General features: G+C 42.7%; 1 protein-coding gene and 1 pseudogene across 3 annotated transcripts; one reads left to right on the plus strand and one right to left on the minus strand.

Moving 5' to 3' along the window:
• The first annotated feature begins 10,294 nt into the window (after positions 1-10,294).
• Positions 10,295-15,956, plus strand: LOC115179324 (T-cell surface antigen CD2). Of its 3 annotated transcripts, none has more exons than XM_029740733.1 (7): positions 10,295-10,388; positions 10,792-10,973; positions 12,224-12,502; positions 12,592-12,837; positions 13,054-13,212; positions 13,350-13,451; positions 15,679-15,956. In XM_029740733.1, the coding sequence occupies exons 2-6, from the start codon at positions 10,907-10,909 to the stop codon at positions 13,445-13,447; spliced, it is 849 nt and encodes a 282-aa protein (XP_029596593.1). In that variant the 5' UTR covers positions 10,295-10,388; positions 10,792-10,906; the 3' UTR covers positions 13,448-13,451; positions 15,679-15,956. The 3 variants fall into 3 exon arrangements, with proteins under 3 accessions (XP_029596593.1, XP_029596595.1, XP_029596594.1); XM_029740735.1 differs by having other exon boundaries at positions 12,224-12,427; XM_029740734.1 differs by having other exon boundaries at positions 10,888-10,973.
• Positions 15,957-20,760: 4,804 nt separating this feature from the next.
• On the minus strand, positions 20,761-46,821 carry LOC115179322 (uncharacterized; annotated as a pseudogene).
• Positions 46,822-57,152: the final 10,331 nt, after the last annotated feature.

A 57,152-nucleotide genomic window follows, 5' to 3' on the forward strand; every position in this document is an offset into this window, starting at 1 on the left:
AGACGAACTGGCAACAGACAAACAGAAAACACAGGTAGAAATGCACAGGGTATAATGGGAAAATGGGTGATATCTGGGGGGTAGGGGGTGGATACAAGCACAAGACAGGTGAAACAGATCAGGGTGTGACAGATACATTGGCTTCAAACTACAAACACAACCTGCAGAAAATGATTTGAGATTTGTAAAGATGACGCGTGAATACTGAGAAAGGGTAAGAATCCACAAAGCTATTTACCTCAAAGTATAAAATAATATTTTGTTTTTGTCCATGAAATGTTCTGAAATACAAATATTGCCCTCATATATCTGAAGTACTGTTAGTTCATAAAGCACATTGTTCATCACGTTATACGGTGAGCTCCAAAAGTATTGGGACAGTGACTTTTTGGGTTGTTTTGGCTCTGTACTCCAGCACTTTGGATTATACAATGACTATGAGGTTACAGTGCAGACTGTCAGCTTTAATTTCAGGGTATTCTCATCCATATCGGGTGAGCCGTTTAGAAATTATAGCAGTTGTTGTAAATAGTCCCCCCATTTTAGAGGACCAAAAGTATTAGGACAAATTCACCGTATTTGGTCCCATATTTCTAGCACACAATGATTACATCAAGCTTGTGACTCTACAAACTTGTTGGATGCATTTGCTGTTAGTTTTGCAGATTCATTTCTATTGGACACAAAATAATGGTAAATAATGTATTCTGTCACTTATATTGTAAGTAAGAATAGAATATGTTTCTAAACACTTAGACGTCTAAACACAGCTAGACACACAAATCATACCCCCAAGACAGGCTCTCACCGTTACAATAGCAGGGGAAGTTAGCATTCTTTGGGGATATGATATTTGTGCGTCTAACTTTCTCACTCCTCATTGCATTATTCATGATTCATTCAGGATTCTGTAATCTTGGTAGCGTCCGTATTCATGTAAAAGTGTTTAGAAACATTATATTCTTATTTAGAATAAAAGTGACTCAATAATACACATGTGAATTTGTCCCGATACTTTTGGCCCCCTAAAAATGGGGGGACTATGTACAAAAAGTGCTGCAATTTCTAAACGTCTCAACCAATATGGATGAAAATACCCTCAAATTAAAGCTGACATCTGCACTTTAACCTCATAGTCATTGTATCATTTCAAATCCAAAGTGCTGGAGTACAGAGCCAAAACAACAACATGCGTGTCACTGTCCCAATACTTTTGTAGCTCTGTACTTCATCTGATTGAATGCAAGTTACTATCTGCAATGTTTGCCTGTTTTCCTTCATTTTACATTTAGATTTCATTGAAATCATCTCCAACAGTTCAAATGTGTTTCTCTCTTCTTGGTTGTTTGTCTCAATATAACAGATTTGGAGGCATGTACTGAGAGCCTTCAAACCCCATTTTTCTGGTCCTCCGTTAACCCACCAGGAAGACCACCACCTGGAAGGAAGCAATAGAGGAAAGACAAAACATTACTAATGACTGGGGCCAGGAGTTTTTCCTGGTCAGGTCACATGGTCTGGAAAAACTCTTGGTCTTATGTTATAAATGCAACAGGTGTTCTTCTTTAAGAATACCAACACCAATCTGACTTGTTCATTGTTTGTCTTTCATTGGATCCAAATTAAAATTAAAATACCACATGTTGATCATCACTAACATAATAACAATGTGAGCACTTCCAAATGCTTTCTAAATACATGTTGTGGTTAGTGTCTTTCTCAGACTCATACTTACCATCCTAAAACACTGGATTCTTTACTGGGTGTCTTTCTATTCCATCAATGGACTGGCTTCTGGCAAGAAAACACACAACAGAAGAGTTGGACTTATTCACACACACACGCACACACACACACACACACACACACACACACACACACACACACGCACACACATCCCTGGTCTCCCTTCACACCCTCATAAAGTACAACAATCAAACAGTACAGGGATTTCCTGGTTTGTCTATTTTTGACCACAAACTTGTTCTAATTAGATAGTTAAAAGCAAACCCTCTAGATCACATGACAAACTCATTCCACGGAGGGCCGAGTGTCTGGGGTTTTCACTCCTCCCTTGTACTTGAATGATGAATTAAGGTCACTATTAATGAAGAACTCCCCTCACCTGGTTGTCTAGGTCTTAACTGAAAGGAAAAACCAAATACCCACAGACACTAAGCCCTTCATGGACTGAGTTTGACACCGCTGTTCTAGATGAACCCTCTATACTTATAATACACAGTATAATGTATTTAGCTTTTCAGAATCAGTCAGTTACAGGAATCTAACAACTTAAGTTTCATACACACCTCCATTCCCCTGCCCCTTTCCAGCTTTGTCTGCGTCATCTTCCACTGTTTTGGTGATGGCAGTTAGCGGAACAGTAACCTCTGCAGAATCACACATAGAAGACAACATCAACCACAGCCTCTCTCCTACTGCAACAAATTCTACTTCAGAAATTACTTCTGCTTATACAGTCTTAAATTAACTGAATGACTTGCCTTGTTCTGGCTGGACTACATCACTGACTTTAGCTGAGGAGGAGAAAGAAAAGTTTAGGTTAGTATTCTCATACACAGACCACATTAGTATTTGTTGTGTTCACTTCTGGATGACAATGAAAAGGATGCTAAGTGGCAGAATTCCAGGTGAATGCCATGTTGTCTTATCATCAGCCTTTGATTCATCTTTAGGATGGTTGGATCCGCTAGGTTTATCTGCAAATGAGAACAGAAAGACAGACTCTTTCTAATTAGATCATTTGAAAGAAAACTCCAATACTTATAATACACAGTATAATGTATACTGAACCAAAAAAATGCTTGTGAGGCATTGCATAACCTGCTGTTTCTACACGACCACACACACACATACACAAGGGTACATCCACACAGATATGCGCACACACAAAAAACGTACTGATAACAGACAGCTTATATGTCTTGTCAAGCAGTTTTCTGATGAACTCCACAGAATAAACTCCACTGTCTGTTTTCATCAATCCACTGATTCTCAGTTTTCCAGTAGCCAGGTCCAGGGTTGTGTGGCCTTTGAAGGCACCATAGATTTCCAGACCACCAAAATCCTTGTCCTAATATGCCACCCAGCACTCCCCATGCTTCCATAGGATGCGTGTGATGGCGTCAGGCACTGTGGACTTGTCTGGCTTCAACACGAGCTCCCCTCCCACTTGAAGAGAAAGATATGGAAAAGCAGACATTTCATACATGTATCAGAGTATCAATGTATCCAGGGTAACACATTATGGTTAGGGTATAAATATGTAGTCCTAACCCTTTGGGCATTGAAAATGTTACGTCCTGACCAGTAAAGGGGTTATTTGTTATTGTAGTTTGGTCAGGACGTGTCAGGACGTGTTTGTTTTATGTGTTTTGGGGTTTTTGGTTAATGTTCTATGTTAGTATATTTCTATGTTTGTTCTAGTCTTTCTATTTCTATGTTTAGTTTATTGGGTTGACCTTCAATTGGAGGCAGCTGTTCCTCGTTGTTTTTTCATGGGTTTTTGTGGGTAGTTGTTCCGTATGTGTAGCTGTGTGCCTCACAGGACTGTTTCTCGTTGTTGTTTAAGTGTTTGTTTTGGTTTTTCTTCTCAATAAAGAAGATGAGCATACACATTCCCGCTGCGCCTTGGTCCCATCTTTACGACGATTGTGACAGAAAGATACTTTATTATGAACCTTTACTGTTTATGTCTAGAATTCTGCTTGCTGGGTGTATCTGGTCTATGTAGTCTGATCACTTTGACTAGTATGTCCCCCCTCACCACCACCACTGGAGTAGAAATGTATCTAGACTACACCACAGATGAAAATCTTTGGGTACACCCTGACTCGGAGGCTGTCCACTATTATATCAATATAGATCCTATTAAACCACTAGAGGGGCTATGTCATAGTCCCTCAACGTTCCAGAATAGGGAAAAATAGCAAACATCTTGTTCAGGGAGAAATCCAAAACCAGTCTAATTTGAATGAATGGCAGTAGAGGCATAGATGACGCATTTCCTGATTTTACTGATGCAGGAAAGTAAAAGTAAGGCATGTGACATATCAGAAATTGTGTAATGAAATTATAGTCAACCTAAAATATTGACATATAATTATAGATACTGCTTATAGGAAGAGGATGAACTTTAATGTCCCAAAGGGAAAGTTGTCCTAGACACTCAGTACTGCTGTATACAACATATACACTGTACATTACACACTCAACATAATACATACATTACCCTTATCATCATACACTTCTCATACAGCCACAGGGAGGGATGTTGTCTCACGCCCATATGGGTATGAAACAAATTGTATGTATAAATAGCCTTTAAGATTTACTGAATAAAAATATAAATGTCACATGTAAAATGTTGGTCCCATGTTTAATGAGCTGAAATAAAAGATCCCAGAAATGTTCCATATGCACAAAAGCTTATTTCTCTAAAGATTTCTGCACAAATTTGTTTACATCCCTGTTAGCGAACATTTGTCTTTTACCAGGATACAGTGCATTTGGAAAGTATTCAGACCCCTTGACTTATTCAGCATTTTGTTACATTAGCCTTATTCTAAAATGGATTCAATAGCTGTTTTCCCCTCATCAATCTACACACAAGACCCCAGAAGGACAAAGCAAAAACAGGTTTGTTTACATTTTTCCAAATGTATTAATAAATAAATAAAAATAATATAACATTTACATGAGTATTCACACCCTTTACTCAGTACTATGTTGAAGCACCTTTTGCTGTGATTACAGCCCCGTGTCCTCTTGGGTATGACGCTACAAGCTTGGCACACCTGTATTTGGGTGTGCCAAGCTCGGTCAGGTTGTATGGAGAGCATCGCTGCACAGCTATTTTCAGGACTCTCCAGAAATGTTAAATCGGGTTCAAGTCCAGGCTCTGACTGGGCCACTCAAGGACATTCAGAGACTTGTCCCAAAGCCTGCGTTGTCCTGCGTTGTCTCCTGCGTTGTCTTGGCTATGTGCTTAGGGTCGCTGTCCTGTTGGAAGGTGAACCTCCGCCCCTTTCAGAGCGCTCTGGAGCAGGTTTTCATCAAGGATCTCTATGTACTTTGCTCTGTTCATCTTTCCCTCGATCCTGACTAGTCTCCCAGTCCCTGCCGCTGAAAAACATCACCACAGCATGATGCTGCCACCACGCTTCACCGTAGGAATGGTGCCAGGTTTCCTCCAGACGTGATGCTTGGCATTCAGGCCAAAGAGTTCAATCTTGGTTTCATCAGACCAGAGTCCTTCAGGTGCCTTTTGCCAAACTCCAAGCGGGCTGTCATATGCCTTTTACTGAGGAGTGGCTTCTGTCTGGCCACTACCATAAAGGCCTGATTGGTGGAGTGCTGCAGAGATGGTTGTCCTTCTAAAAGCTTCTCCCATCTCCACAGAGGAACTCTGGGAGCATCAGGTTCTTGATCACCTCCCTGACCAAGGCCCTTCTTCCCCGATTGCTCAGTTTGGCCAGGCGGCCAGCTCTAGGAAGAGTCTTGCTGGTTTCAAACTTTTTCCATTTAAGAACGATGGAGGCCACTGTGTTCTTGGGGACCTTCAATGCTGCAGAAATGTTTTGGTACCCTTCCCCAAATCTGTGCCTTGACACAATCCTGTCTCGGGGCTCTACGGGCAATTCCTTTGACCTCATGGCTTGGTTTTGGCTCTAACATGCACTGTTGACTGTGGAACCTTATATACAGCGAGGGAAAAAAGTATTTGATCCCCTGCTGATTTTGTACGTTTACCCACTGACAAAGAAATGATCAGTCTATCATTTTAATGGTAGGTTTATTTGAACAGTGAGAGACAGAATAACAACATAAAAATTAAAGAATCAGCAAGTTACAGGAATCAACTCATCCGGGGAAAATATGTCTTGAGTGTATTGTAACTGCCAGAGCACTCTGTTAACGGGTAAACTGTCCACTTAAGTTTCATACACACCTTCATTCCCCTGCCCCTTTTCAGCTTTATCTGTGTTGCCACACACACACACACACACACACACACACACACACACACACACACACACACACACACACACACACACACACACACACACACACACGTGAGTAAAGGTCCCTAATGGAGTTAAAACAGATTTCTGGTGATGCCATTAATGGAACCGTAACCTCTGCAGAATCACACAGAAGAAAAGCATTAACTACAGCCTCAGGAAACATAGCAAAGTCCCCCGTCTGACCTGACCGTTCAAGTACATGACATTGCTAAGAGAGACTTACTGTTATAGGAATGTTTAAAAATACCTATTTTCCCCGGCAGTAAGGACATTGAGGTACCTTAAGAGAAGATGCATACAAGACGTGAGAAAATGTTCATGTGACATTGGTCAGGCCTCCATGCTGGCGGGCGTCCCTGGCTGTGCCCGGCTGGCGGGCGACCCTGGTGGCTCCGGCGGCTCCGGGCTGGTGGGCGGCTCCGGGCTGGTGTGCGGCTCCGGCGGCTCCGGGCTGGCGGGCGGCCCTGGCGGCTCCGGGCTGGCGGGCGGCCCTGGCGGCTCTGGCCCAGGATTCACCAGGCTGGGGAGACATGAAGGAGGCCTGGCCCTGGGCGCAGGCACAGGACTCACCAGGCTGGCGGGCGGCTCTGGCGGCTCCGGACAGGCGGGCGGCTCTGGCGGCTCTGGACTGGCGGGCGGCTCTGGCGGCTCCGGACTGGCGGGCGGCTCTGGCGGCTCCGGACTGGCGGGCGGCTCTGGCGGCTCCGGACTGGCGGGCGGCTCTGGCGGCTCTGGACAGGGAATGCGCACTGTAGGCCTGATGCGTGGGACTGGCTTTGGAGACGCCAGACTAGTAACACACTCCTTCAGGCTAGTGCGAGGAGCAGGAACAGGACGTACTGGAGAGAGAGTGCGAGAGGCAGGCACCTGAAAAGCCTCACCCCTGGTCCAGCCGAACTACCCGTGTGCCCCCCCCAAAAAAAATTTGGGGGCTGCCTCTCGTTCTTCCCGGGTAGGCTCCGATATCTTTCGATCACCTGGCAGCCACTCCTGACGAGACCAGGTGTCCATCTCCTCCCGAGCACGCTGCTTGATCCAGTTGTGGTGGGTAGTTCTGTAACAATCGTCTGGAAGAGGGGACCAAGATGCAGCGTGGTAAGTGGTCATAATGATTTTTAATGAGACACTTCAAAAAACAAACAGGAAAACGAAAGCCAACAGTTCTGCCAGGTGAACACACACAAGACAGAAAACAACTACCCACAAAACCCCAAAGGAAAACAGGCTGCCTATCATTCCTAATCAGAGACAACTGATTAGGAACCCTACTCGGCCCAAAACAAAGAAATACGTAAACATAGAAAAAGGAACATAGAACGCCCACCCAATGTAACACCCTGGCCTAACCAAAATAAAGAACAAAAAACCCCTCTCTATGGCAAGGGCGTTACAGTATGGAATAACTGATAACTGACAAGATACCTCTGCCTTAGGAAATTATTAGGGAAAGAAGTCAACTTTCCAGTTTGCACTAATCATTATTTAACTTGCTGTAATACAGATATCAATCAATCAAATGTATTTATAAAGCCCTTTTTAAATCAGCCGACGTTAAAGTACTATACAAAAACCCAAGCTAAAACCATAAAAAGGATAGGAAAAACCCCTTGAAAGGCAGGAACCTAGGAAGAAACCTAAAGAGGAACCAGGCTCTGAGGGGTGGCCAGTCTTCTTCTGGCTGTGCCGGGTGGAGATTATAAGAGTCCATGGCCATTAAGGCCTGATTCTTCTTCAGGATGTTCAAATGTTCATAGGTGACCAGCAGGGTCAAATAATAATCACAGTGGTTGTAGACGGTGCAACAGGTCAGTACCTCAGTAGTAAATGGCAGTCGAGACAGCAGGCGTGGTAGAGAGAGAGTGAGTCGAAAACAGCAGGTCCTGGACATGGTAGCACATCTGAACAGGTCAGGGTTCCATAACCGCAGGAGAATTACACCAGATATAACGGACTTACCCTAGCCCCCCGGCACATAGACTATTGCAGCATAGATACTGGAGGCTGAGACGGGGGGGTGGGGTGGGAGGACACTGTGGCCCCGTCCGACGATGCCCTCGGACAGGGCCAACCAGGCAGGATATAACCCCACCCACTTTGCCAAAGCACAGCCCCCACGCCACTAAAGGGATATCAACAGACCACCAACTTACCACCCTGAGACAAGACTGAGTATAGCCCACGAAGATCTCCTCCACCGCACAAGCCTGAGATACAGACCGTATGAAATAATTTAATCTCTAACACTGTCTTCATTTTGTCTTAATTGAAAATGAAAGCATTGTCTTCCCTTATTCATCATTTCAATAAGGAAAGGGCAGTTTTCATGGCCAGCAGGCTCTGACAAGATCCAGAAAGTATTAACACTTCAAGACCCTATGGTCAGGTGGCTTTTCATCAAGACATCATGGTAAATAATGGTATCCAATCATCTGGTATCTGGGTTTGTGGGGAGGGGTTAGTAACTTGAGGAGGAGACAAAATCAGTTCAGGCAGGTAGCAGTTAGAGGGGGCCAGGGTGTCCGCAGTCACGGTCCTAGAGCCTCAGGCCCTCCGGAAGGGAAGACAAAGCAAAAAGATGAGGGTTAGTGAGAGCATGGCTAAAACCATAGTACACCACATGCACTGGGGGTAGAGAATACTCAGTAGTGTTGCTGTGGACACTGGATACTCTGACTAACACACACACCTGTTTGACCTTGCTGTGATACTGTAGGCCTACTTATGTTACTTTTCTGAGTCAATTCAGGTAGCATTCAATATCTTGCCTGCATTTTTGTTAAACCATGGCAACCAGCATTGCACATAAAGAGATGTGCAGAAATATAATCATCATCTGTTTCTGTAGATCCTTTCCCCTTAATGTATTTGTCATGTCAGCCAGGCCAAACTTTTCAAAGTAACAATATCTAGTTGAGTAAAATAAGGAGTCTATGGCTTCATTCCTTGTTCCGTTTTTACTTGTTGTTACCTGGTAAATAACCAACAACCATCTTGAGAAAACCGTCCATGTAAGGTGAGGAAACAGTCCATGTCAGCCGAGCGCATCTTTTTAAAGAAACACCATTTATTTCAATGAGTAAAAAAGAAGAAAATTGCAGTAAACAGCGCCACGCTCAGGCAGAACACTAAACATTCTATAATGGCCAGTCCCATCTTTCCAAAGAAAACACAATTTCATTCTATATCTATTTGAGCAAAATAAATAGTTTTGTTGTGATCAGCAGGGAATTGTAATAATTCAGCTAGAGAGCGCCACAGTGAGACAGATACATCTGAATGTTCTATCAAAGTGAGTAGTATAGTTTCCCTAGTTGTTATATGGCTGCTACTTAGAAACACTATAACAATAAATCATTTGATGACATTCACTGCTATAAACCTTTCTCCACCTCTGGCCTTTGACAAATACATCTCCGTGTATAAAGGGCTCCCATGGTCTGTTTTGTCAACGAGCTCATCATATAACCAGGTAACCAGATGACCCCAATAATTAAGGTAGTAAATTATGGTATGTTCTAATGCGAACTGTCTGGGACTTGATCTTTGTTGTTTCCCTGTTTACTACTCAAATATATTTTACTTAAGTCAAAAACGAAATTAACTGCAATATACTGGTCTCAAATATATTAGCTACACAGAACCATGTAAAATGAGAGGCTTTTTAAAAATGAAAATGTTTCCAGTCCAACATGCCTGACTCTGCCCACTGGGGGCGTGGTTTACGAGCGCTCGCTGAAATATGCGCTCGTATTGTATAACACCGTCACACCAGCAAGGTGTATACTGTATACTGACTGTTTCAAGTTGATAAAAGGCTATTTGAATTTCAAAAGTGCAGGTGATACAAGTAACACTAGATGTCAGCATAGCTCTACAATGCATGAAAACTGTAGTTCACTGGCTTGGCCTATTCCAATTCAAGCCCAGTCACCTACTCATAGCCTGTTATACATTAAAAAGTATTAGTAAGTTCATAGTATGTGAGGATCTTAAAACATCTAAGGTTACAAAGATCATGCATTCTGTATTAGTTGATAGATATTGATAACATTCATATAATTGTGTTAAAAAGTTAAAATCCATCAAGCGTACAAAGGGTAAGAATTGTAAAAGGAATGTGTAAACGTTATATTGATTACTTTATTTTGTGGTGCCTAATTGAAGGGGAAAAGTGTTAATCTGTGATCTACTAAATGCTCTTAATCTATGAGCCTGAGATCGATTGCTCTGATTTCCACCCAAGTTCGCGGGGAAATCCCGGTCTTTTCCTTATTGCAGGAAAAGTTCTCAGTGAGGAAACAATACCGTATCACACTCGTGATTATTTCTCCCCTTTTTCAGGTACGTTATTGATGATAAAACAGAGTCATTTAAATGTAATAACTCGCCAACATGTCAAGAGTGTTTAAGGTGTGTCTTAGTAACATCTTGAGGAAGTTAGAGTTAAGTTTGCAGAGAGTAATATGAGCCCTGCTCGGTTGCAGCTAAGGCTAGCTTCGTACTGAGATTAGCTGCTATTTTATGTCGATTGTGAATGAACATGTGCGTTGTTAATAAGATATTTTGCGGTATTATTTGTATAATGGTTTTTCAAACACTTTATTGACTGTTGATAAATTGAGTTATGGTTTACTGAGTTAAAGCTTTGTGCTTGACAGTTATATTGAAATTAGTGTATGTTTCAGTGAATTACAGAGTATACTGTTGTGACTTCAATAAGTCTTGTACCCTACAACACATACAGGGCCTTCTGGTTGGATCATTTCCTCTTCTGACACACACACAGAGACCCAGGAAAGGGTCTGACTACTAAACTGAAACCTGTACATTTTTCTCACAGTACATGTAGTAACAACACAATGGCCTGTACATTGTCACTGGCATTCCTTGTCCTTCATGGATTTATCTCTCTTTCAGCAGCAGCAGGTAAGACACTCTCCCTCTAACACCCCCCCCCCGGATTGTTTTTTGAAGATGTTTTGTTTAGTCCGGACTTTTTTTTTATACAGTAAAAAGATGATTAGTTGTTGGATCAGTTATTTGAGAAGAGGATGTCTATTGATTTGAAATGTTTTTCATTTTAATGATCATCAAATAGGGTCAATCTGGTAAATAAGAAACTCTTACCTATTGATGGTCACATTCATGGATTGCTATTGAACCTTCACATTTGATCACAATTGATTTGAGCAACATTAGGGAGAAAATGAACAACGACGTGGGCATGAAAAATGACATCGAAAATGTCTCTTCTGTGGTGCCTCTATTACGTGTTATCTTGTAAATGTAACAATGTAATTTATTTTATTTTACCTTTATAGGCAAGTCAGTTAAGAACAAATTCTTATTTACAATGACGGCCTAGGAACAGTGGGTTAACTGCCTTGTTCAGGGGCAGAACGACAGATTTTTACCTTGTCAGCTCGGGGATTCGATCTTTGATATCGCAATTTTATCTCATTATTAGAATGATTTGTATGGATGTTGTAAATGCTATTTAAATATTTTAAGATCATTATGGGGTACAATACTTATTTCTTTACTTAAGTGTTTTTTTTCTATGCCAATGTAATTTATTTTATGTCAATTACCATTGATATATAAATGTATAAAATATCGGTCTTTTGACCAAGATTAACATCCTATTTACTCAAGGAGAAGGTTTAATCTGACCATCTGTGTCTATGATATTGTCCCCAGATAGGCCATTTGATTTGAAGAGGTCCTGTTGTTTTAGTATCTGTGGCCTTTCAGAAAGTTGTGGTTTTAGACATGTTCTGTTTCAAACACCCAGTACACAAGAACAGGAAGATGTAAAATAATTATCTGGGTTACTGTGGCTAACCCAACCAGTTGAACACATCTTTTCATGATCCAAGTTAGAAACACTTGGTTTAAGTTGTGACACTTTATTTTACAGGCCTGTTTTAGAGCATATACTCCTGGTAGCCTAACTGACAAATCATGAGGAACTAACAATGGACTTACGTTACTTTGAAATGTAGAATACATAATTGGTCATTTATACTGTAGATAAATGCTTGACCAAACATGTCAATAATAAGAACTGAATTAGATCACATTTTCAAATTCTTTATTGACCCCAAAATGTAATAAAAGTATGCTACCGTCAGCAACAACAGAGAATTATTCTGATCTCTTCTCTTCTATCACAGATTCATGCCAGTATTATATCCCACGTGGAGATCCCTTCTCCATCCCTCTGAAATACCCTGACTTGAGTTCGAAAGAATTAACCTGGAAACACAATGAAAAACTTATATTTAAAAGAAAGAATGGAAAGTTCAAACCAGGCAAGGCTGAGGACATCTCCAATGATGGGTCTCTTCAGCTCAAAGACCTGAAGTTGGCAGATGAAGGTACTTATAAAGCAGTGGTGTCCAACAGCGATGGGATAATTAGCACTGAGCAGTCCTTCATACTGTGTGTGATGGGTAGGTCTCTTTCTCTCTTTCTTTCCAGCCATACAAGAACTATCCTCTCCTTTAGAGACACTGACAGTGGCCATTTTGTTTCTCTCCAGAAAAGGTCTCCAAGCCCTCAGTGAATATAACCTGTTCTGATAAGGACATCATCTTTACCTGTACCTTGACCAACATTGAGGGAGTGACTTTCCAGTGGAACCAGAACGGAAATCCCATAGATAAGAAAACAGAGCCACATTTGACCATCCCTCTGAAACCACAGAAAAAGACAGACACCTTCACCTGCTCTGCAGTCAACAAGGTCAGCACGGAGACAAGTGACACCATCAAGCCAATATGCAACGGTACAGTATGTTTTAAAGGGCTCAATCGCAATTCTCTTTGTGAATCTCTCTTTCTCTTTCCTCTGTTTTTTTCTGTCTCTCTGTTTTTCTTCTTCTGTTTCTAAAGAAAAAAGGAACTAATATCTAAGATTGGCGGCGCACCCCATAAAAAGAAAGACAAAAATAAAGACAAATTCTCTCCTCTGCTCCACCCCTAATCCCCCACCCTCCTCTCAGCTGTCTCAGACTCGGGAGGTCATGGTTTACTGTTTGGTTTTGATTTCTTGCCCATGGTGTGCATCCTGGCCGGGGGAGGGGGCTTGGTACTCCTCCTCATCATCATCACCTTGGTGTGCTGCTTCCGCAGCCGACGCAAGAGCCAGATGCGCTTTGAAGGTAATCGCTTCAGACCAAAGGTCAAACGTCTACGGCTATAGTGTTGGTGTTGTGTGAACAGAAACATTTACGGTATCTACAGTATCTGTCTTTCTTTTGTTCCCTCCCTCATTTCATCTGTTCATTCTCCTTCACAGAGGAAAGAGAGTTGAGACTAGACCCCCTGACCAAGCCCCAGCATCCTTACCACCAAGCAGGCCAGACAAAGCATCCTTCAGACCCAGAGGACCCTTAATTGGGTAGGTCGGGCTTGTGGTAACAGCTACAGTGGAATTGTATCAAATAGATCAAACACATGGTTTCCAGGTGTTAGATGCCATAGCATTCGCTCCGTTCCGGCCATTATCATGAGCCGTCCTCCCCTCAGCAGCCTCTCACACAGTACAAATACATGAACACACACGTACACATACATGAACACACACGTACACATACATGAACACACACGTACACATACATGAACACACACGTACACATACATGAACACACACGTACACATACATGAACACACACGTACACATACATGAACACACACGTACACATACATGAACACACACGTACACATACATGAACACACACGTACACATACATGAACACACACGTACACATACACATACATGAACACACAGGTACACATACATGAACACACACGTACACATACATGAACACACACGTACACATACATGAACACACACGTACACATACATGAACACACACGTACACATACATGAACACACACGTACACATACATGAACACACACGTACACATACATGAACACACACGTACACATACATGAACACACACGTACATGAACACACACGTACACATACATGAACACACACGTACACATACATGAACACACACGTACACATACATGAACACACAGGTACACATACATGAACACACAGGTACACATACATGAACACACAGGTACACATACATGAACACACACGTACACATACATGAACACACACGTACACATACATGAACACACACGTACACATACATGAACACACACGTACACATACATGAACACACACGTACACATACATGAACACACACGTACACATACATGAACACACACGTACACATACATGAACACACAGGTACACATACATGAACACACACGTACACATACAGTCCCGTGAAAAAGTACTTGCCCCCTTTCTGATTCTCTATTTTTTTATATTGTTTTGACACTGAATGTTTTTAGATCTTCAACCAAAACATAAAATTAGAAAGGGAACCGAAGTGAACAAGTAACACAACATATGGATACTTATTTAATTGATTTAATAAACAAAGTTATGCAACACTCAATGCCCCTGTGTGAAAAAGTAATTGCCTTTACACTCAATAACTGGTTGTGCCACCTTTAGCTGCAATGACTCCAACCAAATGCTTCCTGTAATTGTTGATCAGTGTCTCACGTTGCTGTGGAGGAATATTGGCCTACTTTTCCACGGAGAACTGCCTTAACTCAGCTAAATTTGAGGGTTTTGGTGCATTTATTGCTAGTTTCAGATCCTTGCACAACATCTGTTGGGCTTAGGTCTGGACTAGGCCATTCCAAAATGTTTATATTTGTTGCTTTTCAGCCATTCTGATGTGGACTTGCTTGTGTGTTTTGGATCATTGTTTTACTGCATGACCCAGCTGCATTTCAGCTTCAGCTCAGGGACAGATGGCCTGACATTCTCCTTCAGAATGATCTGATACAGAGCAGAATTCATGGTTCTTTCAATGATGGCAAGTCGTCCAAGTACTGAGACAGCAAAGCATCCTCAAACCATCACACTACCACCACCAAATGTTGTGGAAGGACCTGAAACGAGCAGCTCATGCACCAAAACACTCAAGTATACACATTTTATTTGTTCACTCAGGTTTCCTTTATCTAATATTATGTTTTGGTTGAAGATCAAAAAATATTCAGTGTCAAAAAATATGCTACAATAGAGAAAATCAGAAAGGGGGCAAATACTTTTTCACAGCACTATATACACACACATATAACAAGGTACTGATGACAGATAGTTTATATGTCTTGTAAACAGTGGCGATCTTGGTGGAGGAAAAAATAAATAAAATGGTAGATGCATGCCAGCAAAGCCACAACACAACACTAACAAATACATGAATTGCACTATAACAGTGACAAACGGTGCCCAACAGCAGAGCTTTCTTTTCAGCATCATGGAGGGAATCCTTACCACCGCTACACCTGGTTATCAGAGGAGCCTTGTCTGGCATTGAAACAGTTCATTCAGCCACATTTACTGCATTTTAAAATAACATAGCTGATATGGCTGACTTGCTTAAACAAATGTGGTTTTTACTGACAATTTAGATGTACAAACTATGGCATAAGGGAACGATGAGTGGATAAAAGGCAATCTGTCATTTTGATTAAGATATTAATGAGCGAGCTAAGATGGACGTAATCAATATAACTATTTGTTCAGCACTGTCAGGTCTACTCCTGCTCCTCCCCTCTGGTGTTCGACGTCGCCAGAATACTAACCATCGGTCCTGGGATTCATCATTATGCACACCTGGCATCCATCATTAAGCACACCTGCAGATCCTTATGATTCAACCTGGACACCATTTCTTCCTTATTACCTCCCCTTTATCTGTCTCTCCCTTACGTTCATTCCTCAGTCGGTATTGTTCCTGTGTTCATGCCACTGTTTTGCTGTCTCGTTTCATATTTGTTGTTTTATTAAACGTTTCACCTGCTTTTCGACTCACAGTGTCATCGTTACAAGCACTTTTGAAATGTACAGCGACAGAATTCAGAACATGGGCCGTTCTTACAATATTCTCCCTGTACACCAAGTCAGAAGTGTGATAAATAAAGGGGGCATATAAGCAGACAATGAAAGTTCTTAAAATATTAAATGATGACATGTGCACCACCAAGTCAGAACATTAGGCTAAGTTATAAGGGGGAAAGGGACCAAGTTATTAAGGTGAGGCACGTGGGCTACTAACAGGTTTGCAAACTGATATGTGACATGTATTAACACCAAAATAACATGCACAACTTTTTTATAGCTAAACAGATGGGGCTCTGCTGTTAAACTGCACAGAACAAACTCCACTGTCTATTTTCATCAATCCACTGATTCTCAGCTCTCCAGTAGTCTGGTTCAGGGTTGTACGCTCTTTGAAGGCAGCATAGATGTCCAGACCACCAAAATCCTTGTCCCAGTCTGCCTTGTTCTTCCCATGCTTCCATATGATGCTTGTGATGGGGTCAGTCACTGTGGTCCTACATCAACATGAGCTTACCCCCACCTTAAGATTAAGCTGATCTGGAAAAACAGACATTCCAAACATATAAAAGAGTATTGATGTATTCAAGTTAGAAGCCAGGGTAACGCTTTATTTTAAAGGGTATAAATGTTACTCCATTGGCATTAAGAATTACATTAACTTTCTGAGCTGCCCACTTTGCCCAGAATTGTCCCACTCACTGCCACTGGAGGCAACTGATTTACACTTTTCCTCTGAGGGTGTCATCATGACAATTATTGAGACACCACAAAATTACCCAGCCCTCACAGTGCACCCAAAATCAACACTTCCAATGCTTCCCACAGAGACGGTAGAGAAAGCAAGAAGCCCCACTACCCAATTTTCTCTGATCGGGGCAGGGCCACTCTGGTCTACCTATTGCCCCCGCCCCACGGAGGGGGTCCCCAGGGTGAGACATCACACTGGCTAATTGTTTCTGGGCGGTGCGGGTGAGACAAGCAGGAGGGGACAATATGTAGACCAGAGCCAGCTGTTCCCTCTCGCGTGAGCATGCCAGATATTATGGATGAACCGTGAGCTCACACGGGAAAGCATGCTCACACCACACGGTAAAAGTATACTAACGCGAGACAGGAAACACCCACTTAAGACAGGAACCGTCACCATTTTTTTCAATGGTAAAAGGCCTCAGTAAAATGTTATTGACTGACCTTCATGTCTTAAAGTAATGATGGACTGTTGTTTGTCTTTGCTTCCTTGAGCTGTTCTTGCCATAATATGGACTTGGTCTTTCACCAAATAGGACTGTCTTCTGTATACCACCCCTACCTTGTCCCAACACAACTGATTGGCTCAAACGCATTAAGAAGGCAACAAATTCCACAGATTAACTTTTAACAAGGCAACCTATTAATTGAAATGAATTCCAGGTGACTACATCATGAAGCTGGTTGAGAGAATGCCAAGAATGAGCAAAGCTGCAATGGTGTGAAGTACTTAAGTAGTACTTTAAAGTATATTTACTTAAGTCGTTTTGGAGGGGTATCTGAACATTACTATTTAGGACAACTTTTACTTCACTACATTCCTAAAGAAAATAATGTACTTTTTACTCCATACATTTTCCCTGACACCCAAAAGTGTGTCACATTTTGAATGCTTAGCAGGACAAGAAAATAGTCTAATTCACACACTTATCAAGACAACATCCCTGGTTATTTTGCCTCTTGAAAATTAAGAACATTGAACGTTTCTTCAAGTGCAGTTTCAAAAACTATCAAGCGCTATGATGAAACTGGCTCTCATGAGGACCACCACAGGAAAGGAAGACCCTGAGTTACCTCTGCTGCAGAGGAGAAGTTCATTAGAGTTACCAGTCTCATTTTGATATCTTCACTATGATTCTACAATGTAGAAAATTGTAAATAAAGAAAAAACCCTTGAATGAGTAGGTGTGTCTAAACTTTTGACTGCTACTGTATATACATATATTTATGTTAATACAAACAAAATACTCCTAAATGAGCAGAGAAAAATACTCTGACAAGTTCTCCACAGCACCTCTTGTTAATTTCATATTTAAATATATTTGGCCTGAGTGTTTTTTGCAAAATATATAAAGGCTTTATTACAAAATACTTACATAACACACACACACACATACACTAGGATTAATGTACAACAGGGGGAAATTATCATGTCAATAAGCATACAAACAAGCAAATAATTCAGTTAAAATACAGTAGGCCTAAGGTATGTACAGGGCATTCCTCTGCTTTATGTTGACATGTGCATAACACTTGCTAGCAATAGTGTTCTTAAATAGAAGAGAGGACAGGTGGAAGCTCAGAAATATGCAGAGTAGAAGAGGCAGCTTTGGAAATGACTTATGAAAGGAGATTAAAATGAACTAACGCGTGTAACGTTGCCACATGAAATGTGATATGAAACAGAATAAATGGTCATGCATGTATTCCTTGCCATGATGTAAGTGCCGCAGAGTGGATATTCTGTTGATTGGCCAGAAATGATACCTGTCAATTTAAGTATGTGGTGTGAGGAACAGAGGAAATCTTTTAAGTAAAATAGTTCCATAATGGTGTAGTTTAAACGTGTTCCACTGGATTATTTGCCAAAAAAAGGGAAATGACTGGACTTCCATTCAACACCACAGAGTGATGAGTGTATATGATCGAATGTCAATTTTTGATTGACTCTCCTGCTCTTACTAATGGAATATAATTTATATTTTTTGTGGATTTACCTTTTTTTGGGAAAGAACTGAATAATTCTTCAGAAGCCTGGATTTAAAGGACATTTTTGGTTGAACTGAATCTCTTTGACTTTGTAACAGCTGTCGTAGAGAGGGGACCAAAGCGCAGCATGTTGAGTGCTCATGATGAAATTTATTTTAACTCAAAAACACTAAAGACAAAATAACAAAGAAAAAAACAAAAGCTCACAGTTCTGTCAGGTACATAGACTAAACAGAATACAACTACCCACAAACACAGGTGGGAAAAAACCCTACTTAAGTATGATCTCCAATTAGAGACAACGAGGACCAGCTGCCTCTAATTGGAGATCATCCCAAAAAACAACAGAAATAGAACACTTGAACTAAACATAGATATAGAAAACATAGAAAAACACAAAACACCCCGTCACGCTCTGACCTACTCTACCACAGAAAATAAGATCTTACTATGGTAAGGACGTGACAGTATTCCCCCCCCCCCAAAGGTACAGACTCCGAATGCTCCTAAAAAACAAAAACGTGAGGGTAGAGTGGGTAACTCCTGTTTATGGCGGCTCTAGTGCAGTCCACATAAGGTTATCCTCCAGCAGAGGAGGCGGCTCTGGTTCAGGGTGTAACCCCCGCTGATCCCTCTGCTTTAGTACCACCGGACCGTGGATCGTCGAAGGAACCGGACTGTAGGTCATCGCTGGAGGCTCTGGGCTGGGGAGCATCGCTGGAGGCTCCGGGCCATGGATCATCACTGAAGGCTTCGGACCATAGATCATCACTGAAGGCTTCTTGCGTGGAGCTGGAATAGGTCTCACCGGACTAGGGAACGTCGCTGGAGGCCAGGTGCGCAGAGCAGGCACAGGGTATACTGGGCCATGGAGGCGTGCTGGAGGTCTGGAGCTTATGGCTGGCACAACCTGTCCTGGCTGGATAACCCCCGTAGCCCGGCAAGCGCGGGGCGATGAAACAGGTTGCACAGGATTGTGCTGGCGAACTGGGGGTACCGTGCGTAGAGCTGGCGCAGGATAACCTGGATCGAAGAGACGCACCAGAGACCAGGAACACTGAGCAGGCACACTCCTTCCTGGCTGAATGCCAACTCTAGCAAGCTTGCACCGAGCGCACCGGGCTGTAGCTGCGCACTGGCGACAGTGCGCACCCACGCATAACACGGTGCTTGCTCGATCACTCACCCCCCACGGTAAGCACGGGGAGTTGGCTCAGGTCTCCACCCTGACTCTGCCAATCTCCCCATGTGCCCCCCCCCAAAGCCTATTGTGCTTGCCTTGTTACCGGGCTAGTTCCTCTTCTCATCGCCGCTCTACTCTCGCTGCCTCCACCTGTTCCAATGGGAGGCGATCCCATCCAGCTTTGATCTCCTCCCACGTCCAGGATCCCTTGCAGTACAGAATTTCTTCCCAGGTCCATTCCTGTCCACGCTGCTTGGTCCTTTTGTGGTGGGTAGTTCTGTAACGGCTGTCGTAGAGAGGGGACCAAAGCGCAGCATGTTGAGTGCTCATGATGAAATCTATTTTAACTCAAAAACACAATAACAAAGAGGAAAAACCGAAAGCTCATAGTTCTGTCAGGTACATAGACTAAACAGAATACAACTACCCACAAACACAGGTGGGGAAAAAACCCTACTTAAGTATCATCTCCAATTAGAGACAACGAGGACCAGCTGCCTCTAACTGGCGATCACCCCCCCCAAAAACATAGAAATAGAAAACTAGAACTAAACATAGATATAGAAAACATAGAAAAACACAAAACACCCCCTGTCACGCCCTGACCTACTCTACCATAGAAAATAACATCTTACTATGGTCAGGACGTGACAGACTTTGACCTTTGGACTACTGACGGTATTGACTATTAATTTGATTGCTGGTTATATCTGATACAAGAAAGCCTTATTGCGTCCTATTTTGAGTTGGTTCATGATTTCTGTTGCTGCTTTATCATTTCTTATCAAAGCATTAATATGATGCTTTAAAGGGGCTCTGCTTTGTTGGGGTTGTGCATTTTATACTTTCTCTAAATTGCAAAAAGGTCTTCTAGGGGTCAAACTATTCCCACTCCTTGTTTTAATAAAGCACACTTGTTCAGAAAGGACCAGTGATGTTATAAATGGACCTCAGTTTCACCGAACACAAGCCAGTCTATTGCTATGGAAATGTTCTCTGAACGTTAGAATGCCTTGTCGTCCAGTGCTGGTAACCCAGATGAGAAGGTGGGTTCTCTTGTCTTCATGATCCTCTGTGTACCTCTGGTCCACGGTTCCCTGTCTAGAGAGACATCAGTTAGTAGGAACAAGAGTTGGTAACAGACTAACAGTCTACTTATAGTGAGTTGACCAGAGTGTGGGAAGAAGTATTGCACAATAAATGGAAATGAAGTGAAAACAGTCTACATTCTTATCACACACCAACTTACCGTCCTACAATGCTGAATTCTCTTCTGCTGCACCCTCTCCATTGCCATTGTCGTACTTCACCCTGTCTTCGTTCAGCAGCACGAACCCCTCTGCAAGAAAACACAGTAGGAGAACTGAACTGGAGAAATGAAATCATTCAGAATTAATGTGATTCAAGAATACTGTAAATACAATGGCACTGATTCCTGCTCTGTTATGACAGTTTAAGATGATGCCAGTCTTTCCCATCTAGCCTGAGGTCTGTACATTTATCCTGATGCATTCAGAGGGACTTGAGGTTTACTATCCCTTTCTCATACACACCTCCATTTGCCTGTCCTTCAGCTGCGTTTAGGTCGCCCCCTGGTGCAGCGCTGTCATCCATTTTAGTCTCATCCTTGCCCACTGGTGCAGCACTGCCATCTGTTTTAGACACATCCTTGCCCACTGGTGCAGCACTGCCATCTGTTTTAGACACATCCTTGCCCACTGGTGCAGCGCTGCCATCCGTTTTAGACACATCCGCGCCCACTGGTGCAGCGCTGCCATCTGTTTTAGACACATCCTTGCCCACTGGTGCAGCGCTGCCATCCGTTTTAGACACATCCGCGCCCACTGGTGCAGCGCTGCCATCCGTTTTAGACTCGCCCACTGAGGAAACAAACAGAGGGTAAAACATGTACTACAGCCTCTCTCCTGAACCACCAGTGTTTCCCAGACAGTGGTTTCTTAGACAGGACAAGCACTCCCACCCACCACAATCCTCAACATATTTGATTGTAGAATTCCAGTGGAATGCCACTTTCACCTCAAATCTGTAACCAGGTGTCCATCTAACCTTTTAACGTGAGTAAAGTACATGTCCGATTAAAAAAATGTCATGACCAGCCTGATGGAAACAGCTAATGTCAGTAAACTTTTCAAACGTCGACAAAACACGCTAGACAAGGTGGGATCTTTTTGTGTCTTTCAAATTAATTATGTGAGAAATTACAGTGGAATTGCTTTTATGCACAAATATTGATATAATAACCATCATATTAAAGTAAACTTGAAGTCACGCAATGACATGTTGTGTGGTCCTCCCACTACGACTTGGGAAAGTACGCAGTTTACTATGTTACAGACAAAATAAATGATGAACTTCACAAGGTGGTGAAAGTGCAAGGTGATGAACTTGATGCTCCTTTCCAATAAATGTTGACATTCTTATTCTGGTGTTTGATTCAGGCTAAACTTTGAACATTGAGATATTAATAACATGATAGATCAGACGTATCGTATATAAAGGAGTGTGATCTGTAGAAAGACAGAGTGGCTGTGGAATGTGCTGGGTGGACGGGAGAGAGTCACGGGAGTGCGATAGGTGATACGAGAGGACATCTGTGGATTAGGCGAAGGAGGGGTTGAGGTCAGGTCAGATCCCCTGAAAGGAGAACTAATGGTTATATTATCCTGTTACCCTCTTCCTGTCGAACCATAAGATGTAAGGATTGGAGAGAAGGAGGGGTGTCTAAAGTGGAGTATATATACACTTGTGATGGTGAAAAATGTTTTTTTTTGTCTGAATACAGCTGTGTCGACCCTTTGGGAAGAATTAAGCTTGGTCAAGCTTCTCTAGTGTCCGTGAGTTATTTACTCTGAAAAATAACAACCTAACACTGGGACCATGATGATTGATGGTTGGCTGCTGTTTGACAAATAAAAAAGAATCTGATTTTTATCCATAATAATCTCATCATGTATACTATGCCCGCACTGTATCTGCGAGACGTTGGCTAGAGGGCCCATTGTTTTGTGACGAAACCATCAGTAGAGTTGAAAATGGGATGGAAACCCACTTAAGTTGCATTTTTTATTCAGTAGATGGGAAATGAACTGCAAAAGTTATTTATGTGCACTACATCATCACGCACAGCCTTTTATCCGCAACAAGTCAGTTTAATGGAAACATCTCTCTGGTGGGAAAACATGCATATTGTTTTATGCAGATTGTAGAATATTCACATGAAAATCTGTCACCAATTGGATGGAAACCTAGCTAGTATCTTACCTTCATGTTTTGTCCCCGGCATAACACTGTTGGCATTGTTGCCAGCCGTCCCTGAGGACAGAATAACAAAGTTTGTCTATAAATCATCTCCCCCAGTTAAGGGCTGTATGACTCCTATCATGTCTGTGGGTAGTGGAGCTTACAGAGGGGAGTTTTGTTCACAGTTGCACCAAATGATATTTCAGCATAACCCTTCATCTGCTTTGAACAATCAAAGCTGGATTCTAGCAAAGTTCTGTGGACGTACCATCACAGAAGAAATCACTAACCACACAAAGAGAATTAAGTTCCTATGATATTCTGAGATACGCAGATACACATCTAATACAGTCTAAAATGAGCTCATGATTTCAGGAAAACCAAGATTCTGTAGAAAAATGATGGAAAAAAGTGGCAAGACCACAAGCAATGAGCTGTTGAAGATTTCTCCTACATTGACACTAAGCTACTTCAATAGAGGACACAACAGAGAACACTAACAAACTGGTGTACTGTATATGCACACCTTAAATCTACTGTAAATACAGGTAGAACAGGGATCATTTCAGAATGACTGTCAGCAAAATGGTGTAGATAGTAGTGGTACTCACCTACAAGTTGCCTCTTACTAACCTTCTATTTAGACAATAACAACTTCACAATAAAGTACACCAGTAAGCATAGCATCATACACAGTGACTTCCTGCTTACAGTTATCAACAGAATTCAAATAAAACAGCAATCTAAATTATTGTGATATTCTGAGATATGCAGATGAGCTTTTATGCTGCTTCTGCTGTATGACGACAAAACCTGCAAAGGTCTTCAGATGTTGAAACAAAACATGGAAGCAGTTCTGATAACTCAAAATGTTCTGATTGACAGTTCAAATAAAACAGAAGACTCACACTGAAGCGCATTAAATAATTGGCTTTTGGAACATACAAACTAGCAAGGGGTGACAGTGACGATCTTTATCCACAGTGTTACCTCAATGGGTGACGTTTTGACAGTGCAAAAATGCATAGATAAACCAAAACCAAACATTATTTCAAAAACTCATTACGGCACTTAATTTAAAGCACATTTTCCTTGCAGATTCCAACTGCATCATATACATTTTATATAGGTTATCCCACACACTGATAACTTTAAACTCACATTAGTAATCACCTTCTCATACTGTATGTAGATGTCACTAAAACATGCTCTTCAAATAAATGCCACCACAAATAATATGAGTAACACATTTCTGACAACATCTCCACATATCTGCATTGCCAAAATGTCCCCATAGAAGTACCATGTAAAAGGTGTGTTAGTGTTACTACCTGTGTTAGTGGACTGATTGTTATTATTCTGATTCATGGAGTAATCTCTAGAATAATTCTCCCCTACAGTGCTGTAAATTGTATCCATGGCTACCCCAGAGAGAACCCCTGAAGCTCCAAGGTTGGTGACCTGATCATCCCCTACAGTGTGATAAACAGTATCCGGGGCAACAGAATTCTGATTGTTGCCTGCATCCCCTGTAAAGTTACACCATCCATCAACATTGTTTACAGCAAACAGAGTAGAAGACGTTCCTTGAATTTAGGAGGTATTTGTCCTTTAGGTTTGCATAAGGTTATGATGAGAAAACGTGGAAATATTCTGGGTGGTGGGATTACAGCTGTGCACTTTCTCTCTCTCACACACACACACACACACACACACACACACACACACACACACACACAGGTTTCAGGATTTCTGGGATGGCACAAAAACAACACTCAGAGTCAAGTTAAGGTAACACTTACCACACATTCCACAAAAAAGCTTGCTCAAAATGTTGTTCCAAGTGTATCCTGAGATGATAAAGGCACACAAAAATGTAAGACATTATTAACAGTTTCATTCAAATGGTTCTTTGTTTCCACAGGAATCCAAATGTAAATGATTTTATTGTAAAGCAGTGAGTATGAAGAATTGAGACAGGAAGAGACAGATAATCATCCTACCAGTCCTTTTCTTCCACACCAACATTCCTGAGGAGTAACAAAATAAATATTTTATTTTCCAAGTTGATCCATGGTTGTGTATCTTATGTGTTGGATTAACAGAGTGAGAAATAACCCCTCTTAAAGTACAAGTCTGTGTAGTAACCATTCTGTCAGATATTGAGTATGACTTCACCCACATTTACATGTTTAAGCTGCAATAAGGAGACATCATTTCTGAGAGCATGCATACAGTACCTACACAAGGCCAACTTCAAATCAATGTGAAAGTAACCAGTGCATTAAATAGCTGACGGCGAATGCAAACTATGCTAGATAAATCCTACACATGCATTGAAATAAAAGGTAAACATCAAAGGACATACTTAGGCCTACAATCGACAAGAACGAATGAAGACAAACAAACTCAAAGAATGACAAAAATGATAAAATATACACATGCTTTTTTAAAGGGAGCTAACATGCTGACCACTCCACTGGTGTTGCAAAATAAATGTACACATACTATGCATTCAGAAGGTATTCAGACCCTTTCCCATTTTCCAAATATTCTTACGTTATAACCTTATTCTAAAATTAATAAAATTAAAAAAATGTCCTCATCAATCTACATACAATACCCCATAATAAAACAGTGAAAATAGGTTTTTAGAAATGTTTGCAAACATATAATAAAATAAAAAACAGAAATACCTTATTTACATAAGTATTCAGACCCTTTGCTATGAGACTCGAAATTGAGCTCAGGTGCATCCTGTTTACATTGATCATCCTTGAGATGTTTCTACAACTTGATTGGTGTCCACCTGTGGTAAATTCAATTGATTGGACATGATTTGGAAAGGCACACACCTGTCTATATAAGTTTCCACAGTTGACAGTGCATGTCAGAGCAAAAACCAAGCCATGAGTTTGAAGGAATTGTCCATAGAGCTCAGAGACAGGATTGTGTCGAGGCACAGATCTGCAGAAGTCTACCAAAACATTTCTGCAGCATTGAAGGTCCCCAAGAACACAGTGGCCTCCATAATTCTTAAATGGAAGAACTTTGGAACCACCAAGACTCTTCCTAGGGCTAGCTGCCCGGGCTAGCTGCCCGGCCAAACTGAGCAATCGGGGGAGAATGGCCTTGGTCAGGGAGGTGACCAAGAACCAAATGGTCACTCTGACAGAGCTCCAGAGTACCTCTGTGGAGATGGGAGAATCTTCCAGAAGGACAACCATTTCATCAGCACTCCATCAATCACAGAAGCCACTCCTCAGTATAAGGCACATGACAGCCCGCTTGGAGTTTGACAAAAGGCACCTAAAGACTCTCAGACCATGAGAAACAAGATTCTCTGGTCTGATGAAACCAAGATTGAACTCTTTGGCCTGAATGCCAAACGTTGCATCTGGAGGAAACCTGGCACCATCCCTACAGTGAAGCATGGTGATGGCAGCATCGTGGTGTGGGTATGTTTTTCAGCAGCAGGGAGACTAGTCAGGATCGAAGGAAAGATGAACGGCGCAGAGGTACAGAGTAACCCTTTATGAAAACCTTTTCCAGAGCGCTCAGGACCTCAGACTGGGGCAAAGGTTCACCTCTGGAGAGACCTGAAAATAGCTGTGCAGAGACACTCCCCATCCAAGCTGTCAGAGCTTGAGAAGAATGGGAGAAACTCCTCAAATACAGGTGTGCCAAGCTTGTCGCGTCATATCCAAGAAGACTCAAGGCTGTAATCGCTGCCAAAGATGCTCCAACAAAGTATTGAGTAATGGGTCTGAATACTTACGGAAATTTTATATTTCTGTTTAAAAAAATATATAAATTAGCAAAAATACTAAAAAACAGTTTTTGCTTTGTCAATATGGGGTATTGTGTGTGGATTTATGAGGCACAAAAAGCTATTTAATACATTTTAGAATAAGGCTGTAATGCAACAAAATGTGGAAAAAGTCAAGGGGTCTCAATACTTTCCGAATGCACTGTACATGTTATTCAATGATTCCATCCAAAATGATTGCGTGCGTCAATGGGTGTCTGCGTAGCCGGGTGCTAAAATAGAACCATCTCTTCCATCTCCTCATTGGTTTTTAGGAGCATATACCCACATGGGTGATTGAAAGATGAACTGAGGTCCACACTTCAGTCCAGTTGGTGGTGGTAATGCACCTTAAAGTTGATTGCCAACCGCCATATAAAGTCCAAAGAAGAAGAAGAAGACTGAAGGAGATTACTAGAAACAAAAAATGTATACAAATAATTACTAGAAACTACTTAGGTTTCCCCTTTTATCTGTGGATTAATTGTCAGAATAGAGAACACACGATTTGTGTGACTCAAAATGGGTAAAAATTCTACAAAGATCCAGAAAAAAGGACATTGTGCATTTCAGGTAACATAACAACAGTCAGCATGTAAGGCTGCGTCCGTGATTCAGCACTGCTGAATGGACAGCTCCTCGGTACAGGTAGGCATAGTGGAGCTCAGTGGCTTGGTGCTGAATGGACAGCACCTCTGTCTAGTAGACAGCTATAGAATTCTTCAGTCTGTGGGCAGTTAAACATTTTCTGGGCACGGTTAGTTAGCCTATAATGCGTATATGAAAATCAAAACTGGCACGCAGAACTTTAGAAATGGTAGGAATAATTGTAAATAGGCTCTCCAGATGAAAAAGGTTGCCGACCCCCTAGGCTATAGCCACCATTGTGGAACGGCGCATACAGTGTAGATCTATAATGACTTCCCACCAACGGTCTTTGTAGAAAGTGGGAAGAGCACAAGACAATGTTGGTGGGAAGTCATTAGTGTCTTCAACGACACAGGAGGAGAGAACACGAACGAATGCAGAGGACTAAAAACCATAAGTAGCCTAGCTTTATAAAACCAACAGGACATGTATTCTGGGGAAGTTGTTCAGTTGTGTTTATTTTTATAACAATACATGAAACCAAAATGGCAGTAGCCTCCTGGGCCGAATGAATGAAAATACCAATTAGGCTACACCTATCACAACCTATATTTTAATATAAATAAAATAGCTTTTGGTTTCAAATGGTCACCAAAAAGTAGGGCTCCCCCACCTCCCAATTCCCTGGCTATCAGATGACAACAAGGCTTACAAGGACGAGTTCAAATGCTGACATCAAATTCAAAGCAATCGGCATATGGCCTAAACTGCTGACCAGCAAAACAAACTGGCACTCTGTTCTCTGCTTTCTAAAAGTGAAAGAAAAGGCACCATGCTGGCAGCTGCTCTCTGAGCCATGCCATCCAATACTCTAAACAGCCGTTGCATTTTAAATCGGGATTGGAATGATTTTAGTCTACTTTCTTAAATGATTGTTCTTGAGCTACCCTGCTATACCCAATGGAAGCCCCTGGTGGAAACCCCCATGGTTGGGGAGCAACTGATTAAATGTAACCTACCCAACCCTGGAAACTCCCTACTTCTTATGGTAAACCCACACACACACACAGCCAAAATGAAGCATCCTTTAATGGACCTGTAGATAGGCCTTATGCACAGTCGCATTAAAGTTAAAGGGTGTGGTCGATATTGTATGGAAAACGTTGCATACTTGTGCGACTAGGGGAGAATCTCAGTGGCATACTCCTTGCGTCCTCTCTCCTCTACTACTTCTCAAAACCCATTGGATGAGAAAGCCAGAGGTCCCTACTCTCTGACCTTCTCCTCCAATGGGTTTTGAGAAGGAAGCGAGGATGCGAGGAGTAAACAATTCAGATTCTACCCATGACTTATTATTAGCAGTTTCCTAACATCTTTTATTGACTTGTGTTGAGATGCACTTCAAGCGCGCTGCGATGGCAGGAAGTATTTGCATAAAATTCAGCTTTCCCTGACTTTGATCCCGCCCTATTTTGAATAATAATAGGGTGGATGTAGCCTATGACAAAGGTAAAATAATCTAGCCAGTGATTTCACATCTATGCAATATCCATTGTACGATAAACATATTTTTAGGTTACCACAAAGTCATTGCCATCCTTTTAGCTGATTAATTCATATTAGACTAATCCATTCTGTGAACTGTCCAAATTGATGCCTCCTTGTGACACATTATGAAGACAGTGCCCTACAACAGGTGGTGCATCTAACCCCCTGTCTTGTCTGTAGCAGTAGCCTGAACACTACTGTAAATACAGGTAGAACAGGTATCCCCTTCAGGGGGTATAGCTCACTGTTGTTGCTACTGTTATGTCAATCTGTGCTTCAGAAATATGTACATGTGCAGTGCTCTGTTACTATAGATGTACTGTTCTTACCTGTTATGACAAAGAAAACAAATGCCACAATGGCAGTGACAACAACAACACCAACAAAATCTCTGATGGAAGGCTCTGAAATGAAAACACATTTTGTATTGATACTTTGACAGGAGTTGATCAGGAATTCAACATAGTGCAGCATTCAAAATGTCCTACAACACCAGCAGTGTTACTGACAAATCAATACATAAGACTGTAACATACTTATGAGGTGGCAGCGTAGCCTAGTGGTTAGAGTGTTGGACTAGTAACTGAAAGGTTGGAAGATCAAATCCCTGAGCTAAGGTAAAAATCTGTCGTTCTGCCCCTGAACAAGGCAGTTAGCCCACTGTTCCTAGGCTGTCATTGAAAATAAGAATTTGTTCTTAACTGACTTGCCTAGTTAAATAAAGGTAAAATAAATGAGTGTCCACTCACCTGGACCAAACACCTCTCTAATTGGCTTGCTGACTTCCTCACTAACAGGGTTCTTCAGCTTGCAGGTGTACTTGTAACCATTGTTTGATTTGCCAGTGTTGTTCTTAGAGACACTATGCTGTTTGTCTACAACCTCCCATGCTCTCTCCCACTTTCCAACTGTAGGTGACAGGTTCAGCATCAGTGGTGTTGCCCTCACAGGTCAGAGTGCAGATGGTTTTGTCTGGGTTACAGGAAGAAGTGATTGTGGGTTTGGGGACTGCCTCTGTAAATAGTGGAAAGAAACAGGAATAATTTGGGAAAATGCTTGTGAGGCACTGCACAACCTGCTGTTTCATATAGAGGCATTCACACACACACAGTCACACACACACAGACAGAAACACTTACTGATAACAGATAGTGTATATGTCTTGTCAAGCAGTTTGCTGTTGAACTCCACAGAATAAACTCCACTGTCTGTTTTCATCAATCCACTGATTTTCAGCTCTCCAGTAGTCTGGTTCAGGGTTGTACGCTGTTGGAAGGCAGCATAGATGTCCAGACCACCAAAATCCTTGTCCCACTCTGCCACCTTGTTCTTCCCATGCTTCCATAGGATGCTTGTGATGGAGTCAGGCACTGTGGACTTGTCCGGCGTCAACCAGAGCTCATCACCCACTTTATAAGAAAGATCATCTGGAAAAGCAGACATTTCATACATGTATCAGAGTATCAATGTATCCAGGGTAACACATTATGGTTGGGGTATAAATATGTAGTCCTAACCCTATTGGCATTGAAAGAGACATTATCATCTACCTTTACTTTTTATGTCTAGAATTCTGCTTGCTGGGTGTATCTGGTCTATGTAGACAGCCCACTTTGACTAGTATGTCCCCCTCACCACCACCACTGGAGCAGAAATGTATCTAGACTACACTACAGATGCAAGTCTTTCTTTACACCCTGTCCACTATTATATCACTAGCTAGGTTTCTATCCAATCTGCGACAGATTTCCATGCTAATATTCTAAAATCTGCATGAAACAATACGCACATTTTCCCACCAGAGAGATGTTTCCATCAAACAGACTTTTTGAGGATAAAAGGCTGTGTGTGATGACGTAGTGCACATGAGTGTATGGAACTCCCTTCTATCTTATATAGCGCAAGTTAACAGCAAAGCTGGTTTAAAAACAACAACTAAATCTACACCTCACGGCACAGCGCCTCTCCCCCATGTGACCTACTTCTATGTATGTATTGACATGTATGTGTAACTGATAGATGCACACACACACTACATGTTCATGTTTTTAAATATATGTAAATCGTAAAGTCTTTTGTCAATAATGTCACCATTGGCGTCGGCTAATGCCTACTCTGGTCTTGGCACCTGCGTTCTAGCCAACAGCTCTCAGATACAGTGCGGGTAGGCTGTGCTGGTAGGCTAGTCTACATGAGATTATTACGGCAGTCAAGTATCGATAATCATGTCACCAGAATAAGACCCTCAATATTTATTGGAAAGGAGTATTAAGATCACCGTGAACTTTCACCACCCTGGGAAGTTCATCATAAGTTATTTCCAGGGGCACCACTTTGTTTTTAGAAGTGGGTGGGAAATAACTTAGCAGGGCGTCTGGGGGTCCCAACATTTTTTGGGGCATCTAAAGCAATTTTTACACAATCCACTATGCCATCTCTATTTAGAACAAAAAGAAAGCACAAATGCCCACAATCATCAAGCTAGGTAAGAAATCAATATTAAATATGTTTAAGTGATTAATAAGACTAAACTTGATCAAAGGTAATTCAATAATAAATATTGTGTTGCACCTTTAACCAATAGCCTAACAAATGAACAACTCTTGACCCCCACCAGACCGACCCCCACCAGTCCGACCCACACCAGTCTAGTCAATAACTCAACTCTCTCCAAACACAAGTTCCTTCCCAGCTCCTACCTTTCATTTTCTTTGTTCACAAGGGAACGTTTTGGAAACAAAAAAAAACACAAAAAAACACATTCGGTCTATCCATCCATCCATCAATCCATCTATAGCTTAATGTGCTTTCCTGTACAGATTCATGGCCTGGCCAAGTTCGGCCCTCTTGTTCCCTTTGCAGCCAAGGTACAACATAGACATGGATGGAACACTCGTCACTTTAATAATGTTTACATAATGTTTAACCCACTTCATATGTATATACTGTATTCTAGTTAAGGCCATCCTATTCAACTATTGCTGTACATAAACTATTCTATCCTACGTATTCTTCACATACAGAGCATTCGGAAAGTATTCAGACCCCTTGACTTTTTCCACATTTTGTTGCGTTACAGCCTTATTCTAAAAGGGATTAAATATTTTTTTTCTTCATCAATCTACACACAATACCCCATAATGACAAAGTAAAAACTGGTTTTTAGAATATTTTGCGAATTTATTAAAAGTAAAAAACTGAAATATAACATTTACATAAGTATTCAGACCCTTTACTAAGTACTTTGTTGAAGCACCTTTGGCAGCGATTACAGCCTCGAGTCTTCTTGCGTATGACCCCACAAGCTTGGCACACCTGTATTTAGGGAGTTTCTCCCATTCTTCTCTGAAGATCCTCTTAAGCTCTGTCAGGTGGTATGGGGAGCATTGCTGCACAGCTATTTTCAGGTCTCGAGATGTTCGATCAGGTTCAAGTCCAGGTTCTGGCTGGGCCACTCAAGGAGAGACTCCTGCATTGTCTTGGCTGTGTGCTTAAGGTCGTTGTCCTGTTGGAAGGTGAACCTTCACCCCAGTCTGAGGTCCTGAGCGCTCTGGAGCAGGTTTTCATCAAGGATCTCTCTATACTTTGCTCCCTTCATCTTTCCCTCGATCCTGACGAGTCTCCCTGTCCCTGCCACTGAAAAACATCCCCACAGCATGATGCTACCACCACAATGCTTCACCGTCGAGATGGTGCCAGGTTTCCTCAAGAAGTGACGCTTGGCATTCAGGTCAAATAGTTCATTCTTGATTTCATCAGACCAGAGAATTTTGTTTCTCATGATCTGAGAGTCCTTTAGGTGCCTTTTGGGAAACTCCAAGTGGGCTGTCATGTGCCTTTTACTGAGGAGTGTCTTCTGTCTGGCCACTCTACCATAAAGGCTGTAACGCGGGTCGTATAAAGGGGACCAAGGCGCAGCATGTATAGTGCTCATATTTACTTTTAATCAATACACTTTAACAAAACAACAAAACGACCGACAACAGTTCCGTCAGGTGACATACACTAAACAGAAAACAACTACCCACAAAAAACCAGGAAGAAAAACCCCTACTTAAATATCATCTCCAATCAGAGGCAACGAGGATCAGCTGCCTCCAATTGGAGATCAACCCAAACAACCCCAACATAGAAATAGAAAATCTAGAACTAAAACATAGAAATAGAAGACATAGAAAAACCCAAAACACCCCCTGTCACGCCCTGACCTACTCTACTATAGAAAATGACATCTTACTAGGGTCAGGACGTGACAAAGGCCTGATTGGTGGAGTGCTGCAGAGATGGTTGTCCTTCTGGAAGGTTCTCCCTTCTCCACAGAGGAACTCTGTCAAAGTGACCATCAGGTTCTTGTTCACCTCCCTGACCAAGGCCCTTCTCCCCCGATTGCCGGGCAGACAGCTCCAGGAAGATTCTTGGTGGTTCCAAAGTTCTTCCGTTTAAGAATGATGGAGGCCACTGTGTTCTTGGGGACCTTCAATGCTGCAGAAATGTTTTGGTACCCTTCCCCAGATCTGTGCCTCGACACAATCTTGCCTCGGAGTTATACAGACAATTCCTTCTACCTCATGGCTTGGTTTTTGCTCTGACATTCACTTTCAACTGTGGGACCGTATATAGACAGGTGTGTGCCTTTCCAAATCAGGTCCAATCAATTGAATTTACCACAGGTGGACTCCAATCAAGTTGTAGAATCATCTCAAGGATGATCAATGGAAACAGGTTGCACCTGAGCTTAATTTCGAGTTTCATAGCGAAGGGTCTGAATAATTATGTAAATAAGTATATCGTTTTTTTACAAACATTTCTAAAAACCTGTTTTCGCTTTGTCATTATGGGGTATTGTGTGTAGATTGATGAGGATTTGTTGTTATTTAATCCATTTTAGAATAAGGCTGTAACGTAACAAAATGTGGAAAAAGTCTGAATACTTTCCGAATGCAGTGTACACCTCAAATATACATTAACACACAGAAATAGCAAAAATTAATTTCATAGGACTAATAGTACTGTAGATCTCTTTTTACTTGCACACAATATAGCTGGGTACCCCCGTCCTGTCCCTAGGGGGTCCACCACCCTGCAGCGCCCCAACCCAACACACCCCACCCAGCTTTAGGATCTTAGTGAAACATATATTATTGGTTTCGGGTGTGTTAGGCTAAGGCCAGAGTGACCACCCACAGGACTGCAGACCCCCAGCAGCTAGGGATTGCCGAAATAGATATCTCCCTTGGTGTGGGCATGTTTTCAATACAGACTCCTTTAGTCGTATTGAATTCCATATAAGGCATCCAGACCTTATGAAAGTTTCCCAGTATACCCTTAATCTGGTAATAGATCAAAGCTAGTGATACATAACCAACCTTCCAATTAATGGCAATACATTTCTTATCCGCTATAAATGCAGTTTCTTCAGATAAGTCTCCAATATCAACATTTAAAGCAAACAAAAACAGGGCGAAGGGAGAATCTGTAGGACTGCTGAGATAAAAGAACATACTCTTTGTCAGAATTCAGCCAGCTTTCACAAGAACATAACATATGCACATATGCCCCCTTTTGTGTTTTACACCTCCAGCAGAGGAATGACATTTCCGAGTGCATGTTATTCATGCACATTCTGTGGGTGGTCTTAAACTGCAGTAATTTATATCTGAGATGATATGAACCTGACTGGGCATTCAAACATATCTGTATCCATTCATCATCATCAATAGCTTCTACCAGGACTTCCTCACATTTTTGTTTTACATGTTTTGTGTCATCGGGAAAAGCCTCTATTAATCCTTGATACAGTTAGGAAATCAACTTCGGAGGTTTGTCTGACTGCCTTAAAATAGCATCTGGCTTGTCCAGTGTTTGCTGCAAAGCGAGTGTTGTATCTGCAAACATTCCCCTGAAATCCATCACAGACTGGTCTTCCCTGACTGTCTGACCCTGCTAAGACCCCTGTCAACACCTGATCCTCCTAAAATGAGGCATGACAAAGAATTACCTTGGTGTACATTTATACATTATATCACCCAAGAATAGAATCAATGGTTCATTCATTGAAATGACCATTATTCCCAGATCCCAGACTATAGCTTTAAACTGCTGTCCTGTAGCTACTGTAGGTCTACCCATCAATTCAAGATGGAACTTTGTATCATTCACTGATATTGTTAATATACTGCTAAATTCACCTGAGCTCTGTAGACTGGTCTTCCCTGGCTGTCTGACCCTGCTGAAACCCCTGTCACCATCTGATCCTGATGAGACATGATGAGCAGTGTTGTGTACTGACTGTGTACTAGAGGGCTGCTTTCCCGCGGGATGTCTGCGGGTTCCGACAGAGATCATTGCGGCTCGGTCTGTAGGTGGGAGCGGGTGGTCAGACAGACGACTTTTGGATGAAAACACTGTATTTAGATTGTCCCACAGATTATTTGGAAACTGTCCTCTTTCTGCTTTGTATGTGTTAGCCTACCTATTGTATTAAAACCACATATTATTCGCATTATTCACACACTTAGAATTCGCTGCTTCAACTTCAGTAGTCTACTTCTCCTAGTTGGGCCTGAGAGTTCAAGTGTGTCTAGTATGTGTGGACTCATTGAGATAGAGTAGGCTGCCTACATGAGTGGAGAACCACGTGGCAGTTAACTGAAATATGATTGGACTGTAGTTTACTACAGTGTCTGTAAATAAATATTGATATTGGAAAGAAGTGGAGGGTCCAACGTAAGTCAAAGTGGAATCAAAACATTTAATCATCATTGAAAAGGAAAAGGCACAACACACACATAGGTTAGGCTACTATGGTGAGCGAGCGTTGCACCTTTTTAATAAGTATTGATTAGCCATTTATTTGTCTCTGCCTGCAAATCGTCCTCCTAAAAGGCAGGCTATATCCTATAGGCCTATGCATAACGTAGGAAGTGTCGTTGTCATCATTCTTGCTGCCTCCAGTTCAGTAGCCATACCTGCACTATTAAGTGTGCATGTGGTCTCAATTAAATAGTGTAGGCTATAGCTTACGCATGGGCAGAGAAGTGCGGGGCAGCTACACTACATGACCAAAATTATGTGGACACCTGCTCGTTGAACATCTTTCCAAAATCATGGGCATTAATAAGGAGTTGGTCCCCCCTTTGTTGCCATATCAGCCTCCACTCTTCTGGGAAGGTTTCCTCTAGATGTTGGAACATTGCTGTGGGGACTTGCTTCCATTCAGCCACAAGAGCATTAGTGAGGTCGGGCACTGATGTTGGGCGATTAGGCCTGGCTCGCAGCCGGTGTTCCCTTTCATTCCAAAACATGAAAAAGCCCCACACCATTATTCCTCCTCCACCAAACTTTACAGTTGGCACTATGCATTCAGGCCGGTAGCGTTCTCCTGGCATCCGCCAAAACAAGATTTGTCTGTCGGACTGCCAGATGGTGAAGTGTGATTCATCACTTCAGAGAACGTGCTTCCACTGCTCCAGAGTCCAATGGTGGCGAGCTTTACACCACTCCAGCTGACGCTTGGCATTGCGCATGGTGATCTTAGGCTTGTGTGCGGCTGCTCAGTCATGGAAATCCATTTCATGAAGCTCCCGACGAACAGTTATTCCCGGCCAACGCAAATCGTTCGGGCTCCCGAGTGGCGCAGCGGTCTAAGGCACTGCATCTCAGTGCAAGAGGAGTCACTACAGACCTTGGTTCTATCCCGGGCTGTATCACAACTGGCGGTGATTGGGAGTCCCATAGGGTGGTGCACAATTGACCCAGCGTCGTCCGGGTTAGGGGAGGATTTGGCTGGGGTAGATCATCATTGTAAAATAAGAATTTGTTCTTAACTGACTTGCCTAGTTAAATAAAGGTGAAATATATATATATTTTTAATTGTGCTGATGTTGCTTCCAGAGGTAGCTTGGAACTTGGTAGTGAGTATTGCAACTGAGGACAGACAATCCCGCTGTGTGAGCTTGTGTGGCCTACCTCTTCATGGCTGAGCCGTTGTTGCTCCTAGATGTTTCCACTTCACACTAATAACAGCACTTACAGTTGACTGGGGCAGCTCTAGCAAGGTGGAAATTTGACAAACTGACTTGTTGGAAAGGTGACATCCTATCACGGTGCCACGTTGAAAGTCACTGAGCTCTTCAGTACGGGCCATTCTACTGTCAATGTTTGCATATGGAGATTGCATGGCGGTGTGCTCGATTTTATACACCTGTCAGCAACGGGTGTGGCTGAAATAGCTAAATCCACTAATTTGAAGGGGTGTCCACATACACTACATGTCCAAAATCATCTTTCCAAGGAAATGTACTTCCTAAATAGGCCTATCATTAAGCTATAGTTTACTACATTGCATAGAAAGGCCTAAATATTGATCACCCATATTTATCCTTCTGAAAATCTTACCACTCCTATAAAGTAGGCTATAAGAATAGCTCAATCTCTCCAACTCTGCTTTCTTCAACCTACATCTAGCATATTGGCTGATCTACACCAGTAATACAGATACCCTAATATAAGGGCCATATGAGAATCTCTGGTAATTTAACCTATTTCTCAAGTTATTTTAGTGCATTTGATATTGCCTATAGGGTGCAAAATTGCTGGGACTATGGCTGGCAAGTGAGCTGACCCACATACGCCTAAAATAACATTATTTTTAATTTATTTTTTACCATTAATTATACAGGTTTTTCTCATTGAGATAGCATCTCTTTTTGAAGAGAGACCTGGTCCAATAGCAGCAGGGGGAACAAAGTTTCAGACAAAACAACTTACATACACTAACACAACATTAAACAAAACTATATACACACACACACAGTACAACAATTACATATTACGTTAAAAAACACGAATGTCTTGACAAAAAAACAGCTGTCCTAAAGACAATTACACTATTCTATGACATGTACATCGATCAAGTGTTTAAATTCCATCAAACGAGACTAGATCATCAAATTTGTAAATGTTCAGGAGAGAATTCCAGGACCACAAAGCTGAGTAACTAAAACTATTCTACCATGACCTGTTCTAATTCTTGGTACTGTTAAAAGCAAATGAGAATGGGACCGTAATTGATATTTATTTACCGACCTTATTAAAAAAGAGCAGAGATAAAATGGCATTTTACCCAATATGGCCTTATAAATCAATGTATACCAGTGTTTAAGCCTACGCAAGGTCAATGACGACCAGCCAACAGCGCTGTAGAGATCACAATGATGTGTTAGACGTTTTTGATTTGCCGGTAACATTGTGGGACTGTGGTTGGGTTTGGGACTATTTTTTGTGGTAGCTTGCTTGCTTTTACAATTCGGTGAAAGAGGGCAACACATATACAGTGAACTATGTTCAACTCTCCCATTGTCACGTCCTGACCAGTAAAGGGGTTATTTGTTCTTATAGTTTGGTCAGGACGTGGCAGGGGGTATTTGTTTTATGTGGTTCAGGGTGTGTTTGTGTTGTGTTCATGTAGAGGGGGTATTTGGTTTATATGGTTCGGGGTGGTTGTGTATGTAGAGGGGTATTTGATTTATTAGTCCAGGGTTTTGGTTATTGTTCTATGTTAGTTTATTTCTATGTTCAGTCTAGTCGTTTGTATTTCTATGTTTAGCTAATTGGTGTTGGGGCCTTCAGTTGGAGGCAGCTGTCTATCGTTGCCTCTGATTGAAGGTCCTATAAATAGGAATGTGTTTGTCATGGGATTTTGTGGCAGATTGTTTCTTGTTTAGCTGTGTGCCTGACGAGACTGTCCAGTTCGTTTATGTTTGTATACTGTGTTTTCCTTCTTCACTAAATAAAAAGAAGATGAGTTTACATTTTCCCGCTGTGTTTTGGTCTACACCCTTTGACACCCATGCTGGTCCAGCCAGCCTTCCAGAAGCTTTGCCTTCACACAGCCTGAAAGCCCGCTCTGTGGTGTCCTAAATCCAGCCACGCTCTGAGGTGTCCGCATAGTTCTAAAGCACCCTTTGCCTCTATTTGTATCACATTGTAATGATAAAACGGGGGGGACTAAAATGTCATTTCAGAATGTGGGGGGGACATGACCCCTTTCCTCAAGTGAAAGGTGCACCCCTGCTTATTTCATCTGTACCCTAATAAACAGCATGGTTTCCTGAGTCATAGTGGGACCACACACCATATAATCGTGTAATTGTTTTATTTTTGTATTTAACCTTAATTTAACTAGTCAAGAACAAATTATTATTTACAATGACGCCTACACCGGACGACGCTGGGCAAATTGTACCCAGCTCTATGGGACTCCCAATCACAGCCGGTTGTAATACAGCCTGGATTCGAACCAGGGTGTCTGTAGTGACGCCTCTAGCAATGTAGTGCCTTAGACCGCTTCGCCAGAGTGGTGTAACTGTAAGTTTACTTCTATATGATGGTTATTATATCAATATTTGTTCATAAAGCAGAGCTGGTGTTATGGGCTGCCCGCCCTACCATACCGTACCTCATTGCCTGTCCAAGTAAAATATTGAAATGTTGATCATTTATTTGACCGAGAATCGCGCTGACAGAAAGACGCATCAATCTCAGATGAAGCATCCGGGCGAGGGAAACAGCGCCCCTTTGTCTCCATATGTAGGAGACTAATAGGCTAAGCGAGAGGGCTCACTCTCGCCAAAATCTGTCCTGAATAAACCCAACACGTTTCTATGGGACCTAAACTTGTCGCCTGCATTCCCGCCTTTGGGACAACTACTCGCATCTCGTCATTATATACAAATATCTGGTTTCAGCCACTTGCGAATTAGAAAGGAAAATTGGCGGGTGCTCAGCGCACTGTTCGGATGCCACCTTCCCCTAAAATAAATGTATGTTTTGCCAAAATTATATAATTACTCCTGTCTAAATAAAATCATTCAAAATACTTTACCAGAGAGCTTGACTTAGCCACAGAGGATCATTAGCTTCTTTAAAAAATAGCTGTGGATTGTTTCAAATCACAAGTGAATAGGCCTATGCCATTTGCTCAGCGCGAGTGGCAATATGTCTAGCTGATTATTAAGTTGTGGCTATCAGTGAAAAGCATCTAATATGTGTGAAGATAATATGTCTTGAGTATCATTTAAAATATTGAGAAAATAATAAAGTAAGGGGTGTGAGGTGAATATACGGACATCTTTCTCCACAACGCACGCACTCAGCTCTCCAGAATGTGCTCCGCAGTCTCCCGCTAATAGTTGCCCATTCATTGTTTCATTGTGTGAACTGTTTGCCCTTTGATTGTTTATTTCTATCAATACCCCATTACACATGTAACCAGTAGGCCTAGAAAATGTACCGTTAATCCCCGTCATTTGGTTACATTAATTAATGTTTATGCATGCATTACAGTCATTTACCGTTCTCATTCTCGGAGTGGAAACGTTGTTTGCAGAGTTCACAACCTGCTACACTTGTGAGAAACAACTGTTGGTTCATTTCGTAACCATCATTTAGGAGTTGTACATTTTTTCCATTGTCTTTGTTTGAAGTGCTCCATGTGAGCAATGAGCACGTGTGTGGTTTCTCTCTCCTGATAACGTTGAGGGAGCGTGCGTGCAGATCTAATCAGTTGAATGGGCCTTTGATATCCATAGCTTGACACGGCTTGCTCGTTCACACATTTTCTTTATGGGTGTTATAGTAAAGACCATAGGCAGCTCGTGAGATTGAAGTTTGGGGAAGCTTACAATTTATCTTACCATTTCTACCGATCTGCATGAAGGCTCTGATTATTTTCGTGGAACAGTTTCAATTCAATAATAACATTTTCGTTTCTCAAAATCATTGGCACATGGTTAACTGTAAAAATCTCAAAGTTAACATTATACTAAAGCTGGGTGGGCACTACACGACTTTCAAAATCCTAACAACGCTGAGCCTCTCACATTAAACGACTGTTTTCCATTCATTATTTGGTGTAGCCAACGTAGTGGTGCTCACACTAAACGATGACGGAGGTCACACTACAAGATTCTTCACTTGGTCGTGAGGATTCTCGATACCACGCTGTCTCGTGAAAACAATGATGTGATTAGATTTACTTAGCTACGAGCTGTGGCTCAAAGCAGCTTCATAAACGCTTGCCATACAGAGTTCAAATATCTAGCCAACATTTTGAATTGAATAACATTGCTTGTGAACTTCAGGGCTGTACTGATTTGACACTTTGGCTTTGATTAAAGGGAATTACAAACGCATACTAGTAGCAGGCTAGTCATTTCTCCTGCTCGAGATCTACATATTTTGGGTGACGCGAAACAACGTCATCATCTCACTGACTTCTCTGCCGAGCTCTTATTGGCTATTCCTGATCATCGTTCTCCGAAACTTGTTGTTGCACATCTCACACTACAAGAGCACTGTAGATTTTGTGCCGATAAAATCAAACATGTTTGATTATATTGGGATGTCTGGTACTGCTCAAAGACGAGATCGGTAGCCTTCAGATTGCGTCTTTGATCTACTCACATTAAACGAGCGTCGGTGATGGCCGCGCGCCCGGAGTAGGCAACGACATGGGAATTTTGTCTCCAATCTCAAAAACTAGGCTTGGGACACTAAATCATGGCCAAAATCGTGTAGTGTACACCTGGTTTAAGGCGAGAGCACCAGCCTCTGCCATATGGACACATTGATACACTGTGGTCCATTGGCGGCTATAGAACTCAGAGATAGTCTACAGGCCAATGCAGCAGTAGGCCTATAAATTCCATCAACAACTAAGTACGATAGATAGACCTAAACCGACAATTAAAACAGTATGAAATATCCTGATGAAAATGCTGGTTCTTTCAATCACATTCATCTCTCTACTCCGCCAGTCTGCCTCCCTTTCTATCTGTCTTGACTTGAGCTATTGCTTGTGAAGCGCAACATTGTATCAAATCATCAACTGGCTGTCCCTAGCGAACTTGCAACATTGTATCAAATCATCAACTGGCTGTCCCTAGCGAACTTGCAACATTGTATCAAATCATCAACTGGCTGTCCCTAGCGAACTTGCAACATTGTATCAAATCATCAACTGGCTGTCCCTAGCGAACTTGCAACATTGTATCAAATCATCAACTGGCTGTCCCTAGCGAACTTGCAACATTGTATCAAATCATCAACTGGCTGTCCCTAGCGAACTTGCAACATTGTATCAAATCATCAACTGGCTGTCCCTAACGAACTTGCAACATTGTATCAAATCATCAACTGGCTGTCCCTAGAGAACTTGCAACATTGTATCAAATCATCAACTGGCTGTCCCTAGCGAACTTGCAACATTGTATCAAATCATCAACTGGCTGTCCCTAGCGAACTTGCAACATTGTATCAAATCATCAACTGGCTGTCCCTAGCGAACTTGCAACATTGTATCAAATCATCAACTGGCTGTCCCTAGCGAACTTGCAACATTGTATCAAATCATCAACTGGCTGTCCCTAACGAACTTGCAACATTGTATCAAATCATCAACTGGCTGTCCCTAGCGAACTTGCAACATTGTATCAAATCATCAACTGGCTGTCCCTAGCGAACTTGCAACATTGTATCAAATCATCAACTGGCTGTCCCTAGCGAACTTGCAACATTGTATCAAATCATCAACTGGCTGTCCCTAGCGAACTTGCAACATTGTATCAAATCATCAACTGGCTGTCCCTAGCGAACTTGCAACATTGTATCAAATCATCAACTGGCTGTCCCTAACGAACTTGCAACATTGTATCAAATCATCAACTGGCTGTCCCTAGAGAACTTGCAACATTGTATCAAATCATCAACTGGCTGTCCCTAGCGAACTTGCAACATTGTATCAAATCATCAACTGGCTGTCCCTAGCGAACTTGCAACATTGTATCAAATCATCAACTGGCTGTCCCTAGCGAACTTGCAACATTGTATCAAATCATCAACTGGCTGTCCCTAGCGAACTTGCAACATTGTATCAAATCATCAACTGGCTGTCCCTAACGAACTTGCAACATTGTATCAAATCATCAACTGGCTGTCCCTAGCGAACTTGCAACATTGTATCAAATCATCAACTGGCTGTCCCTAGCGAACTTGCAACATTGTATCAAATCATCAACTGGCTGTCCCTAGCGAACTTGCAACATTGTATCAAATCATCAACTGGCTGTCCCTAGCGAACTTGCAACATTGTATCAAATCATCAACTGGCTGTACCTAGCGAACTTGCAACATTGTATCAAATCATCAACTGGCTGTCCCTAGCAAACTTGCAACATTGTATCAAATCATCAACTGGCTGTCCCTAGCGAACTTGCAACATTGTATCAAATCATCAACTGGCTGTCCCTAGCGAACTTGCAACATTGTATCAAATCATCAACTGGCTGTCCCTAACGAACTTGCAACATTGTATCAACTAGTCTATTCCAGGCCCTTAGAGTTTCCCGCACCAGTAAACTCAGAACAGACGTTTCTGCTGGATATATAGAATCATCAGATCATGATATTTTGATAATCGAGTGTTGGAAAGATTTTTCAAATACTGAGGAAGTATAATTTGCAATGGATGTAAAAACACTTAGTTTACAATGTGCGAGGTGAAGAAAAAATCACTGTGAAGTTCCGCCTATTAGTGGTGGACGTGGTGAGTTAAGAAAATCAGAAATCAGACATTGCCAAATGGGCACTTTCCTACAGTTGCATGCAGCAGGCCAGGTAGGCCTACTTCTATGTGAGCACAGGCACTCACGTGCTCCCTCAACTTGATCAAGACAGAAACCAGACTCATGCTCATTGCTCACAGAGCCCTCCAAACAAATAACAAGGAAAAGATTTGACAAAACTCATAATGGTTATGAAATAAACCAAAACTTGTTTCTCACAAGTGTAGCAGGTTGTGAATCCTGCAAACAATGTTTCCACCCCGAGAATGGTAAATTACTGTATTTAATGAATCTATTAACATAAATGTATGTAACCAAATGAAGAGGGATTAACGGCACATTTACTAGGCCTACTTGTGACATATGTAATGTGGAATTGATCAAAAATAAACAATCAAACGGCGAACAATTCACACAATGAAACAATGAATGGGCAAGGATTGGCGGGAGATAGCGGGTTGAATTCTGGAGAGCTGAGCGCATGCATTCTGGAGAGAAACACGCCCCTCTTCTTCTTGTTGCAACATAAAAAATTATACTCAAGACACATTATTTTCACACAAATTTTAGATTCTTTAAAAATATATATTTTTATTTAACCTTTATTTAACTAGGCAAGTCAGTTAAGAACAAATTCTTATTGATAGCCAAAACTCAGTGAGCTAGACATATTGCACGCCCGCTGCCCAAATCGTGGGAAAGGCAAAGGCCAATGCACTAGTGATTTGAAACATTTTTTTAAGAAGCTAATGATCCTCTGTGGCTAAGTCAAGCTCTCTGGTGAAGTATTTTAATGATCCTCTGTGGCTAAGTCATGCTCTCTGGTGAAGTATTTTAATGATCCTCTGTGGCTAAGTCATGCTCTCTGGTGAAGTATTTTAATGATCCTCTGTGGCTAAGTCATGCTCTCTGGTGAAGTATTTTATTGATCCTCTGTGGCTAAGTCATGCTCTCTGGTGAAGTATTTTAATGATCCTCTGTGGCTAAGTCATGCTCTCTGGTGAAGTATTTTAATGATCCTCTGTGGCTAAGTCATGCTCTCTGGTGAAGTATTTTAATGATCCTCTGTGGCTAAGTCATGCTCTCTGGTGAAGTATTTTATTGATCCTCTGTGGCTAAGTCATGATCTCTGGTGAAGTATTTTAATGATCCTCTGTGGCTAAGTCATGCTCTCTGGTGAAGTATTTTATTGATCCTCTGTGGCTAAGTCATGCTCTCTGGTGATGTATTTTAATGATCCTCTGTGGCTAAGTCATGCTCTCTGGTGAAGTATTTTAATGATCCTCTGTGGCTAAGTCATGCTCTCTGGTGAAGTATTTTAATGATCCTCTGTGGCTAAGTCATGCTCTCTGATGAAGTATTTTAATGATCCTCTGTGGCTAAGTCATGCTCTCTGGTGAAGTATTTTAATGATCCTCTGTGGCTAAGTCATGCTCTCTGATGAAGTATTTTAATGATCCTCTGTGGCTAAGTCATGCTCTCTGGTGAAGTATTTTAATGATCCTCTGTGGCTAAGTCATGCTCTCTGGTGAAGTATGTTTTGAATATTTTCATTTTGGCAGGAGTAATTATATAGGAGTAATTATACAAGGTTATGTCTGCATATTATGCACATAGGGCTTATTCTTGACTGATTTTGGCGAGAGTGAGCCCTCTCACTTCACCTCTTCTTCTCTGCTGAAACATGCCATACTCTTTTAGTCCAGATAGCATCAGATACATTGTCTACAAATACTGAGACAGAGGGGAGACGTTTCGCTTGCTCGGATGCTTTATCTGAGATTGCTGGCTCTTTCTGTCGGTGTGCATCTCAGTCAAATAAATGACAAATATTTTAAAAATGTATTTAGGGGGGCTACCATACCTTCTTGCCCCTCCAAGGCCCGTCCATATCACCGCCCCTGCCATGATCACGCAGACCCTTCTGTAGGTTTACGCCTTGGTCAGGCCAGGGCTGCGTTTCAAACTCATAAAAGACACACCCTCGTCCACTTAACCTCGCCTTATGCCGTTGGGGGAATCCCTGTCACCATCTTGGACATCGGTCCAAACGATTAGCCAAACAAGGAAAGTTCGCAATGTAAGCCCCTCAGCCCTCGTTTTTGATTGAGTTTGCGAGTGTACAATTATGTTCACGTCGGGGCCTAAAACGCCCCATATTTTAATTCCCAATGATTGTACATCCACTAAGAAAAGTCAGCTGAAACTTAAAACCTCATCGTCAATATGGATAAGTCAACATACAAGTGTAAGTAAAAACGAATGTAAAAAGGTTTGAAATTGTGCTACTAATGCGCATGACAGCACAAACATGTATCGTAAAAGTAATGAGGTTTTTGTTTTGTTAGCTTTTGGAAATTGTAGAAATAAAACATTTTCCTTCAGAAATTCCAGCTAGGCAGGCTTACATTAGTTAGCTAATTAATTTGCTAGCTATCATACAGGAGGAGTATATTAATAATGATATAGTTAATATAAGTAGACATGCAATCATAATTGACTGTAGCACATATAAAGCACCCACAAGCTACCAATGGCAGAAAATATAATCATCCGGGATGAACGAGTGACAAATTTCCAGGCAAGTGCAGCTCATTTAAAATCATTCCATCCTCCCTTGCCCTGCAAGTGTATACAAGTGTTTGTAATGCAGCCCAAGACTTATATTTATATTCGAATAATCGATCACTTCCTAAAGTGTTTGTGTGTGTTTGTGGCTGTGTGTGTGTGTGTGTGTGTGTGTGTGTGTGATAGTCAAACATTATGTGATAATATCGTAGGCTATACAGGAAGCACGCTATAGCACACAAGTAACATTACAAACATGAAGTAGGCCAAAAACTACGTTCGGCCTTGCCAATCGGTTCAATTTACCTCCGGAAACCACCTTTTGCGCCAGACAAATCCAAAGGTACAATCCGATGAGCGTTAGTTTGGGCATATTTGCTAATTCGTTTGTTTGTTGAGATAATAAATAAAAGTAAATTAAAATGATATATGCCAAAGCAATGTGTGGTTCATAGCCTAACCTACTTCTGTTATTTTATTTCCTAAGGCTGTGAAAGTGAAAGTAAACTGTGGTTGAGCTCCTCCCTGTTCATGACCGCTTGGTGGAAAATAAAATAAAGTTCCATTTGACTTGTAAATGACGTTTAATAGCTGCAACTAAATAATATTTTATAACAAACACATTGCATTATGTTTATATGTTATAATAACTTTAAGAAGCATTTTCTTCTAACCAGTTCTGAAATATTCCTTCCTGTATTCGTACCCATACATGGTCTTTGGCGCCTCCCTGTGTGAATAATTGGCTGCAACGTACAGAATTCCATATCTATAGTTTAGAATTTATAGAATCTCTGATATAATGTAACAAAACTTGGCAATACTGTCATAATCAAAGGTAAATTAATAACTATAGTTAATTTAATTGTTTTCTGTCCACTGAGTGTAAGAGAGATTTTAATTCACCAGCCTATAGCCATTCATCCATAGGCCTATATGGCATGCACACTAAAACATTGACAATATGAAATATTTTCCTCAAAACATAAACTCAGCACATCCTCTCACTGTCAACTGCGTTTATTTTCAGCAAACTTAACATGTGTAAATATTTGTATGAACATAACAAGATTCAACAACTGAGACATAAACTGAACAAGTTCCACAGACGTGACTAACAGATATTGAATAATGTGTCCCTGAACAAAGAGGGGGTCAAAATCAAAAGTAACAGTCAGTATCTGGTGTGGCCACCAGCTGCATTAAGTATTGCAGTGCATCTCCTCCTCATGGACTGCACCAGATTTGCCAGTTATTGCTGTGAGATGTTACCCCACTCTTTCACCAAGGCACCTGCAAGTTCCTGGACATTTATAGGGGAAATGGCCCTAGCCCTCACCCTCCGATCCAACAGGTCCCAGACCTGCTCAATTGGATTGAGATCCCGGCTCTTCGCTGGCCATGGCAGAACACTGACACTCCTGTCTTGCAGGAAATCACGCACAGAACGAGCAGTATGGCTGGTGGCATTGTCATGCTGGAGGGTCATGTCAGGATGAGCTTGCAGGAAGAGTACCACATGAGGGAGGAGGATGTCTTCCCTGTAACGCACAGCGTTGAGATTGCCTGCAATGACAACAAGCTCAGTCCATGATGCTGTGACACACCGCCCCAGACCATGATGGACCCTCCACCTCCAAATCGATCCCGCTCCAGAGTACAGGCCTCGACGTAACGCTCATTCCTTCGACGATAAACGCGAATCCGACCATCATCCCTGGTGAGACAAAACCGCGACTCGTCAGTGAAGAGCACTTTTAGCCAGTCCTGTCTGGTCCAGTGACGGTGGGTTTGTGCCCATAGGCGACGTTGTTGCCGGTGATGGCTGGTGAGGACCTGCCTTACAAGGCCTACAAGCCCTCAGTCCAGCCTATCTCAGCCTATTGCGGACAGTCTGAGCACTTATGGAGGAATTGTGGAGGAATTGAACAAGCATGGGAAACACATGCTTAAACCCTTTACAATGAAGATCTGTGAAGTTAATTGGATTTTTACAAATTATGTTTGAAAGCCAGGGTCCTGAAAAAGGGATGTTTCTTTTTTTGCTGAGTTTATAATACGTTTGCCATCTTACTGTATCGATCAACATTTCATTAAAATTCACAATATATATTGAACCAAAATATAAATGCAACATGCTACAATTTAAACGATTTTACTGAGTTACAGTTCATATAAGGAAATCAGTCCATTTAAATAAATAAATTAGACCCTAATCTGTGGATTTCACATGACTGGGCAGGGGTGCAGCCATGGGTGGGCCTGGAAGGGAGCCAGGCCCAAGTGGGAGCTGGGTGGTCTGCGGTTGTGAGGCCGGTTGGATGTACTGCCAAATTCTCTAAAATTATGTTTAAGGTGGCTTATAACAGAGAAATGAACACTAATTTCTCTGGAAACAGCTCGTGTGGACATTCGTGCAGTCAGTGTGCCAATTGCACGCTCCCTCAAAACTTGAGACATCTCTGGGATTGTGTTGTGTGACAAAACTGCACTTCTTCAAGTGGGCTTTTATTTTCCCAAGCACAAGGTGCACCTGTGTAATGATCATGCTGTTTAATCAGCTTCTTGATATGCCACACCTGTCAGGACCAAGGCGCAGCGTGTTCTGAGTTCCACATATTTTCTTTAGTGAAACTTACAAAAAAACAAAAGGAAGGAAACAAACAGCTAACCGTAACACCAGAGGTGCTACATGCACTAACTCAAAACAAGATACCACAAAACACAGTGGGGAAATGGCTGCCTAAATATGATCCCTAATCAGAGACAACGATAAACAGCTGCCTCTGATTGGGCCAACATAGAAATAAAACCAGGCCAACATAGAAATAAAACACCTAGATAACCCACCCTAGTCAAACCCTGACCTAACCAACATAGAGAATAAAAGGCTCTCTATGGTCAGGGCGTGACAGACCTGAACTATGGAGTCAGCAGGAAACGGTACGCCAATCATAGGAGTTGAGGAGCGCGTCCAGGAGCATGCAGCAATACTACACCATCTTGGCACCACCATGGACCGCGTTGTCCAGACAATGGACCGCTGGGAGAGACAGGGAGTTCTTCCAGCGCCTCCACCAGCACAACCGGGGTCTCCCCTGAGCGCCCCTTTCCCGCCTGAACCCAGTGGGATTCGTCTCTCCTTGCCCCAGGAGTATGATGGGAGGGCTGCGAACTGCCAGGGGTTCCTGTTACAATTAGACCTCTACCTGGCCACCGTCCACCCGGCGCCATCGGGTCGTGAGAGGGTGTCTGCCCTCATCTCGTGCCTCACTGGGAAAGCCCTGGAGTGGGCCAACGCTGTGTGGAGAGAGGGAGATGCGGCGTTGGACCAGTTTGAGGAGTTCACCCGCCGTTTCCGGGCAGTCTTTGACCACCTGCCCGAGGGTAGAGTGGTGGGTGAACGCCTCTACCATCTGAGGCAGGAGACGAGGAGCGTCCAAGAGTTCGCCCTGGAGTTTAGGACCCTGGCTGCCAGCGCGGGATGAAACAACAGGTCGACCATTACTGATCGACCATTACTGCTACAGTCTGCGCGAGGACATCCGTTGGGAGTTGGCCTGCAGAGACGCCACCCTCACGTTCGACCAGCTGGTGGGCCTGTCCAACCAGTTGGACAACCTGCTGGCTACTCGCGGACATCCAGATCGGGGACTGGTGGTTCCATCCTCCCGCACCCCCTCTCCGATACCCATGGAGCTGGGAGGGACGGTGCGCAGGGTGACCGGAGGGGGTTCCCGCTCGTGCACCATCTGTGGCCGCAGAGGTCACACTGCCGGTCGGTGCCGGGTTGGTTCCTCTGGGGATCGAGGTAACAGGCAGGGCGCTCTGGCATCACCCCAGGTGAGCCGGCACCATTCTCACCCAGAGCCCTCTGCTGCACATATGTTTGTCTGTCACTTTTCCTGAGTTTTCCCCGCATTCCCAGCATAAGGTGCTCGTAGATTCAGGCGCGGCTGGGAATTTCATTGATAGAGCGTTAGCTCATAGTTTAGTGACCCCCATTATTCCCGTGGATGTGCCCTTCCCCGTTCACGCCTTAGATCATCGACCATTAGGGTCAGGGTTAAATAGGGAGGTCACCGCTCCTTTGGGCATGGTGACGCAGGGCTGTCACACAGAGAAAATAAGTATTTTCCTTATTGACTCGCCTGCGTTTCCCGTGGTGCTGGGCCTACCCTGGTTAGCTTGTCATAACCCCTCTGTTTCTTGGCCACAGAGGGCTCTCACGGGGTGGTCGCGAGAGTGCTCAGGTAGGTGTTTAGGGGTTTCCGCTGGTGCTACTACGGTGGAGAGTCCAGACCAGGTCTCCACTGTGCGCATTCCCCCTGAATATGCCGATTTGGCTCTCGCCTTCTCCAAAAAGAAGGCGACTCAATTACCACCCCATCGATGGGGGGATTGTGCGATAGATCTCCTGGTAGACGCTGCACTTCCCAGGAGTCACATGTATCCCCTCTCACAGGCGGAGACGGAGGCTATGGAAACATATGTCTCTGAATCCCTGCGTCAGGGGTACTTTCGGTCCTCCACTTCACCAGTCTCCTCCAGTTTCTTTTTTGTGAAGAAAAAGGAGGGAGGTCTGCGCCTGTGTATTGACTATCGGGGTCTGAATCAGACCACTGTGAGGTATAGTTACCCGCTACCGCTCATAGCGATAGAGTCAATGCACAGGGTGCACTTCTTCACTAAACTAGATCTCAGGAGCACTTACAACCTGGTGCATATCCGAGAGGGAGACGGCTTTTAGTACCACCTTGGGGTACTATGAGTACATTTACATTTTAGTCATTTAGCAGACACTCTTATCCAGAGTGACTTACAGTAGTGAATGCACACATTTCGTTTCATGCATTTTTTTTTTTTACTGGACCCCTGTGGGAATCGAACCCACAACCCTGGCATTGCACACACCATGCTGGCGTTGCAAACACCATGCTCTACCAACTGAGCCACAGGGAAAGCCGAGTACCACAGAGTACCTCGTCATGCCGTACGGGTTGATGAATGCGCCATCAGTCTTCCAAGCCTTTGTAGAAGAGATTTTCAGGGACCTGCACGGGCAGGATGTAGTGGTGTATATTGATGACATTTTGATATACTCCGCTACACGCGCCGAGCTTGTGTCCCTGGTGCGCAAAGTGCTTGGTTGCCTGTTGGAGCATGACCTGTACGTCAAGGCTGAGAAATGCCTGTTCTTCCAACAGTCCGTCTCCTTCCTAGGGTATCGCTTTTCCACTTCAGGGGTGGAGAGTGACCGCATTGCAGCCGTGCGTAATTGGCTGACTCCCACCACAGTAAAGGAGGTGCAGCGGTTCTTAGGGTTTGCCAACTACTACCGGAGGTTTATCCGGTTTTGGTCAGGTAGCGGCTCCCATTACCTCACTGCTGAAGGGGGGCCCGGTGTGCTTGCAGTGGACAGCTGAGGCGGACAGGGCTTTTAGTCACCTGAGGGCTCTGTTTACCTTGGCTCCCGTGCTGGCCCATCCGGATCCCTCTTTGGCGGTCATAGTGGCGGTGGACGCGTCCGAGGCTGGGATAGGAGCTGTGCTCTCTCAGCGCTTGGGTACGCCACCGAAGCTCCGCCTCTGTGCCTTCTTCTCTAAGAAGCTCAGCCCGGCGGAGCGAAACTATGATGTGGGGGACCAGGAGCTGTTAGCTGTCGTCAAGGCCTTGAAGGTGTGGAGACATTTGCTTAAGGGGGCTAGACACCCTTTTCTCATCTGGACTGACCACCGCAATCTGGAGTACATCCGGGCAGCGAGGAGACTGAATCCTCACCAGGCAAGGTGGGTCATGATTTTCACACATTTTGTGTTTTCCCTTTCCTACAGACCAGGCTCCCAGAACGTTGAGGCAGACGCATTGTCCCGGCTGTATGACACAGAGGAGCGGCCCATGGATCCCACTCCCATACTCCCCGCCTCCTGCCTGGTGGCGCCGGTAGTGTGGGAACTGGACGCGGACATTGAGCAGGCGTTACGTGCAGAGCCCGCTCCCCTTCAGTGTCCAGCTGGGCGTCTGTATGTTCCGTCTGCTGTCCACGACCGTCTGATCTATTGGACCCACACGTCACCCTCCTCTGGTCATCCTGGAATAGGTCGGACGGTGCGCTGTCTTAGTGGGAAGTACAGGTGGCCCACTTTGGCTAAGGATGTGAGGGTTTATGTTTCCTCCTGCTCGGTGTGCGCCCAGTGTAAGGCTCTTAGGCACCTGCCCAGAGGTAAGTTACATCCCTTACCCGTTCCACAACGGCCGTGGTCGCAACTGTCGGTAGATTTCCTGACCGATCTTCCTCCCTCACAGGGTAACACCACGATCCTGGTCATTGTGGATCATTTTTCTAAGGCCTTTCGTCTCCTCCTGTTGCCCGGTCTCCATACGGCCCTACAGACTGCGGAGGCCTTGTTTACACACGTCTTCTGGCACTACGGGGTGCCTGAGGATATAGTGTCTGATCGGGGTCCCCAGTTCACGTCTGGAGTCTGGAGTGCGTTCATGGTTTTCACCCTGAGAGTAACGGGCAGGTGGAGAGAGTTAACCAGGATGTGGGTAGGTTTCTGAGGTCCTATTGCCAGGACCGGCCGGGGGAGTGGGCAGCGTTCGTGCCCTGGGCAGAGATGGCCCAGAACTCGCTCCACCACTCCTCCACTGGCCTCTCTCCCTTCCAGTGTGTATTGGGGTATCAGCCGGTTCTGGCTCCTTGGCATCAGAGTCAGACCGAGGTTCCTGCGGTGAATGACTGGTTCCGGCGCGCGGAGGAAACATGGGACGCCGCCCATGTTCACCTTCAGCTTGCCATGCTGCGCCAGAAAGTTGGCTCAGACCGTCACCGCAGTGAGGCCCCGGTGTTCGCACCGGGGGACCGGGTCTGGCTCTCGACCCGAAACCTGCCCCTCCGCCTGCCCTGTCAGAAGCTAGGTCCACGGTTTGTGGGGCCATTTAAAGTCCTGAGGAGAGTGAACGAGGTTTGTTACAGGTTACAGCTTCCCCCGATTACCGCATTAACCCCTCGTTCCATGTGTCTCTCCTCAGACCGGTGGTGGCTGGCCCGCTCCAGGAATCTGAGGTGCGGGAGGTTCTTTCGCCCCCTCTGGACATCGAGGGGGCACCGGCGTACTCTGTTTGTTCCATACTGGATTCAAGACGTCGGGCGAGGGGCCTTCAGTACCTCGTGGACTGGGAGGGGTATGGTCCGGAGGAGAGATGCTGGGTTCTAGTGGAGGACGTGTTAGATCCTTCTATAATGCGAGAGTTCCACCGTCTCCATCCGGATCGCCCTGCGCCTCACCCTCCGGGTCGTCCCCGAGGTCAGTGTCAACGCGCAGCTGGAGCCGCGCGTCAGGGGCGGGTACTGTCAAGAATTCCGCCGAAGTTGTTCCCTCTCCTTGTTCGGGCGGTGTTCGGCGGTCGACATCGCCGACCTTCTAGCCATCGCTGATCCATTTTTCATTTTCCATTGGTTATGTTTTGTCTTCCGTCACACCTGGTTCCAATCCCATCAATTACATGTTGTGTATTTAACCCTCTGTTTCCCCTCATGTCCTTGTCGGTGATTGTTTATTGTAAGTGTATGTGCACGTCTGTACTGGTGGGCGTCGGGTTATGTTACCCATTGATTTTTATTATTATGTTTTCCGGTGGGTTTTTGTAAGTAAACTGCGCCATTGGAAACACAGTTATTTCTCTCCTGCGTCTGACTTCTCTGCCGCCAGTAAAACATCCTTACAATTGGAGGGAAGAGGTCCCTAAACCAATAACAATTGGTTGTTTTCATGCAAGTGATATGGTGTGGAAATTATTAAAGTTTAAAGCAAGTATGTTTGACATGTAGTTAAATAAATGTCATTTAAAATAGCCAAAGTCAAAACACACAAAAGTAATTGTTCTAGATTGTACAGACGAGGTCCCTGAACCAATAACAGTTGTTTTCATGCAAGTGGTATACAGCTGAAGCTATTGATTTTTTAAGGAAGTATATTTGGCATATTATGATATTAACTTAATTGAAAATAGCCAAAGTTCAAAATTACGAATGTAATTTCCATAGATTGTACAGACGAGGTCCCTGAATCAATAACAGTTGGTTGTATTCCTGCAAGTGATATGGGGTTGAAGCTATTTATGTTTTAACCTCTAGAGGATACAATCCCGCTAAAGGGATTGGTTGGACAACAACCAGTGAGATAGCACGGCGCGAAATTCAAAACAAAATAATCTCAAAATTAAAATTCAAGTATTATACGGCATTTTAAAGATACTCCTCTCGTTAATCCAATCACATTGTCCGATTTCAAAAAGGCTTTACGGTGAAAGCAAAACATTCGATTATTTTAGCATAGCACCTTAGCAAAAAAAAAGAAGCAATTTTCCAAGCACGGATAGCCATCACAAAACCAGATATACAGCTAAAATGAAGCACTAACCTTTGACAACCTTCATCAGATGACACTCCTAGGACATCATGTTAGACAATACATGCATTTTTTGTTCGATCAAGTTTATATTTATATCCGAAAACCCAATTTTTACATTGGCGCGTGACGTTCAGAAAATGTTTTCTCCCTGTAACTTCCGGTGAATAGGCACATTCACTTACAGAAGAACTCATAAACGTTGATAAAAATGTATAACAATTATTTAAAGAATTTGAGATAATCTACTCCTTTATGCAACCACTTTGTCAGATTTCAAAATAACTTTACGGAAAAAGCACACTGTTCAATATTCTGAGTACAGAACTTAGCCTTCAATGCTAAGCTATACAGTTAGCCTACAACCACAGCGTCGACAAATCTCTAAAATATGTTTGAAATGTTTACTTACCTTTTCTGATCTTCGGCGGAATGCACTCGGAAGGGCACCCACTTCCACAAGAAATGTTCATTTGTTCTGCAAAGTCCATCATTTATGTCCAAATACGTCCGTTTTGTTGACCCATCCAGAACACTTTACAATGCCATGTGGCGTGGACGCAAATCCATAGACGAAATGTTCAAAGTAGAAACACGTCAAACGATGTTTACAATCAATCCTTTAGGGTATTTTTTTACGTAAAATTGCGATAATTTTACAACCGGGCAATAGGTATTCATCCCAGAAGAAAAATTAAAAACAATGAAGTATTTGGACATTATGGCCTTCCCTGTAGCTCAGTTGGTAGAGCATGGTGTTTGCTACACCAGGGTTGTGGGTTTGATTCCCACGGGGGGCCAGCACTGAAAAAAGAAATGTATGCATTCACTACTGTAAGTCGCTCTGGATAAGAGCGTCTGCTAAATGACTAAAAAGTAAATGTAAGTCACGTGCACTCGCGTCATAAGACGACTGGCCAGTGATTGACTGACTGACTGAGTGATTGAGCCACAATTTTCTGCCCGTTGACGGATGAAACCAGTTCCTGAAGATTGTTGACAGCCAATGGAAGAGTTAGGAGGTGCAACGTAAATCCTATGTCACTGTAGTTTTTCAAGGGATTCAAAAGAAAAACTAAATTTCTAATTTCTCCCACTTCCTGATTCAATTTTCTCAGGTTTTTTGCCTGCCATATGAGTTCTGTTATACTCACAGACACCATTCTAACAGTTTTAGAAACTTCAGAGTGTTTTCTATCCAAATCTACTAATAATATGCATATTCTATTTTCTGGCCCAGAGTAGTAACCTGTTTAAATTGGTTATGTTTTTCATCCGGCCGTGAAAATACTGCCCCCTAGCCCCAACAGGTTTTAAGGAAGTATTTTTTTACATATTAAAACATTTTATTAATTGGAAACAGCCAAAGTGAAAAAAATAAGATAAATATTTATAATATTTCTAAGTCATGTGGTAAACTAGCTATTGAAGTCTTTCTGTTAACACAAGGTTTCAATTGGACTTTTAAGATGGTCTCTTATCTGTGACTACACAGAGTATAAGGCATAGAAATTAACATCATATAATTTTGGGAAAACGTAGATTGTACAACGAATTCCCTGAACCAATAAATTGGTTGAATTATTGCAAGTTATATGGGGTGGAAGCTATTGAAGTTATAAGCAATATTATTATTATTATTTTTTTTATATATTTTTTTTACGTATAATGATATTCAATTATTTGGATGGGAGAGTAGAGGTCCCTGAATGTATTTCAGTTGGGTTGAGTTTTCTTTCATGTGGTTACAAAGCCATTTAAGTTTTTCAGTTAACACTACATTTTAATTGCACTTTAAGCAGTGGCGTGTATTCATGGTTGCCAAGGGAAGCCAGGCTTCCCCAAAAAATTGACCAAACACTTATTATTTTTTTACAATGGCAAAAACATCTGCTAAATATGTGTATGTGACCAACGTTTTTTGATTTGATTTACATGCAATATTCTTTGTGAACTTCACTGGACAGAGGTTGCTATCTGGTTTTGTGATTTAAAAAAAGGTGTAGTTGAATTTATTCTGTCACTGTCTTATTGTCTCGGCCTTTAGGCCTATATATCACGGTCACGGGCAGATTAATTAACAGGTTATAGAGCAAACAAGCAATTATCACAACACAGGTTGTATGTAATAAGGCTTTTTTTGCTGGGAGGGGTTTATCCACGCAATAAGGGACCGTGCTTTTAAGACGGTCCCTTAGCTGCGACTACACGGATAATTAGCCATAGAAATGTAAGTAAAATATTTTTGGGAAACCAGAAAGGAACAGCGAAAACAAGGGGTGCAACTTGTTCGCTATCGTCAGCTGATATGGCATGTATATCCTGCCATCTTCTGTTGAGGTATTGAGGAGAAGTCGAAATCTAAAGCTAAATTCACCGCACTCTAGTAGTGATCCTAAATTCAGTTGGAGCATACTAAATCAATT

Source organism: Salmo trutta, chromosome 39, assembly GCF_901001165.1.
Source record: "Salmo trutta chromosome 39, fSalTru1.1, whole genome shotgun sequence".
NCBI classification, from domain to species: Eukaryota; Metazoa; Chordata; class Actinopteri; order Salmoniformes; family Salmonidae; genus Salmo; species Salmo trutta.

What these genes read in the sequence shown, in the direction of transcription:
- LOC115179324 (XM_029740733.1), top strand. Translation starts at nt 10,907, where the DNA reads ATGGCCTGTACATTGTCACTGGCATTCCTTGTCCTTCATGGATTTATC. An exon ending in CTTCATACTGTGTGTGATGG is followed by an intron (nt 12,503 to 12,591) that starts GTAGGTCTCTTT and finishes GTTTCTCTCCAG; the next exon opens with AAAAGGTCTCCAAGCCCTCA. An exon ending in CATCAAGCCAATATGCAACG is followed by an intron (nt 12,838 to 13,053) that starts GTACAGTATGTT and finishes CCCTCCTCTCAG; the next exon opens with CTGTCTCAGACTCGGGAGGT.